At 37.7% G+C, this 72,089-nt stretch overlaps 1 pseudogene; it reads right to left on the bottom strand.

Annotated features, from left to right (window-relative positions):
- Positions 1-13,768: 13,768 nt before the first annotated feature.
- LOC122450917 lies at positions 13,769-15,475 on the bottom strand (annotated as a pseudogene).
- Positions 15,476-72,089: the final 56,614 nt, after the last annotated feature.

Raw genomic sequence — 72,089 nt, forward strand, 5'->3', positions numbered from 1 at the left:
AAAAGCCTGGGAAATATGCTATCTTAGTTGAGGCTGAATTTGTAGAGGAAAGTGTCTATAGTGGGCATAGATACTTTCTGTTATCAGAGATTGAATGTATCATTTATAGCTTCTTGCTTTTTCTTTTCAGCTTCACAGATGACGGCCACTTCTCTGATAAATAGAGTTTTTTCCCTAAGTGGTAAATACAAAGTAGTAAAAATATAAACTGTTTTATGAAGACAATGCATTTAGCAATTAAATATACTAAGTAATTTAACCTATGATATGTTTATTTAGCAATACCACAGATTCTCAATACAAACCATATATGGGCAGCAAATGTCCTCACCCATAAAATGTAGTGATTGAGTTGCCTGATAGATTTCACAGTAGCTGCAATTACATATTTAAATAATCATCCTCTACAGAAAAAAATACCAGGGTGTCACTCTTCATCATAAAACTCAAAAACTTCAGTTCTCCTGTTTTTAAACAATACCTCATAGCTTTATTTTCAGAAATTTTTTCAGGAAGGAATCACAATAATTATTCACAAATGGTTGCAACAGTCCTTAAGAATAACTGTTATTAATCTCAATTTTAAAACCTGGGTTTGAAAGAACTCTGATTCCAACATGGCTATTTTATTTATTTCAGCCTCTTCCTTTTCCCCCTATACCACCTATGGCATGGTCATGGCTAAGTTACTAAGCTACTCTAATAAACTGACATCTCAGATTTATCAGAATATAAAACCATACACCTACACACTGTATGCAATTTTTATGTTAGTTTCTTAGAGATAGTGGTTCTTGAGGTAGTTGTCAAAATGGATATGTCATGTTTAGATTGATTAAACATCCAACCACTAAAGACTTAGAACTGGATAAATTGTCATATATTACTAAAAATATGTTTACTTGTTCCAGTTTGAATTTTTAAATTTTTAATTTCAGTTTTAATTTTTAATCTGGTAAGTAACCTTACAGATACATTAACCCTCTAGAGCTACATTAACAAGAACAAGAAAATAAGTCTGAAAGTGCATGTCACCCTTTGAAATGGAACCAACAAAAAAGATGTCCTTGTCAAAATTTCTGAGTCTTCACAGGCCCTTTTTTTCTCATTCTTTTTTATTTTTTAAATTACAAAAGTATGATAACACATTTAAAAGATAACACTTGGAAAATATAGAACAAATTAACATAGTTTCACATTATATTGCAATTATTTTTTAGGTCAATAAATTAAGATTTTTAGTTGTAGTTTCAGTATCAAACTCTCAAAAATTAATAGAATGAACATACAGAAAAATAGAAGGATATAGTAGACTTGAAAGCATTGTGAACCAATTCAACATAATTAAGATTTATGCAATTTTCACAAAACAGTTCAATTCAGTCACTCAGTCATGTCTGACTCTTTGCGACCCCATGAATCACAGCACGCCAGGCCTCCCTGTCCATCACCAACTCCCGGAGTTCACCCAAAATCATGTGTGTCGAGTCGGTGATGCCATCCAGTCATCTCATCCTCTGTCGTCCCCTTCTCCTCCTGCCCTCAATCTCTTCCAGCATCAGGGTCTTTTCCAATGAGTCATCACTTCGCATAAGGTGGCCAAAGTACTGGAGTTTCAACCTCAGCATCAGTCCTTCCAATGAACACCCAGGACTGACCTCCTTTAGGATGGACTGGTTGGATCTCCTTGCAGTCCAAGGGACTCTCAAGAGTCTTCTCCAACACCACAGAGCAAAAGCATCATTTCTTCAGGGCTCAACTTTCTTCACAGTCCAACTCTCACATCCATACATGACCACTGGAAAAACCATAGCCTTGACTAGATGGACCTTTGTTGGCAAAGTAATGTCTCTGATTTTTAATATGCTATCTAGGTTGGTCATAACTTGCCTTCCAAGGAGTAAGCGTCTTTTAATTTCAGGGCTGCAATTGCCATCTGCAGTGATTTTGGAGCCCCCAAAAATAAAGTCTGACACTGTTTCCACTGTTTCCCCATCTATTTCCCATGAAGTGATGGGACCAGATGCCATGATCTTAGTTTTCTGAATGTTGAGCTTTAAGCCAACTTTTTCACTCTCCTCTTCCACTTTCATCAAGAGGCTTTTTTGTTTCTCTTCACTTTCTGCTATAAGGGTGGTGTCATCTGCATATCTGAGGTTATTGATATTTCTCCCGGCAATCTTGATTCCAGCTTGTGCTTCTTCCAGCCCAGCGTTTCTCATTATATACTCTGCATATAAGTTAAATAAGCAGGGTGACAATATATAGCCTTGACATACTCCTTTTCCTATTTGGAACCAGTCTGTTGTTCTATGTCTAGTTCTAACTGTTGCTTCCTGACCTGCATATAGGTTTCTCAAGAGGCAGGTCAGGTGGTCTGGGATGCCCATCTCTTTCAGAATTTTCCAGTTTATTGTGATCCACACAGTCAAAGGCTTTGGCATAGTCAATAAAGCAGAAATAGATGTTTTTCTGGAACTCTCTTGCTTTTTTGATGGTCCAGCAGATGTTGGCAATTTGATCTCTGGCTTCTCTGCCTTTTCTAAAACCAGCTTGAACATCTGGAAGTTCACGGTTCACATACTGTTGAAGCCTGGCTTGGAGAATTTTGAGCATTATTTTACTAGCGTGTGAGATGAGTGCAATTGTACGGTAGTCTGAACATTCTTTGACATTGCCTTTCTTTGGGATTGGAATGAAAACTGACCTTTTCCAGTCCCGTGGCCACTGCTGAGTTTTCCAAATTTGCTGGCATATTGAGTGCAACACTTTCACAGCATCATCTTTCAGGATTTGAAATAGCTCAGCTGAAATTCCATCACCTCCACTATCTTTGTTCATAGTGATGCTTTCTAAGGCCCACTTGACTTCACATTCCAGGATGTCTGGCTCTAGGTGAGTGATCACACCATCGTGATTATCTGGGTCGTGAAGATCTTTTTTGTACAGTTCTTCTGTATATTCTTGCCACCTCTTCTTAATATTTTGTGCATCTGTTAGGTCCATACCATTTCTGTCCTTTATTGAGCCCATCTTTGCATGAAATGTTCCCTTGGTATCTCTAATTTTCTTGACAAGATCTCTAGTCTTTACCATTCTGTTGTTTTCCTCTAATTTCTTTGCATTAATCGCTGAGGAAGGCTTTCTTATCTCTCCCTGCTATTCTTTGGAACTCTGCATTCAGATGGGAATATCTTTCCTTTTCTCCTTTGCTTATCGCTTCTCTTCTTTTCCCAGCTATTTGTAAGGCCTCCTCAGACAGCCATTTTGCCTTTTTGCATTTCTTTTCCATGCGGATGGTCTTGATCCCTGTCTCATGTACAATGTCACGAACCTCCGTCCATAGTTCATCAGGCACTCTATCAGGTCTAGTCCCTTAAATCTATTTCTCACTTCCACTGTATAATCATAACGGGTTTCATTTAGGTCATACCTGAATGGTCTAGTGGTTTTCCCTACTTTTTTTTATTTAAGTCTGAATTTTGCAATAAGGAGTTCATAATCTGAGCCACAGTCAGTTCCTGGTCTTGTTTTTGCTGACTGCATAGAGCTTCTCCTTCTTTGGCTGCAAAGAATATAATCAATCTGATTTCAGTGTTGACCATCTGGTGATGTCCATGTGTAGAGTCTCCTCTTGTGTTGTTGGAAGAGGGTGTTTGCTATGACCATTGCGTTCTTTTGGCAAAACTCTATTAGCCTTTGTCCTGCTACATTCTGTACTCTAAGGCCAAATTTGCCTGTTACTCCAGGTGTTTCTTGGCTTCCTACTTTTGCATTCCAGTCCCCTTTAATGAAAAGGACATCTTTTTTGGGTGTAGTTTCACACAACAGTAGGATATAAATTCTATTGAAGTGCCTATAAACTAGGAGACACTAGAATATATCTAGGGCCATAAGACAAGGTGCAAACATTTCATGGTCTGAAGGCATTGAAATTAAAGAGAGTCTGTTCTCTTATCACTGTGAAATTATGTTAGCAATCAATATCAAAAGCTATTTGATAATAACCCACATATTTTCAAGTGCAATGTGTCATTTACCAAGAGAGATCTTTGACTTAAACATTAAAAGTCTCATTAAAGTTAGAAGATTGAAAAAACACAGAGGGTAATTGCAGAGAAGAAAGCAGTTAAATGAGAAGTTAATATCAAAATGAAAAATTCATATAAAAGATACTCCGAAAACTCCATGTATTTGGAAATTAAATATCCACTTTTAAATGATTGGTATATCTAAGAAGCCATAAGAAAGAAAATTAGAAACTATTTCACAGGGTCTTTTTATTGTTATAGGACATGAGATGGATCTTGTGGTTTCAAAGATGTGTTAGACGTGAGTTCCTTGACTCTAGAAAGGAGGATGCTAGGCACTTGGCATTTTGTCATTTCATACTAAGACTGGCTCTTGAGGAACTTTCAAGATATGAGCAGGATGAAGAGGGGCTATTTTTGATGCATGACTGTCCTCCAAGAAAAATACCCATCCCCCCCACCCATGGTTAGGTGGAGTAGTAGTTTGTTTTATAGATTTACATCTTTTTATTTTAAAATTTTTTTAATGTTTATTAAATTTCTAAAAGGAGTCACCATCTTTTAAAATTTTTCATAGAAGTTTTATTAGGCAGCTTGTTGTGATTGAGCAGTGTGGGGGAGGGGCTGCAACTCTTTTCTCTTAACTCAGCCCAACTTCCCATTGCTTATTTTTTAGAAAGCCCTACGGAGTTGCTAGTCATCAGATATTATTGAAACCCCATGTAAAATAACCAGAACATTTGTATTTTGTTTCCCTATGGATTATGCAAGGGTTTCCAAAATAATGTAAAATATATTTGGCTTGCACTTTGTGAACCTAACATGAAAAAAACCCACAAAATAGTCCTCCCCACCCCCAACAATATATGAACCTAGGACACAGCTGGTTTTGTCAATTAGGCCACTAATAAGGAAATGATAGAGAACCAAAAGCCCAAAGAATGGATCCTCTTTATAAACAAACAAAATGCCCATCTATCAAGTAGAATGATTATAGTCAGAGAAGTGCTTATAAAACAATGTAGTCTAATCAGTGAGGCATGTGCTTGAAAGCAGATAGACTGGGGCTTCAGCGTCGCTTCACCTTTCCCTCACCATACTACTGGCAAATTATTTGTCCTTTCCAAGCACTGCTGTTTTTCTTTCAGGTATAAAAAGAGGAATAATGGCAATTTTCATTTATTTATATTCTCCATGTGTTGAGCGCCTATTACAAGCTATTAATACATACTCTCCTGGGGCCAAGGAAATAGCAGCGAAGAAAACAGATGAAAATCTGTCTTTGTGGAAAGCACCTTTCAATGAAGGTGAAAAAAGATAAGCAGAACAATTTAACAAATACAGAGTGTACTGAATGATGAAAATGAGATAAGTCTGTAAGATAGGAAGGACTAGGGAAAGTTATTTCAAGTAGTGTGGTTAAAACACCCTATCTATAATGGTAACAATTGAGTAAACTATTTTAAAGATGAGGCAGTGAATAGATCACAGTGGGTGAAGACATTTCAGGAAAACAGAATGTGGGTCTGTTTCTTTTGGCCACTAAGCTGCTGTTCTCCAAAATAAGAACACTTTGCTCTTGTTTGCAATGTCCCATTAGAATCAACTTGGATGTCAACTTCAGTGAACCTGGATTCAAGGTTATCCTTCCCATAAGGGATAGAATTGGAGGTTTCTCCAATTGGTATTGGAATTAGTAGAAAACTATACGGACTATGACCAAGATCCATTATATGTATTGTAGGATAGAAACAGTTCAGAAATGAAGAAATGGAATTTTAAATTCTTAGACTGGTAATTCTCCTAATCTATAATCAATCATGAAAGCAGGAAAGAAGAAGGAAAAAAAAAAAAAAGCATCAATGCTGTTCTGAATGCATGTTTAAAAAAATTAAACAGAATCACAAACACTAGGCTCTGGAGAGTCATTTTCCAGGTGTTTTCCTTCGCAAATAATGGTTTTGTTTTTCTTTTTTAATTCTCTAGAAAAATTCATGCTAAGAAAGACCATATACTGGAAAGTCTAACTTAAATCAATACTAGTAAGTTAATATTCAATCAATTTATTAAATATTATTAAACTTATACTACTATTGAGTTGAATATTTAGTTGATTATTAAATATCAAATTTAGAGCCTACAGGATAACCTTCATTTTTAATTTGTAGGAAAAGCTTAACAAATACCCCCTGCCTTACTTATAGGCATCTGATAAACTTCTCTGGTTATTTATCCACTGGTTATTGAATGGGAACCTGCTATGAATCACTTTGTAAAGCAAATCAAGTGCCCTGAATGCTTATATATTTATATATTGGATTTTTCCAGAATGGGGAATATCTGTTTCTCCAGCAAGAAGGACAACTCAGTGCTACAAAAAAATAAAACTAGTTACTCCATTTCTTTAGTTCACTCTGTCTTGCTCAGGTTAGTTCCTGTGGTCCAGAGAAGAGCGTAGTTGAAGCCACCGTCAGAATGCATTGCACCCATCACTGGGGAAGTGAGCAAGGATTGGCCTGTTCTTTGCTTTGTTTCAGTTTTCTTTCCAGTCATCCTGATGAACCCAGAGGGTGGATAAGTAGCCCATGTTAAATAGCTCATGTTCAAACCATGACCCTGGGAACCCAGAGGAAGCCTGTTCCACCTCTCTGTCACACAAGAATCCAGGTGTGTGTGGTTTTGCTCTTTGCTTCGCTGTGGATTTCTCTTCCACCTGTCCCCAGGATTGTTGTTTCTCCCTCCAAAGCATGAATACTTGATCCTGTCCTCCAATTTAGCCAAACTCACTTTCCCTGTGCAAGCTACAATTGAAGGAAGCTGCGTTGTGTGTGCAACATAGCCGAAGCAAAAGCATGCTGGAGAGGCTGTGGAGGAAAAGGACTCCTACACTGCTGGTGGGGATGTAAATTGATGCAGCCACTCTGGAGAACAGCAGGAAGGTGCCTTAAAAGAATTAAAAATAGAGTTATTATATGATCCTGCTATCCCCACTCCCAGACATATATCCAGAGAAAAACCATAATTTCAAAAGATACATGTACTTCTATGTTCATTACAGTACTATTTGCAATAGCCAAGACAAGGAAGCAACCTAAATGTCCATCAACATATGAATGGATAAAGAAGACGTGATATATATGTATATTTATACAGTGGAGCATTACTCAGCCATAAGAAAGAATGAAATAATGCCATTTGCAGCAACATGGATGGACCTAGAGATTATCATACTAAATGAACCAGATGGAGAAAAATAAATATCATATGGTATAGCTTATATTTGAAATCTGAAAGAAAAAAAAAGAAAGAAACAAATAAACATTTCCAAAGCTCAGACACAGAAAACAAACATTTGGTTACTAAAAGGGAAAGGAGCGGGAGGGATAAATTAAGAGTTTGGGATTAGCAGATATAATCTACTATATATTAGCTAAACAGGAAGAAGGTCCTGCTATATAGCACAAGGAATTATATTGAGTATCCTGTAATAAATCTTAATGAAAGGAATATGAAAAAGAATATATATGATATACATATAACTGAATCACTGTGCTGTATACCTGAAACTTATGTGATATTATTAATCAACTGTACTCTCAATTTAAAAATTGTTTAAAAAAGCAGAGGCTTTCAGTTTTGTGCTGGGCCATTTGTAACCCCATTTGTATAGCTCTCTGTGAATTCATACTTAGCACTTATACCTGGCCACTTTTAACAGAGGATGCACTGTAAATAGAATGTCAGCCTGGAAAACTCAGAATTATGAGTTATTATACAGAATGTTGGGCTGATGCCACTTCCTCCCATCCACCACCTCCATTTCTTGGTCTTAAAAAAGCCACCATGATAAAGCCATGTTCTATCTATTGGTATGGCCTTTAATTTTTTTATTATTATTATTAATGCCTTAATTTCACCTGCCACTAAGTTCACTTCCTAAAAATGGTGAATTTTCTGAAAATTTTTGGTAATGATGGTAAATGATGGTAAACGATGTAAATATGGTAAAGCATAAACTATTAACATTCACATACAAGGGTTAACTATATAAGGGGATTCTCTGGAGGCTCAGACAGTAAAGAATCTTCCTGCAATGCAGGAGACCCAGATTCAATCCCTGGGTCAGGTAGATCCCCTGAAGAAGGGAATGGCTATCCACTCCAGTATCCTTGCCTGGAGAATTTCATGGACAGAGGAGCCTGGCGGGCTACAGTCCATGGGATCACTAAGAGCTGGACATGACTGAATAGCTACAGAGTCATAGGCATTTGCAGTAACCAGATATCTATGTGTAGAAGTAAATTTGAGATGATATGAGTGAGGCACCTTTCTTACTATCTTAATGCTATTGTCCCACTCATGTCCACTGCCACACCAACTTCCATGCCAGTAATCTCTAGATTACTTAGGAATTTAGGAACGCCTCCATCAGGGCTTAATACGGTACCCTATGTAGAGATGCCGAGATGCTTCCTTCAACTCCCTGTACACAGTAGTTTCTCTCAGGTGGAGAAATGGAGAAAATAATATTTCTGCAAACTCTAGATCCCCACCCCCCAAATTGTTATGATTTGAAACCCTCCTACCAGATCCACCCAATAATCTGTTGGGAGTTGAAACAATAAGACATCTGGTAAATTCGAAACCAGTAGAATAAGTATATTCCTTATTGAAGAACCCAGAGACTGAGAACTTCCTTTCCATACAGTTTTTGACAGTCCCATTTGAAACAACCTCTGGTCAAAATACAGCAGCCTGGGTGTATGGCTTAATCATGGAGTAAGGTATTTCATATTAATTTTAGATTTAAAAAAATGGAGATGAGAATTTGCATAAACTTTCCAATTCTTTTTCTTTTCTTCCTTCTTGTAAAGTGGGATTGGAAGATCAGAGGTACCTGTCTCTCTATTCCTTGAATTGGCATTAAATGGCATTCTGCTAAAAAGCTCAAGGAAAATTCTGTGGTTGTCTTCTCAAATGCATCCCAAGTTGACAATGTATTATTAAAGCAGATGAAAATTTAGTGATCTGAGTTCAAGCCACAATATGACTTCCAATCACTTCACCTTTCTAAGAGTCAAGTTATTTATCAAAAATCAGATAAAGGTAACACTCTCACAAGATAGTTAAAAACACTAGATGATGTGTTTTATATGTGTTTAGAATACATATAAATGTATATTTATATTTATACACACACACATATATATATAAGTTTATTAGTTCCTCTTTTAATTCTAGAACTGTCTTTGTTTACCTAAAGTAAGTAATTTAATCTCATAGCTATTGCATCTATAAAAATAAATTGGATTATATCAGTGGTTCTCAACTGGGGCAAGTGGTCATTTGTCATTGTCTGAAGACAGCTTTATTTGCCACAATTGGAAGGTGTGTGTTACTGTCATGGAGTGGATAGAGAGCCAGAAATGTTGCTGAACATCTTACAATGTGTAGGAAAGCCTCCTACAATTATCTGGGTCAAAGTGTCAGTAGTGCCAAGATGAGAAATCCTGGATTAGACGACCACTGAAAATGTGTAATAACACTAAGACTTTCCCCTGACCCCCTCCCAAGATGTTATTGCTTCAATTACAAATAGTTGTTGAGTAACAATGGCTTCTCATTACAGTTGAAGAAAATCTAAAATCTTGGCCACGACCTACAAAGTTCTATGTGATCTGGCCCTGGCCTGCTTCTGTGGCCCCATCTCAAGCTACTTTCATCAGCAGTCACTCTGGTCTAGTCACTCGGGCCTTTATGATGTACCTTCAATATAGTCCACTGTTCAGGGATTTAAATGTTTATTACACTAGAAATCTTGTCCTCCGGTTTCTGCTTTTTCATCTTATTTAGTTCACAGCTCTGCTCAGATCTCACTCTATCTGACCTTCTGATATGAAATGCCACCATGTTTCAGGTTTATCCACCTATGTTTTGACCACTTTATTTTTGTTCACATAGTCATTCCTAGTGCTGAGTATGGAAAAGGTTCTCAAGAAACACGTGTCAAATGGAAAACTTCGGGTCTTATGTCAGACACTTTTTTTTTGGTCTATGCTCTTTGAATTCTTTTCTACTTTTAAATACTGATTTTAATTTTGTAATTGTAACATGGAAGATGTCAGACATTTTTAATACAAATAACAATTAAAGGAGGAAAGATCTTTTAAGGATTACAAATGTTATTGATTTTCTTCTCACAGAGGTAAAAGGAAATAGTGCTTTCCAAGTAATTATCATACTACAAAGATAATGATGGTTTAATTAGGGAGATAGAAGTTTATAGGAAAAGGTTCAAGTTTGTAGTATTTATTTTGGGGACTAATTATTGACAGAACAATACATTTTGTGTGCTTTTTTTGTTTTGTTTTTTTTTTTTATTTTGCTTTGGTTTGTCTCACAGTGCAAGTGTTTCTCTAACCTGCCCCCACCCCCAACATAGCATGTTAGGGTCCCACCAACTCCTATGAAAGCAAGGCCAGATATTAGATCTGCTTGTGTTTAAATTCTTGTCACTAGGGCAAAGATTTCACAGCATTTGTTAATTTAATAACCTTCTGAATCAGTGTGATTCATTTGGTGTTTTCTTTTATCTGCCTGTTTATTTATATGAGCACAGTAAGAGTTGCTGACTAATACATGAAGAACTTAGTGTGTGGTTAATAAAATGGTCCTAAATTATACTGAGACTCAGGGGCTTTCCTGGTGGCTCAGACGGTAAAGCATCTGCCTGCAAAGTGGGCGACCCAGGTTTGATCCCTGGCTCGGGAAGATCCCCTGGAAAAGGAAATAGCAACCCACTCCAATACTCTTGCCTGGAAAATTCCATGGACAGAGGAGCCTTGTAGGCTACAGTCCATGCGATCGCAAAAAGTCGGATACGACTGGGTGACTTCAATTCTTCAGAAAAAGACTCTATTTTCAGGAGATCTTATATATCCTCTGGGGTTACAACTTGTATGTCAGAAATATCTAATTGTCTCTATCAGTTTGCCAACAGATATCAAGAAACAATCATTACTCAGTTTACTTCTCCAGGTTTAGCCTGACCATTGCAGGAATATTCTTTTTATTCAGAGATCTCCAAGTTTGTCTGTACTCCTGGCCTACCAGAAGGGAACATTACTTAGCTTCCTGTAAAGCTGAGAGTTCTTTAGTGATAGACCAGATAACAAGACAATTACCACGGGGGACATTTTTGCTATCAATTTTGACATCTAAATTTTCTATGTTACCGCAAATTTCTAAAATGAATCCAGGTTTCTTCTGCACATAGAAAGCATACATAGGGACTTCTCTGGTGGTCCAGTGGTTAAGACTTCACCTTCCAACACAGGGGATGAAGGTTTGATCCCTGGTCAAAGAGCTAAGATCCCACATGACTTGCAGGGCCAAAATACCAAAACATAAAACAGAAGTAACAATGTAATAAATTCAATAAAAATGATCTATGTATATATACATACATACATACATACATACATACATATATATATATATATATATATAATTAGAAAAAAGATCAAGAGAATGAGAAGACACATCACATACTGGGAGAAAATGTTTACAAAAGACATATCCAATAAAGATTGTTACCTAAAATATGCAAAGAACTCTTACAATTCAGTGATTAGAAAATGAACAAACCTGACCAAAAAATGGGCAAAATCTATAAAATGATATCTCACTATACAGATGGCAAAAAAGCCCATTTAAAATAGCAATAGGATATCACTACATATTCCATAGGGTCACACAGAGTCAGACACTACTGAAGCAATTTAGCACATATACATATTTCTTAGATTGGCCAATACTTGGAGCATTAACAATACCAAGTGTTGGAGAGGAGATGGAACAATAGGAACACTCATTTATTGCTAGGGGAAAGTCAGATGGTACAGCCATATTAGAAGATTGGTTGTCAGTTTCTTACCTAATTAAACATAATCTTACATCATTCTATCCAGCGATCACCATATTTAGTATGTATTTATTCAAATGAGTTGAAAAGTTATGTCCATGCAAAAACCTGCACACAAATGTTTATAGCAACTTTATTCATAATTGCCAAAATGTGGAAGCAATCAAGATGTCCTTCAGCTGGTGATTGGATAAATAAACTGTGGTACATCCATACAGTGGGATATTAATCAGCACTAAAAAGAAATAAGCTATCAAGCCATGAAAAGACATGAAAGAAACTTATGCATATTACTAAGTGAAAAATCCACATCCTATATGATTCCAAATTTATGACATCCTGGAAAAAGCAAAAGTTTGAAGACATTAAAAAAAAAAAAATCAGTGATTGGGACTTCCCTTGTGGTCCAGGGGTTAAGACCCCATGCTCCTAATGCAGGGGACCTGGATTGATTCAAGGTCAGAGAACTAGACTCCATGGGCCACAACTAAGAGCTTATGTGTCATGACTAAGACTTGACGCAGTCAAAAAAAAAGAAAATCAGTGGTTGCCAAGTGTTAGGAGGTCTGGAGGAATGAATAGACAGAACACAGGATTTTTAGGGCAGCGAAGTTATTCTGTATGATGCTATGATGGTAAATACGTCACAACGTACTTGTCAAAATGCATAGAATGTAAACACCATGAGTGTATCCTAATATAAACTGTGGATTTCTGTTATAATGTTGTGTAGGCTCAAGGATTATAACAAATGTACCACTCCAGTGTGAAATGTTGATGGTGGGGAAGGCTGTTTACCGGGGCTGGAGTAGAGGAGTAGGGGAAATAATAGAAACTCTGTACTTTTTACTCAGATTTGCCGTGAACATAAAACTGCTCTAAAAATAAGTTCTGTTACAAAAAGATAAAGAAAAGGTGTAGGAATGTTGGTTCCCATTCTGGGCACAGCATTTGAGATAGAATAGCTACCATCCATTGAAAAGTAATGCAAAAGGAATTTGGCATAGACATAAGGAAAGATATAAGGAAAAACAGGTTCTGGTAAGATCTACAATTAAGTGCTAAATATGGCCCTTGAAGGAGTGTGTTTTCATTGAGGTGGTCTGCTAATTGATCAAAAGGTTTAACGTTGAATGCTTTCTTAAATATCAAGCCAATATCCCAAGGTATCTTTAGCTTCTCCTCCATTCTTGAGCCAGGTACGTAGTATCTTCCAAATGAAGGTGAAAGTTGAGCTGCTTGATTTTTTGCAGTAACAGCATTTCTGGGAGGATGGATTGATTTTTGGATCACTTTCCCCCACAGGCTTGGAGTAACCACTTGTACCCAGTAGAGATGCAATTAGTAGTTTTTTTTAAAGTGTAATATGAATTTATTCCATGACATTTTCCTCATTGCAGATATTTTAAAATGAATTTAAATAATCAGTGTTTCATAAAAAGTAAATACATTAGAAGAATTTAGATAATACCTGTAATATAGATGGCTTTACTCTGAATATCCACTTTTGTTTTCACTGCAAAGATCCTTTTTTTAAAAGTTACATAAAAATTATAGATTGCTGCATCCTACACTTCCTGTGTCTCATCTGCATTCAGTCATGTCCAACTCTTTGCAACCGCGTGCACCACAGCCTGCCAGGCCTCTCTCCATGGAATTTTCCAGGCAAGAATAATAGTGGGTTGCCATGCCCTCCTCCAGGGGATTACCCCAACCCAGGGATTGACTGTGTGTCTCTTGTATTGGCAGGAGTATTCTTTTACCATTGCACCACCTGGGAAGTGTCCTGTGTCTCAAACATTTTAAATTAACATCAAGCTTTTCCCTCAACTCTAAATGTTAATGATATTTGCTTCTGTTTTTAAATGGGAAGTGTATACATTTTTTAAAACAGTGATATTTAGGTCTTCTCTGCCTGATTCTTCAGAAAAAAATGTTTCACGCTGAGTTTGAATAGCAACTGAGGGTCTGGTCCAGAAAGCAGTAGGTAATTACAGAGAACCAGCGGTACACATCTGTCAGCTCAATTTCCATGAAAAGGGTATTCCATACCCTTTCTGGAAACTTGAGATGACCATGGAGGCTACCTGCAAATTCCATCTGCTGTCAAAACCCTGGCCTGGCCCTGATATCCACACAAGGCTTTGCAGCAAGCTGTGGTCCAATTTTGTCAGTTTCAGCCTCCGATGTCCTACTGTATGGTCAATCAAACACATGCTCCTGCAATATAGATTTTCCCCAAAGTGCCAAACCATCTCAAGGACAAATGGCCCAGCTCACTCTGTGAAAAATCAAACCTAAGAAATCCGCTAAATCAGCCAAGCTAGTCTTTTATTGCAGGCTACCCAAGTACTGCATGTTCTATTTCATAGCCTAGAAGGAAGAAAATTTGATGAATACCAGTTACACTATGTACAAATCTAGTGAAGATAAATATTTGTCCATTTGGAATCACAAAAGGAGTGCTGACTTTGGCAGCACATATACTCAAATTGGAATCACAAAAGCTTTTATCTGGGGAATCAACCACATGAATAATCCCGTTGATCTCACAGATCCCTAGAATATCTTTATCGCATTCAGTTACATGATAAACCATGTCTTGTCCTTAACGGTGAAGTATTGTCTGTCTTTCTTTTTTTTCTTTCCTATTTTATTGAAGTGTAGATGATTTACCATGTTGTATTAATGTCTGCTATACAGCATAGTAATTCAGTTAAACATATAGGTTATTTTTCATTTCTTGTCCATTATGATTTATGACAGGATACTGAATATAATTCCCTGTGCTATACAGTAGGACCTTGTTAGTTATTCATTCTATATATACTAGTTTGCATCTGCTAATCCCAAAGGCCAAGGGGGAGAAGGCAGGGGAGAGAAGGATTGACAGTTTGGTTCTCTTTCTCAGCGTATCATTTTAAAATTCTTCCATCCAAAGCTCATGTTCCAGTTCTGATAAAATTCTGAGATATTCTTTCCCCAATTATAGTAGCTTGCTCTTTCCCATGATTGGACGTATTTTCAGTTGAGTGAAATAAAGCCACTACAAGTAGTAACTCAAATAATAACTTCCATTTTTGTCTTCCTTACACATTCTTTAAATAGTTCCTTCTTGTTAGGAAGAAGTGTTTGCCACCATTTCCTTATACCCAAGAATACTTACAATGATTACAAGTAGTTTCTACACTGGTTTAAGAATTATCAAGAGAGGAATTGGACAAATTGAAACTGTGAAATTAGGAAACTCCTGATGTCACTTATGGGAGAACAATTTGGAAGACACAATTTTGGAAGAGCAGAGATGAACACAACTTCTTTTATCTGTGGCTGCTTTGAAAAAGAGTCATAATTTTTGGATAGTCCTCCAAATTTCCTTACTTTCGGTACTCTAGAGGCATACTGTTCTTTTGTTACAGAAGGTCCTATAGAAATAAAAATTTCCAAGCAGAAAAGGAAACTTATCACACTGATTTATTCCCAGGCCCGGGTACTTGCTGTATGGTTTGTTGTTGTTCATTGCTAAGTCATGTCCTATTCTTTGCAACACCAGACCTCCTTGTCCTTCACTATCTCCTGGAGTTTGCTGAAACTCATGTCCATTGAGTCAGTGATGCCATCCAACCATCTTATCCTCTGTTGTTCCCTTCTCCTCCTGCCATCAATCTTTCCCAGCATCAGAGTCTTTTCTAATTAGTCAGTTCTTCCCATCAGATGGCTGAAGTATTGGAGCTTCAGCTTCAGCACCAGTCCTTTCAATGAATATGCAGCATTTCCTTTAGTCAATTCCTTTAGGATTGACTGGTTTGATCTCCTTGCAGTCCAAGGGACTCTCAAGAATCTTCTCCAGCACCACAATTCAAAAGCGCTGATTATGGCTAGTGTGTTACATTTTCTCCAGTTGGTCAGTGAATTAAATCAGAAGAAAAAACAATTTATCAGACTGCAGTTCACAGGTGAAGCTTATCTTTCTTTTTTGATTAAAAAAAAATTATTTGTCTGCATCAGGTCTTAGTTGCAGCACGTGGGCTCTTGTTGGGGCATGTAGGCGTCTCTCTAGTTGTGGTACTCCAGAGAGTTCAGGCTCAGTTGCAGGCTTAGTTGCCCCATGGCATATGCAATCTGAGTTCCTGCAGGCATGTGTGGTCAATCGCTTCAGTCACGTCTGAGTCTTTGTGACTGTATGGCCCGCCAGGCTCCTCTGTCTTTGGGATTCTCCAGGCAAGAATATTGGAATGGGTGGCCATTTCCTCCTCCAAGGGGTCTTCCTAACCCAGGGATGAACCCATGTCTCCTGCATTGCAGGCAGATTCTTTACTTCTGAGCCACCAGGGAAGCCCTTAATTCCCTGACCAGGGGTCAAACCCATGTTCTCTGTATTAGAAGGCCATGTCTTAACCACCGGACCAGTTCAAAGCGTACCTTCTTTTGCTTGATTTATCCAAACAGTGACAAAAGTGATGAGTCCTTCCAATTAGTGATTGTGTTTGTTTATGTGCTTCTCTGAGTGAGATAGTAAGCTTTGTAATTGTCTCTATCTTTTCCTCCCTTATTAAAAACTTAATGAAATAAGGGGTTTTGGCTTGATTCCCATTATAACACCAACACCAGACACAATACCTGCAAATAATAGATGTTCACTAAATATATTGGAAGAAAGAATGTATGAATGAGGAAAGCTGTTTCTTGAATGCTCATTAAAGCACTAAGACATAGTTAATAACCCTTGAACCAGAAATCAAATGCTCAGATTCATCCGTTTTCATTATCTATCCTTTCATAAATCTTGAAAGCGCTGAGCCTCAATTTCCTATTTGAGAAATGAGTAGCTCTCCATTTCATGAGCTACATCTCCTAAGATTTGTGAGGCTCCATCAAGATAATGCAGATGAAAGCACTCTGAGCTTTTTTTTTTTTTCACTCTGAGCTTTAAGCTGGTCTATAAATACATGATCAGACATGGCATATCACCCTGACATCAATCAGGGAAATAATTTACAAAGTGAGTGGGGAGTGTAAGAAGGTAAAGAATGCTTAATTTGCCAGAATTCTCAGGGCAGTATGATACATAATTGGAAGAAACATTTGATAAGGTAGGAAGTAAGATCTTTTGCCATTCCCATTCCAAGAGCTATAGTCTACTTTCAAATCATATTCAATAAAATTTTCCTCTAAGAAGGTCTACACTTAATGACAGATGTTTTGAATATAAAGTGCAATAGAAATATAGAGCCAGAGGTATGTTGCCTGAGGCACAGAGTATGAACTTTTTCCAACAACTTTCCCTAGAAATTAATCAAAAAGACAATATTTTATTTCTTTAAAGTAAAACTTTAAGTTGATGCCTGTCTACCAAGCATACCAAATTAAAAGGCTCCCTGGGATGTACACATATTGTCATGGTCCAATCACATATATAATCATATCAGAATCATACTAGACTGTATAAGATTTAAAGAAACTATGATCTTTGTCCCATAAAGTCAGAATATATTAATGTAGGTGGAACCAAGCTCTATCTTGTTAGGTAAAAAAGTTAATCTCACATAGCAACATGGAGACTAAGCCAAAGTCAGAATCCAGTATTCTCCATCATGTTGTAGCAAATGTTTTATAAGTGATTATATTTTAATTACTGATTCAAAAGCATTGAACAGATCAGTCCTTTGTACCGTGTTTTTCCATTCCCTCTCTCCAAATGGACGGCCTACATTTAAACTAGACAGATGAAAACTGGTAACAGCTTGCTAATGGATGTCAGAATCTAAGCTCATTTTATTCAAGGGTCCCTTCATTTATTAATTCATCAAACATGTATTAGATGCCTAACTGGTCCAAGCATCTGGAGTTGCATAGGGAATTACAGTAAATACAAACAAACACTGTGTGTATGTGTGATCTGAAATGTTTACTAGTTGTGGTCTGAGAGAAGAAACATACCATTAAAATAAAACATTTGGCTCTTGGGCTAATTTCCAAGATAAGTTTGAAAAAAAAAAAGTTCATTTTCTGTGTTCCCTCTTCATGACTGTAGAATTGGGAATATAAAGCCACTAGATATTTGACTGCAATATTTCATTTCTCTTGTACAAGTTAAATAGAATACTGACATTCAAATTATGCCCACTCTCATCCTGATACTTTTCCAAGATTACCTGAAAACTTTAAAACAGTTTGAAACAGACTCTCCTTTACATTAACTCATGCATTCAGCAATCATATACAAATACCCATCATGTGCCTGGCACAGTGAGTAAGTGCTGGCACAGGGGCATTAAGACACAAATGAGACCGCTCCAGAAGACTCACTATTTGTACATAAGCAGCAGTTGGATAGACTACAATTCAGAGTGCTAGTACAAAGGTATCAATTCTATCAAAATACAGATGATACACAGAGGCACATGGAGAAGAATGAAGTTAATCGGACGTGGGTGTTCAGAGAAGGCTTCCTAAAGAATGTTAAGTTACATTTGGAAAGAAGAATACAGGTTGAAGGTAAGAGATGGTTATGTCAAAATGAAGGTTTAGCATTCAGCAAGGAAAAGAAGCCTACAACACACTGTATTCCCTGGGAACACAATTTATGACTGCTGGGGCAGAAAATGCAAAGTAGTTATGGTAAAGTTATTTCCGATATGACTAACTTGCATACAACAAACCCATCTTCGTTTGATCCACTAGTTGAAGTTTGCATGTAGTTGTCCACATTCTCTGTTTCTCCTTCAGACTGTATTGCCTTTGTGATTGTACAGTTATAATGTGGCTAAAAACAACAATGTACATGTACAAAATAAGGCTAACTTAATTTAGAATTTAGTATATGAGTATTAAGATAAAATTGGAGAGGATATTTTTATGGCTATGAAAAGTTTTGTTCAAGATCTTTGGCCCTCTTTACAATTTTCCCCCCTAGTATCTTATTTTCTAATATGTTTTCCATCTTTCCCCTTTCCTCTTCCTCTTCTCCTTCCTCTCCTCTTCCTCCCTCTTTTCTTATTTCTTCTTTCCTTTTTTTTTTTTTAAACTATGATCCTCTATGTCTGTGACTATATACCAAAACTAGACTTTCATCTGATTGAGTAGTTTTAAATCTGTGTTTCCAGAATTCTTTGGAACTTCTTGTGGAGAAGTCATCCTGGGAATGACTAATCCAGGGGCATTCGGGCTTACTTTCTTCACCTGGTCTCAGGCAGCCTCACAAAAAGCTGCTATTTAAATTGGGAATTTGAGAAAGACTTCATTTGAAAAGAGAGTTCTTACGCTTCTTTAAATTTTAAAATCACTCTTTCTTGTCTAATTCTCATCTTCTGAGGATAAGCTGAGGCAAACAGAAGAGAAGCAATAGTATCAATACTGTATAGTGACCTAGAGAGAACTACACTTAAACATGGGTCTTTTTTTCTCAGGGATCCTCATCCCTTTAGGTGACTCCAGGTGAGGATCCTCCTGTGCCACATTGCCCACTTTAACAGACAACATCTCTTTGAGGAGTGTAATGAAAAGGACGTCACCATGTGCTATGTGTTTTCCCTCAAGTATCAATTTAACTGCCTCCTAACCTCCTTTGAGCTTTATTTATTTATTTAAAAATATTTATTTATTTGGCTGCATCTGGTCTTAGTTGAGGCATGGGGGTTCTAGGGTGTCTGGGCTCAGTAGTTGTGAAGAACAGGCTTAGTTGTCCCCGAGCCTGGGGAATATTATTTCCCCGACCAGGGATCAAACCTATGTCACCTGCCTTGGAAGGCATTGGAAGGTGGATTCTTAACCACTGGGCCACCAGGGAAGTCCCTTCCTTGTAGCTTTAATAAGAAATACTCTAACTCAATTTGGAAGACATGAACTATGAGTTTATTAAATTAACTATGCTCAGTCATGGAAACTATTTCTTGAAATGAAGTTTCTTATCAACTTCTTTGGGGATTGGGGACACAAACAGGCAAGCATCTGAATTTTTCAGTGAAACCAGATATGGAGTAGTCTTGTTGCTATGAGTTGAATTATGTTCCTCAGAGGATAAGTTGAAGTTCTACTCCCCATTACCTCAGAAAGGGAATTCAAATCTGTTGGAAATAAGACGGTCTTAGATGTGACTTATAAATTAAAACCAGATTGTACTGGAATAGAGTGGGGCCCTAACCCAACACAATTGGTGTCCTTATAAGAAGATGGCCACATGAAGACACAAGAGACACAGGGAGAACACCATGTGAAGATGAAGACTGAGATTGGAATGATGCAACTATAGTCCAAAGAATACAAAAGATTGCCAGTCATCATTAGAAGCTAGAAGGACATTGTAGACTACACTCTCCCTCAAAGTCCTTAGATGTACCCAAACCTGATTTTGAACCTGGTATCAGACTTCTAGCCTCCAGAATTGTGAAACAGCAAACTGTTGTGTTAAGACACCCAGTTTGCAGCATTTTATTACGGCAGCCACAGGAAACTGATAGACATGCTAGAGTTCCCAGATGAAGAAGCCATCATCAACCTTGCTGGGCGTCTGGCACACTATTGGGAGTAGCTGCCATCTGAGTTGGGTACTCGGAGTGAGTCGGAGTCAGCCAAAAGGAAAAGTGCATTCATAGCAGGGAAGAAAGCAGGGGCAAAGGACAGGCTTTGGAAAGGTCTTCTCGTGTTTGAGTAATGCTGAGTAGCTCTGTAGAGCTCCAGTGTGGAACATGGGGTGCTCGGCGTTTGGGCAAAAACTGACGCAATGCCCTTTTGCAACAGGAGAGTTTACTTAAATCAAGAAAAACTCCAAGTTTTGGAATCACTGTGTGTTTTTGTCTGTGTGTGTGTTTAAATATATATTTATCCCCAGATGGTTTTTCTTTCTTTCTTTTAATTTCTTTTTAATTATGGCAGCTATTCTCCAAACATGTTTTTGTTTATCTCAAACTAAGTATACAGTTTCAACATATGGAGCGTATTTTGTTTTACTTCAGTTTATCTTAAGAAATCAGCTTTCCTAATTCTTATTGGCAGTGAACCCAAATGATTTCTTCTTTTTCTTTCCCTCTCTACTTTCTCCTCTTTGTCTTTTTCCTTTAGTTATGATTTCTCTCTATCTTCATCACTCTCACTTTCTCTCCATTCCTCTCTCCCTCCTTTCCTTTTCCCCTTCCTTCCTCCTGTCCTTCTTTTCCTTTTCTTTCTGGGAGGTCGCAAAAGATTTCCCATGTTGATGAACTAGGTCATTTATGGCAAGAACCAATAGTTCCTTGGTTTGTGGACATTTCATCAGCCTAGAAAATACACAAAATGGAAATAATGTTAATAAACAAGTCAGGGATATTATTTGCTTTTTCATTTATAGTATTATGAACCTGGAATTTAAGTCTGTTCATAATCTAGCCCAAACAATTTTATCAGCCTTGTTTTGTATAATGCATTTTCAAACCTCAGTGTATTCAGCTCTTCTATCATTCTTTTCCTTAAAAAGCTAGTGTTCATCCTCTCAGCCTACAGCACTCCACTTACCCTTCAAGATCCAGCTCAAATATTCCTTCCTTTTGACACATTTTATGATTGCCAGCAGAATTAATCTTTTTCTTCCCTGGATTCACTAGAACTTTGTATGTTCCTCCAGCCTTGCTTTGTTATGATTGGTTTTTATTTTCATACACATCTCCTCCATTAAACTGATGTCAAAAATGGTTTCTCATTGTCCCCAAATCTGCAGTGTATATTCACAAATTCAGTTCAGTCACTCAGTCATGTCCAACTCTTTGCGACCCCATGGAATGCAGCATGCCAGGCTTCCCTGTCCTTCACCAACTCCTGGAGCTTGCTCAAACTCATATCCATCGAGTCAGTGACGTCATCCAACCATCTCAGTCCTCTGTCATCCTCTTCTCGTCCTTTCAATCTTTCCCCACATCAGGATCTTTTCCAATGAGTCAGTTCTTCACATCAGGTGGCCAAAGTATTGGAGCTTCAGCTTCAGCATCAGTCCTTCCAATGAATATTCAAAGCACTCCATAAATTCCCGCTGAAGACACACTTGAGTGAAAGAGATTGTAATCCTCATACCAGAAGCAAAAAGCTTATCTTTAATATCCGTGCAACTCTTTCTTAAAATCATTTGCAGACTTCACAATGTGAAAGGCACTTAGAAATGTCAGAAACTGGGCATTTGTGGTAGGAAGCCACTTGGGATACCAAATATAAGACTGATAGGAGAAAAATAAAATAAAACATTGTTAGAGAACTTATCCTTTCTTGGTGTGTATATTCATGTAGCAGAAACTGGGCAATCCAATGGACTTCAAAAATAATGTAGGAACACAGTAATATATTCATGAGTATTTCTGCAGTGACACTGTAAGAAAAAGCTTTACCATTCAAACCAACCGTGTAATCAGTTACACCATGCTGAGATAGTTTTTGAGAGCACTGTTCTGTAAATGACTCATGAAGTCTGCTACAAGAATGAAAGGAGAAGTACTGGCATGTACGTCATGTGTGCTTAATATGGGCTTCCCAGGTGGCTCAGTGGGCAAAAACCTACCTGCAGTGCAGGAGATGCAGGAGACATGGGTTCGAACCCTGGGTCGGGAAGATCGCCTGGAGGAGGACGCAAAGGCACGCAAAGAGTTGGACGTGACTGAAGTGACTGAGCACATGCATATACTGAATATGTCTCCGAAAGTGAAAGTCACTCAGTCATGTCCAACTCTTCGCTACCCCATGGACTGTACAGTCCATGGAGTTCTCCAGGCAAGAATACTGGAGTGGGTAGCCTTTCCCTTTTCCAGGGGATCTTCCCAACCCAGGGATTGAACCCAGGTCTCCCACACTGCAGGTGGATTCTTTACCACCTGAGCCACAAGGGAAGTCCAAGAATACAGGAGTGGGTTTCTTATCCCTTCTCCAGCAGATATTCCTGACCCAGAAATTCAGCCAGGGTCTCCTGCATTGCAGGCAGATTCTTTACCAACTGAGATTTCAGGGAAGCCCGAATGTGTCTGGACTTCCCTAAAACAGAGCCTATATCTTTTTTCTTAAAACCCTCAGCACATCATTTAACACATTGAATATGGTCTAAGAAGAGCTTCTGAATGAATGAAGATTGTCTAATCTAACAGACAGCAGGAACAGTACAGTCACCAGCTTCGTGGTTACATGTGTACTACAGCAATTCCGTCGTGTCTGTCTGTGCGACACTATGGACTACAGCCTGCCAGGTTCCTCAGTCCATGGAAATCTCCAGGGAAGAATACTGGAGGGGGCTGACATGCCCTCCTCCAGGGGATCTTCCCAAGGCGGGGATTGAATCCGCGTCTCTTATGCCTTCTGCATCAGCAGGTGGATTACTTTACAACTAGCTGTCAACAAGGAAGTCCTGGATATATTATATATTTACGGCTAATTTGAGTTGTTGTAAGGCAGAAACCAACACCATTCTAAAGTGATTATCCTCCAGTTAAAAAAAACATTTTTTTTTTTTTTAAGGAAGGAGACAAGTCTCTATCCCCATCTCTGGCACTGCAGAGAGAGTGTGGGGCAGTCCTCACTAGACAGCAAACCTGGGAGGAAGGTCGGCAAGACTTTCAGGTGGAAATTTGTTCCCTAGTTATTGCTGTTCAGTTGCTAAGTTGTATCCCACTCTGCAACCCCATGGACTACAGAATGCTGTGCTTCTTTGTCCTTCACTATCTGCTGGAATTTGCTCAAATTCAAGCCTAATGAGTCAATGATGTCATCCAACCATCTCATCCTCTGTCACACCCTTCTCCTGCTCTTAGTCTTTCTCAGCATCAGGGTCTTTTCCAATGGCTCTTCGCATCAAGTGGCCAAGTATCAGAGCGTTAGCTTCAGCATCAGTTCTTTCAATGAATATTCAGGGTTGATTTCCTTTAGGATTGACTGATTTGATCCCTTTGCTGTCCAGGGACTCTCAAGAGCTTTTTCCAGCCCCACAGTTCAAAAGCATCAATTCTTCAGCATTTAGCCTTCCTTATTGTCCAGCACTCACCTCCGTACAATACTACTGGAAAAACCATAGCTTTGACTAGATGGACATTTGTTGTCTTTTGCTGCAGGAAAACTCACCTACCAACCCATCCGTCACCAGCTTAAACATTTCTCTCTTGTTCTTCCTTCACTTACCAGTGGGGAGAATTCTTCTCTGTCCTCTGGCTTATGAAACAACTGGGTTTCCCTAGCTCTCCCCACTTCAGCTAAAGAAGCCCACATTTAAAATCAACCTACAAATGCACAATCATCAGTCTGAGGGTAACTTCTTTAGAAACAGCCAGAGGCTGCATATTTGATACTTTGAAGCATATTTTCACCCAAAGTGTTAAGCTAACGTCTGTTAAGAATTGTCTCCAGCTCTGTCACTGTGGAAACAGAAGCTCCTCCATAAACCCCAATTTCACGCCATGAAAAGATTCCACTCAGTGCTAAGACTTCAAGAATAGTTTAGGGGAAATGTTATAGTCTTTTAAAATAAGAAATCAGCAAACTTCCACAAACCTTCACGTCAACATCGTGATTTCTCATTTACAAAGCACTTTCCGCTGGTTAGCTTTGCCTCTGTTTGACTTTAAGCCACAGAGCAACCACAGTGGTTAGAAAGAGTTTGTTGTGGGAACCTCTCTTATACCACATCCAGTTCCATTGACAAAGCTCGGGTCCTAGAAAAAACCATGCTCTTCTCACCACCAGCACCTTCTCCCATTGTTTTCTCTTTCAGGACTTTCCAAGGGCAACTTGCCCACCCTCTCCCCCTCTGTTTAGTTACTTTCCTCTTATGCTCCAGGTGTGAACTGAAAAGCAAATTTTTCAGGGGAGTCTTCCCTGACCACCGCTACTTCAAATATTTCTTGTGTACATGGGGATAAAACGTAGAATCACGTTTCTCTCTTTCAGAGTATCTGAAATCAGTTTCTGGCTGTTCATTTTTCAGTATGATTGTGAATACTTGCCACCTTATTAGGTTACGTGTCATTTCTGTGCTTATAACTCAGTAAATACCTGAGAAGGAAATGAGTGACCACCATCCACCTTCTTTTTCAGCTGAGAAATTTGAAGCTCAAAGCACATATCAAAGATCATGTTACTAATAAGAGTTTTTGATGTCAGAGAGACCTGAAATTTCCAATTTTAGCATTGGCATTTACTCATTTGGGTGATGGAGAAGGCAATTGCACCCCACTCCAGTACTCTTGCCTGGAAAATCCCATGGACAGAGGAGCCTGGTAGGCTGCAGTCCATGGGGTCACTAAGAGTTGGACATGACTGAGCGACTTCCCTTTCACTTTTCACTTTCATGCATTGGAGAAGGAAATAGCAACCCACTCCAGTGTTCTTGCTTGGAGAATCCCAGGGACGGGGGAGCATGGTGGGCTTCCGTCTATGGGGTTGCACAGAGTCCGACACGAATGAAGCGACTTAGCAGCAGCAGCAGCATTTGGGTGATTTTCTTTGAGTCTCTGGCTCTCTGTTATCTGTTAAATTCATATAATAGAAATTAAGAGAATTGCAAGTTCTATAAGAAATAAATTGCATATAGTGTCTGTGTACTCTGAATATAGTCTTAACAAATCCATTCATGTCTTTTAAATCTACTAGTTGGACTACTGATTCTAGTCTATGAAACTATTTTTATATTGTTCAAAATCATTAATGTCTCTTCTTACAAGGGGAAAATCTGAAGCAAAAAGCAAATAGTGCTAAAAGCAATTGTTTCTCTTTTTCCTTTCGCATTTATCTCATAATGTAGTGACAGAAAAGATTATGACATAAAATTTTCAAGGTGATAGAAATGGAAGCAAAACTACTATGTATTTAGTTTATTTATCATCTTCCTAAATGCCTGGTATAATGCTTGTTGCTTTGTCAGTTATTTACATTAACAAGGATTGTTTGAAAGACAGGCTCAAGAAGGAGATATTTTGGAGAAAATGAAAAATTTCTCATGGTAAAATCAGAGAGTGAAGTCAGTGTTTTTACTGGCCTATTTCCTAAGGGATGGAGCTGAGGAAAACGATACTAGTTAAAGAAGTTGTCTGGAGAGAAGGCTTATGTAGTTTTTTTAAAAAAAGGATAAAATGGAAAGAAAAGGAATATAGAGAAAAAAGAGAAGAAAGAAAGAGTAAGCATTGTAATAGCAAGAGTTGTTTCACTCAAATTTCTTCACACTTAATCTTGTGTTTGATCCACCAGGCCACCTGGGGTGCTCTATAATATTATGATATCTAATGTATAATTTATATATTCTGTATTATATTCCTAGGCCTTTAGAGGTAGAACACAGACCAAGGATATTTATAAAAATTGTAGCATAGAAAAAGCAAGGGGATATAAAAACATTCTACTTCAAAGATTCTATTTCAGGCTGAAAATGAAAGGATATTGCAAAATTCACACATATATGACTTAATATATATTTTCTAGTTCATTTAACTTTAAAACTGTTTTAATACAGCTATATTAGAAGCAACAATTATCCATATTTAAAATTTTGGCTAGAGAAAGCTCAGAACACTGACATGGGTAGCAAGATGTTTGTGTATGAGAACATGCAGGGGAATTGATATCAAAGGAACTGGGATCAAGTTATAGCTATGCCACTTATGATCTCTGCCACATTAAGGTTAGAAAATGAAATATAAGTTGGTAATGCATACATTATAGGATAGATATGATTAAATAAGATTAAAATAATATGAATAACTTTTATACACTAATACTTTTAGTCTTAGAAGAAAAGTTATGACCAATCTAGACAACATATTAAAAAGCAGAGACATTACCTTGCCAAAAAATGTCCATCTAGTGAAGGCTATGATTTTTCCAGTAGTCATGTATGAATGTGAGAGTCGGACTGTAAAGAAATCTGAGAACCGAAGAATTGATGCTTTTGGCTGTGGTGTTGGAGAAGTCCCTTGGACTGCAAAGAGATCCAACCAGTCCATCCTAAAAGAAATCAGTCCTGAATATTCATTGGAAGGACGGATGTTGAAGCTGAAAACCCAATACTTTGGTCCCCTGATGTGAAGAACTGACTCATTGGAAAAGATCCTGATGCTGGGAAAGATTGAAGGCAGGAAGAGAAGGGGACAACAGGATGAGATGGTTGGATGGCATCACCAACTCGATGCACAAGAGTTTGAGTAAACTCAGGGAGTTGGTGATGGACAGGGAGGCTTAGTGTGCTGCAGTCCATGGGGTTGCAAAGAGTCAGACATGATTGAGCAACTGAACTGAACTGAATTTTTAGTCTAAATTTAATAAATAATGTTTGTTTTTTTTTTTAAAACAGGAGACAAAAGATAAGGTATCTTTGAAATACTAAATGATGTCCAGCAGCTATGCTGCTGGAAACAAGAAAATAAATGCTCTTTTCCTATCAACAAGTTCCACAGTCATCCACCATGCACCATTTTCTATTCTTCTCCTCTACCTTTACCTCAGCTATTTAAGGAAAAACATTGGGGTGAGGCCAAGGCCAACCTTATTCTAAAGAAGACTGAATGTTATACATGCACATCTAAACAAGCTGGTGATCTTCAGGGAGGAGAAGAATTCAAGCATTTTTCTTTTAATTCTATATAGTCACTCAAGTCATTATCTTTTTCTTACTGTACTGGCTAAAACATCTATTACAATATTGAATAGAAATGATCAGGCCGAGTATCTTTGTCCATTCCTAACTTTCAAGGAAAATCATTTGAGTATTTTATCACTAAGTGTGGTATGAATTGTAAGATTTTCACAAATGCCCTTTATTAGACTAAGGAATATGACTTTTGTTTCTAGGTTTATGAGACTCTTTTTCCAGGAATCGATATTGGATTATGATACATTTTTCTCTACACCTACTGAGAGAGTCATATTTTTCAGTCAGTTAATATGGTTAATTAAATTGATGAGGTCAATTATCAAAATATTAAACAAATCTGGCATTAGTGTGATAGAATAATTTTGATCATGATGTATTATCCTTTTTATACGTGATTTGACTTAACGAAACTGCATTAAGAGTCTTTGGACATATATTTGTAAGAAATGCAAGCCTGTAATTTCTTTCTCTTATAATTTCTTTGTCTGGCTTTGGCATGCAAAGTACACTATCTTATAGAATGATTTAGATGTATTCTTTCTTCAAATTTCTGGATGAATTTTTAAAGAATTATGCTTTTTCTTTCTTAAATACTTGGTATAATTCACCATTAAATCAGCTTGGCCTAGAGTTCTCTTATGCAGAGGTTGTTTTTTATTTTACTATAAGTCAATTTTTAAAATAAGTATAGTACTATACTTGTTACTTATATCTTCTTTCATGATTGTTGGTTTATTTATTGTCTTTCAAAGGATGTTTTCATTGCATCTAAGTAATTGAATTTTTGAGCATTTTAAATTACCAAATATAAAAAGTACTCATGAAAAGCAACCTGAAAGATTTTGAAATTTATAAGGAAATAGATCATGATACTTTACTACTTAAATCATCCTAATATTTCCTATTGAATTTCCTATTGAATTCAAATTTCATTAGAATCATATAATGTGGCCCATTAAATATCTTAAAAATTGAAGCTCCTCCGTAACGTTATCTTTCTTCCCTTGGCACTTGGGCTTTATGTTTCCTATACCTACAAAGTTACTCCCAAGACAGAGCTTTCACACAAGTCATTTCTTCTGCTTGAATATTTTTTCTGTGATTATTATATGACTGCTTCCCAATATTCAAGTTCCAACTCAAATATGACTTCTTTAGGAAGTCTTTCTTGGCTCTGCTAATTAAAAGTTATGGGCTTACCTCTGTAGTAGTCAGAAATCTAAGATGACTGACAATTACTCATATCCATGTATAATCCACTCTCTTTGAGGGTGCATAAGATCTGTGAATATATTAGAATATCACTGTCAGGAATTATGCCATGTTATTTGACACAAGGGAGTATGCAGATGTAGGCTTCCCAGGTGGCACTAGTGGTAACCACCCCACCCCCCACCCCAACCAATTCAGAAGATATAAGAGATGTGGATTTGATCCCTGGGTTGGGAAGATCCACTGGAGGAGGGCATGGCAACCCACTCCACTATTCTTGCATGGAGAAACTCTTGGACAGAGAAGCCTGGTGGTCTACAGTCCATAGGATTGCAAAGAGTCAGACAGGACTGAAGCAACTTAGCACACACAGTATGCAGATATAATTAAAGTTCCTAAAAAGTTGACTATAAATTAATCTAAAGGACAATTATTCTGGGTGGCCTTAACATAATCAAGCAAGTCCTTTGAAAGCAGAAATATCCATCTGTTTACATGGAAGAAACAAAAAATCATTTTGTAAGAGAGTCTGCAGAGACTGTCAAATGACATAAGCCTCAGGGTGGCCTCAAGGATGCTGAGATTACCTCTGGCCAAGAGCCAGTAAGAAATTAGGACCTTAGTCCTACAATTGCAAGGAACTGAACTCTGCCATCAACACTAATGTGTTTGGAAGAAGACCTGAGCTCCACATGAGACTGTAACTCCAGTTTGCATCCTGATTTCAACTTGATGAGACCTTGAACAGATTGCCTGGTTAACTCATGCCCAGATTCCAGATCTAGGAAAATTATGAGTTGATAAATCATGTTATGTTAAATTGCAAGATTTCTGGGAATTTGTTATGCAGAAATAGAAAATGAATGCTCTCAATTCTCTATTATATTCTCTATTACACTGCATTATTTTATTTCCTTCATAGCTTAAAACTTTGAAGTTATCTTACTTATTTTCTTGATTATTTCATTGTTTATTTCAGTATTGACTCCCAGAATATACATTCTATTAGAAGAACAATTTTGGTTGTCATTCTGCCAGGTTGATCCTTGCCATTCTGGCTGTTTGAGAGGTAGATTGGAAAGAATTATAAACCTGTTTCTGTTTTTCTGTGAAAAAAGAAACTAATACATATTGTATAATACTGAGATTTTCCTCAGTGGGACAAAATCTTTCTTTGGTATTCTTCAATATTCTAAATAATTAAATATGAGGGAAAGTCTAAAAATTCTTCAAGATGAGAGAAACACCAAGCCAAAATTTCCCATAAATCAGAGGCATCCTGGTCTGTTATTTTTCAAATAAGCTAAGTAACATCTCAGTACAGAATTTTATTTTGCATAATGAATATATATATATATATATATAAAATTTTTTGTATTTTCCCCTTTTTGTTATTGTGACCACATGTGGTAATGGTGCCAGAACATTCCTCCCTTCTGTGTTTCATGCCCAAAGTGATCCTCATGCTCAGAGTTTCCAGCAAATCTGTCTGTTTTGTGAATTCTTGCTATTGTTATCCTGAAAAGGTAATCAGCAACTGGCTGAGCCAAAAGGCCTGCTACAGGAAGAATTTAACTCCTTTACTGAACTCGCAAGCAAAAAATACACTGATTAATTGTTTTTAAATCATCATACTTTCAGGTACTATATTCCCTTCAGGCATATAAAATTCTTCAAGTCCAGAACTTTGTGGCCCATTATATTTATATTCAAAATCTTACAACTAAACAAAGAAATGTCACATTGGCTATCACCTTGAATTCAGCCGTGTTGCCACATCCAATCTTTACTCTTCCTCAGTGTCTAATTTTGTGGCTGTTAGCAGCTGTAAACTTGTGACATATGATATGTCACCTTCAAATTCCAGGTCTGCAGAATGTCACAAGATTACATTAGATAAACATCTTTTGCTCAGTCAAGCTGCTGGGTGTAAGCCCCAAATCCCAACTCTCCATTTAAACCAGTTTCAGTAACACCATCAGAATCCATTCCAAGATTTTAAACATGGCAAACATCTTCAAGCATATGTCTAGAAGTACTAATATCTTTCTTGTATGAGTTAAGGGATTTTAGACATTACCATATTCAAAATAAATGTCTTTCCCATTGATCTTCATTGTACCTACAATTTTACCATTGAATTAAACAAAAAATTTGTGCCCAAGATTTACTGCTTACAAAATGATGGAAGTAATATACCAAATCCCTCATATGTTTGCAATTTTGTTTCCTGCGACATAAATCTAGCCTAATCTGGTAGGTAGAAAAGTATATTGGGAAGAGAACAGCCAGGTAATCCAGGTTTAAATCTTGTATCTATTTCTTATTGAAATGACAACTTTTGGACCAGAGTATACTCACACGTTAAAACTTAATAAAATAACACTTGCCTTACAAGACTGTCATTAATATATTACGTAATGTAAGAAAAAGACCAACACAAAGCATGATTATCAGTAATTATTATTGTTTTTATTTTAGTGTTAGTTGTCCAGCTGTGTCCTACTCTTTATGACCCCATGGACTGTAGACCACCAGGCTCCTCTATCTATGGGATTTCCCAGGCAAGAATGCTTATCTGGGTTGCCATTTCCTTCTTTAGGGCATCTTCTCGAACCCGGGTCTCCTGCATTGTAGTCAGATTCTTTACCATCTGAGCCACCAAGGAAGGTGACCTGTTAAAGTATTTACTGTGTTCTCTATAGTCAGTTCACTATAGATACATGGAGATGGGATGGTTTTGTTTTATGTGACTTTCAGGACAAAATAAGAATCAAAGAAAACCATAGGAAGAAACAAAGTTTACTTACTTCTAAAGAAAAGAAAAAAATAATTATTAATCATTTTAGTATTGTTGTTGCTATTATTTATTGACTGACTACTTTCTCTGGGGAAGTTACTGTACTAATTGCTTACATGTATTATCCTATTGGGCTTCCCAGGTGGTGCTAGTGGTAAAGAACCAACTTGCCAATGCAGAAGGTTCAATCTTCTCTGGGTCAGGAAGATCCTCTGGAGAAGGGAATAGCAACCCACTCCAGTATTCTTACCTGGAGAATCCTTATGGACAGAGGAGCCTGGTGGGCTACAGTCCATAGGGTCACAAAGAGTCAGACATGACTGAAGCAACTTAGCAGCTGCAGCACTATCCTATTAAATCTTCACAACCCAGCTACCATTTATTTAATGGAGAATCATACAAAGTTCACAAAGAGCTTTGGAACTATGATCTGATCTCAGATATGTCAAATTATGGGAAGGTGTTGACCAGAAAACCCAGATATTTCTCCAGCAAAGGTAGGTTTATTCACAGAATTGCAATTTGGGGTCTACAACCATGGTGTGCTTAATCTCTCAGTCATGTCAGACTCTTTGTGACCCAATGGACTGTAGCCTACCAGGCTCCTCTGTCCATGGGATTCTCCAGGCAAGAATATTGGACAGTGTTGACATGCCCTCCCCCAGGGGATCTTCCCAACCCAGGTATCTAACCCAGGTCTCCCGCATTGCAGGCAGATTCTTTACCATCTGAGCCACCAAGGAAGCCCTTGTTAACCATGGTGAGACATGTGCAAGTCCAAAAGGAGGAAAGGAGAATGTTTTTATAGAGAGGAAAAGGAAGTTAGGAGAGCTATGTTAAACAGATAGCCTATGGCTTTTCATTGGCTGAGCTAAGTTTTTCTTCTTGTGGGCTTTGCTATGTTCACAGGATGTGAGAGCACCCCCTTCTGGTCTTCCAACTCTGTTTAATTGGATTTCTTTTTATTTATTTATTTTTTTCTATTTTTTTTTTCTAAAAGAAAACAATGAGATCTTTAGGACAGCTAACTTGGATGTATAAGGTAAAGTGAAAGTGAAAGTGAAGTCACTCAGTCATGTTCAACTCTTTGTGACCCCATGGACTGCAGCCCACCAGGCTCCTCCGTCCATCAGATTTTCCAGGCAAGAATACTGGAGTGGGTTACCATTTCCTTCTCCAGAGGATCTTCCTGACTCAGGGATTGAACCCAGGTCTCCCACATTATAGGCAGGCGCTTTGCTATCTGAGCCACCAGGGAAGTAACTGTCAATTAAACTTTGTATAACCTCACTTTAGCAACTTCACAAGTTGCTAAAGATTTATTAAGGTATGGAGTCTAGATTCAGTGTTATGGAGGTCTTACCTGATACCATGACATTTATTTCAGATGGACATTTGAGAATTTTGAGGACGTCATAGTAATCACACAGTGCTAAAATTTGAGAGAATTTTGTGCTATTGTGGTTTATTTGGTCTTTGTTTGCTTTTCTGGCATAGGGCTCCTAAAAATATCTTGGAATTTCCTAAATGATAAGAGCAATAAAGGTGGTTTCTGTTATGTTAATGAGGTGGCTTTTGGAAAGCACTTAAAGAGGACAGCTGGTCATCCGTGAATCCAATCATATGATTATAGGATTGGAGCTTTCAGTCTTATCCCTGACCTTTGGGGAGACAGGGAGGCTAGAGATTGAATCAAACCACAGTGGCCAATGATATAATCCATCATGCCTAGGTAATGGAACCTCTATGAAAACCCAAAAGGATGGAGTTTAAAGAGCTTCCTGGATGCTGAATATGTGGAGTTGGGGGAGAGCGGTACATTCAGAGAGATCATGGAAGTTCCATATCCTTTTGCTATAGCATGCCCTATGCATCTCCTTCATCTGGCTATTCCTCAGTTACATCCTTTCATAATATACCTATAGTCTTGGAAACTGCTCTAGCAAACAATTAAATCCAAGAAAGGAATTGTGGTAATCTCTACTTAACAGCCAGTTGACCAGAAGTACAGGTAACAACCTGGACATGGGAACTGGTATCTAAAGTGTTTGGCTGTGGGAGGAAGGGGTATTCTTGTAGGACTAAGCACTTAACCTGTGGAATCTGATGCTGCCTGGTTTATAGTATCAGAGTTGGGTTGAATTCTTGGGCATCCTGCTGGTGTCCCAGAATTGCTTATTGGAGGTGTGAAGGAAACCCACCACTACCACCATATGGGAAGTGGGCCTTAAAACACCTAAAGAATTTTCAAAAATAATTGAAGACAATAAGAAAAGATATAGCTATGGATCAGAAGATGACCACAGACTGCAAAACTTGCTATAAATACATATTTAATAACATTTAAATATCCCATGACATTTGTTTTAAAATGATTTAGAAAATGTGAATAACATTATAAAAATTATAATGTCCCTAATATATAATGATAAATAAAAAGTATAATGTCTCTAATAGAGTAGTAGTAAAGAATGTTCAAACTACTGCACAATTGCACTCATCTCACACACTAGCGAAGTAATGCTCAAAATTCTCCAAGCCAGGCTTCAACAGTATGTGAACCGTGAACTTCCAGATGTTCAAGCTGGATTTAGAAAAGGCAGCAGAACCAGAGATCAAATGGCCAACATCCATTGGATCATCAAAAAAGCAAGCTCAGTTCAGTTCAGTTGCTCAGTCATGTCCGACTCTTTGCAACCCCATGGACTGGAGCATGCCAGGCCTCCCTGTCCATCACCAACTCCCCGAATTTACTCAAACTCATGTCCATTGAGTCAGTGATGCCATCCAACCCTCTTATCCTCTGTCGTCCCCTTCTCCTCCTGCCTTCAATCTTTCCCAACATCAGGATCTTTTCCAATGAGTCAGTTTTTCACATGGTGGCCAAAGTATTGGAGTTTCAGCTTCAACATCAGTCCTTCCAATGAACACTCAGGACTGATCTCCTTTAGGATAGACTGGCTGGATCTCCTTGCAGTCCAAGAGACTCTCAAGAGTCTTCTCCAACACCACAATTCAAATAGAATCAATTTTTCGGCACTCAACTTTCTTTATAGCCCAAGACTCACATCCATACATGACTACTGGAAAAACCATAGCCTTGACTAGACAGACTTTTGTTGGCAAAGTAATGTCTCTGATTTTAATATGCTGTCTAGGTTGGTCATAACTTTCCTTCCAAGGAGTAAGCCTTTTTTAATTTCATGACTGCAATCACCATTTGCAAGAGAGTTCCAGAAGAACATTTACTTCTGCTTTATTGACTACTCCAAAGTCTTTGACTGTGTGGATCACAACAAACTGTGGAAAATTCTTAAAGAGATGGGAATACCAGACCACCTTACCTGCCTCCTGAGAAATCTGTATGCAGGTCCCAGAAGCAACAGTTAGAACTGGACATGGAACAACAGACTTGTTTCAAATAAGGAAAAGAGTATGTTAAGGTTGTATATTGTCACCCTGCTTATTTAACTTATATGAAGGATACTTCATATGAAATGCTGGGCTGAATGAAACACAAGCTGGAATCCAGATTGCTGGGAGAAATATCAATAACCTCAGATATGCAGATGACACCACCCTTTTGGCAGAAAGCAAAGAAAACTGAGGAACCTCTTGATGAAAGTGAAAGAGGAGAGTGAAAAAGTTGGCTTAAAACTCAACATTCAGAAAACTAAGATCATGGCATCTGGTCCCATCACTTCATGGCAAATAGATGGGGAAACAATGGCAACAATGAGAGATTTTATTTTCTTGGGCTCCAAAATCACTGCAGATGGTGACTGCAGCCATGAATTTAAAAGACTCTTGCTCCTCGGAAGAAAGGCTATGACCAACCTAGACAGCATATTAAAAACCTGAGACATTACTTTGCCGACAAATGTCCATCTAGTCAAAGCTATGGTTTTTCCAGTAGTCAGGTATGGATTTGAGAGTTGGACTATAAAGAAAGCTGAGCATTGAAGAACTGATGCTTTTGAACCGCAGTGTTGGAAAAGACTCTTGAGAGTCCCTTGGACTGCAAGGAGATCAAACCAGTCAATTCTAAAGGAAATCAGTCCTGAATATTCATTGGAAGGACTGATGTTGAAGCTGAGACTCCAATACTTTGGCCACCTCATGTGAAGAACTGACTCATTTGAAAAGACACAGATGCTGGGAAAGATTGAAGGCGGGAAGAGAAGGGGACGACAGAGGATAAGATGGTTGGATGGTATCACCAACTCGATGGATGTGAGTTTGAGTAAGCTTCAGGAGTTGGTGATGGACAGGGAAGCCTTGTGTGCTACAGTCCATGGGGTCACAAAGAGTCGGACACAACTGATCAACTGAACTGAACTGAACTGAATAGAGTAGTTACATTAAGGGGATAAATAGTATATGGAAGATGGTTTTTAAAATAGGTCATGTGGCATAAGATCTAGAGTTATAAGACTTCAATTAGAAATTTTATTTAGATATCTATGTTATGCTAGCTTGTGCTCAGTCGTGTCCCACTCTTTGCAGCTCCAGGGACTGTAGCCTACCAGGCTCCTCTGCTCATGGAATATTTCAGGCAAGAATACTGGAGCAGGGTGCCATTTCTACGCCAGGGGATCTTTCTGACCCAGGGATCAAATCCACATGTTGCATCTCCTGCATTGGCAGATGGGTTCTTTACCACTAGCTCCAACTGGGAAGCCCCATTATGCTAGTGATGCTAGATTATATCTATTTTACTCATCTTTGTGAACTTAGACAATCCACTCACCTACTTTGAATGCGTTTTCCCTGTAAAATGGAAACATTATCTTGACAAATTTATGTAATTATTGACGGGAAGAAAAACAAGATGATTCATATGAAGATACTTTATAAATACCCCAGTGATCTGCAAATTTATGAAGAGTTGACAATGTTGATGACCATAGTGGAGGTGATGTTGCTGCTGCTGCTGATAGTGATAAATAACAATCCAAATTAGCATGACCCAATAAAGTAAGTTTATTGATCTGAAAATATATTTATCTATTTGTGATCTATCATCATCATCATCATCTGGTGGGCAAGAAAGGCTAATATGAATGTCAAAGATTCATACAATCTTTGATTGGGACTGATTCTGTCCAGTAAATATTTAAACTTTAGTCAAACTTTATCCATAGAGGGCAAGCAGTCACCCCTGAAAGGATAATTATGAAGGTTAAATTTTAATGATATGAATTAGGTACTCTTTCTTGATAGAGCTTGTGAGTTTTTACATCTTTTGCAGATTTGGCATATGCCTAATAGGTATGGCTTTAAATACCCCAAGATGAACCCATGTCATGCAGACAAACTTCTGGTCTTCTGACATGGTGGTTTAGAGGCTTTATTAATGGAACCTCAATAAAGACAGATCTGCTTGATTATTCTTCTGGTTACATAGAGATTTAATTGTTCCTCTCCAAAACACAATTTTTAATGAGAGCAGAAAATGAAAATATTTCATAGAGAAGAGAGAAGAAGAAGGGAGTTAGCACTTTCAGAATGTAGGTATTATTCCTACAAAGTGGAAAGTAGATACTTGAATCTGACAGCAATTAGATTCAATTCAAAGATTCAATAGGGTTTAAATTCCTAAATTTTAGGATTTCTTTAGATGAGATATCAGAATAAACACTTCCATACTTTTAAAATGTGTGTGTGTGCTCAGTTGCTCAGTTGCGTCCAACTCTTTGTGACCCCATGGAGTGTAGCTTGCCAGGATCCTCTGTCCATAGAAAATTTCCAGGCAAGAATACTAAAACCTGTTGCCATTTCCTACTCCAGGGGATCTTCCCGGCTCAGGGATTGAACCTGCATTCAATACACACTTCATAGAATTTGTGGAGATCAAATGAAATAGTATATGAAAATTGCCTTCTGCTAAATGTTGTTTATACTACTTTATCCAAGTTAACTTATTTTCTCTCAATTCTGCCAAAGTGTCAGACGTTATCTTTGTGGGTCTAACATTGTTTTAGTATACGATTAGGTCAGTAATTTTTATATTTATACTTACTATAAATATATTTTATCATATTTTTCTATGTTAATATATTTTATTTTTATTGCTATCATTTAATTACTAAGCATTTATTGGTTCCATTACTAGGAATTGTTGCAGTTGCACATGAGTTTAGAACGGGAGAATAGGACATGAAGCAGGAGGTGTTTCAGGAAAATGTGTTTTAGTTTGATGGTCAGATAATGACTGAAGAGTCCTCTTATGGCTTACATTTGATATTTAATCAAAGAATAATTATTGCTTTTCCAATATGACATTTTTTGGTATGATCTGTGAAAATATACAAAGTCATGAAATTTTAGATTTAAACCTAAAAAACACTTAAGGAAACAGATTATGTAATCCCTCAATTTATAGGTGAAGAAACCTGGGCCTTATATTTGTAGATAGTTTCTATTATTCCAGCTATAAGATAGACTATACAGTATGCTATATTTTATGTATAAATAACCATAGATAATCATCTGGAAGATAATAATGCAATGTGTTAGTTGACCTCAAAACTATAATCAGGAGCATTTTTCCTCACTCCTCCTTTCCATTCTTTAAACAAAAAACAATAAACGAAAACCTCTTCTTAGTTAAAATTTCTACTCAATTGCCTTTCTTTAGAGAGGTCCCTGAATCTTCAGTCTACATTTAATACCCACCCCTTTATGTGGTCTATGGAATGGAATGCAAAGAGGACTTCTCTAATGTCAGGTTTTACATAATCATTTGAAAAATAATTGTGGGTAGAACACTTAATTTGACACCTACCTTCTTAGAAAATATCTAGGTGTACTATGTATTATTGTTTACTAGAGGCATAACGTTGAACAGCTTATCTCTAGAGCTTATTTATTTTTGCTTGATTGAAACTTTATGCACATGGATTATAATTTCATCTTCTCATGTATTATTCTCTCATTAATGTCTCTGTCCCTACTATACCATATGCTCCAACAGAGCAAGGACACTGCCAGATGTTTCTCACCATTGAATTTCCAGTCTTGGACCTAAATATTGGCTCACTGTAGGTGCTCAACCAATATTGATTGCATTAACAATACAAAATAATCAAAATGCAATCACATGTCATTTTGAAAATATCCTAAGAATTCTAGAGTTTCCAGAACAATTTTTCCGACTACCATTGTCATTCTGGTGGTCTATAGGATCCTGTCAGTCCACAGTTTATTCCTAATCATAAATATTTCTGAAAGAAATATGAGATACTTTTTCTTTCTTACTGAGCAACTGCATGTGTGTATGTGCTAAGAGAGAGAGAAAAGGAAGAAGGGAGAGTGAAGGAGGGAGAAGAAAAAATAAAGCATTAGGAAGCAGAGATTAAATTTTTGCATTAAAAAAAGGGAAACAAATTCAGTAAGAGAAGAAAATAAAAATCCTTATGGTAAAATGGGATCTTTCCTGGTGGCTCAGTGTTAGAGAATCCGCCTACAATGTAGGAAATGCAATTTGGATCCCTGGGTCGGGAAGATTCCTTGGAGAAGGAAATGGCAACCCACTCCATTATTCTGGCCTGGAGAATCCTATAGACAGAGGAGTCTGGCAGGCTGCAGTTGGTGGGGTTGCAAAAGGGAGAGACGACTTAACAACTGAACCACTACTAAGACCACCCCCACAATAAACATTAATATTAAAGACATTTCAACTTAATATATAGGAAGTAGGTGGAGAGTAGTCATTAACTTTAGCCCCATACATGAACATGGAGGTCATGGCAACCCACTCCAGTAATCTTGCCTGGAGAATCCCATGGATGGAGGAGTCTGGAGACTGCAGTCCAAAGGGCTACAAAGAATTGGACAGAACTGGATAGCACAGTGCACACATATGTATACATGCTTAAACTTATTTAATCTTCATGAAAATCTTACAATATAGCTATTTCTTTTCATTATCCTGAAGTAGGATTGAATCTTAGGTAAATTTAGTTTAGTGTCAACAAAACGACATAATTGCTTAAATACTCTTTCTGTTTCCTTCCCACCTCCTGTGGATAATGTAGAATGGTGAGTGGAACAGCCTCTGTAGAGCAGAAATGATTTAAGCCTGGATCCTTGGATAACCTTGTGGAATGGAAACATTTACTCACATCGGAGCACCCACCTAATCGGTGGCTGTTACCTTTAAGGGAAAGAATTTTTAAACCTTATTTAATGCATTGTATTTACAGAACATTTTCTTGTGTTCAATAACAACAATAATAACAATAACAACAACCAAAAAACCATGGTTTCTACCAAGTATACTTGGGGAAGGCTAAAAAGTTCCTAAACCTGACAGAACTGAAGTTTTAGTTAAAGGAAAATCCTCGTGAGCAACGTCATGGTCTTGTTACAATGGCAAAAATCATGGCTTATCATTTCTATAAGGAAAAGGTATATACTCTATTGAGTGTATCTTATCTCAGAATCTCAATATTGCAGTCTCATATATCTACTTTTGTCATCATTACATAATGAACAGATACATCTGTTGAGATAGATTAAAATGGACTAAGATCATGAGACTGATGCATAAAAACAATGTCAATTTTTGAGTTTACAATGAGAAGTCATTGTCACACAATCAGAGACACTCAAGTTCATGTAACCCCTTTATTTTCTTCATACATTCAAGATAAACAGGATGCCAAGTTATAATCAGAAGCTACTGCAGCTTTATGAGAACTGGATATATTCAGTCTATATAATCAGCCCCCTGAGTCCCTGTAGGCAGATACATGTGGGAAGCCAATTTTAATCAGAAGTTGCTTCATGACCATGAAATCAGATGTAAGGAGTTTGATGATTCAGACCTCACATGGTACATCTCGCAATGTGATTCCCTAGGTAATAGGAGCAGCTATGCTATTGTTCATCTTTAGCTAAAATCATAGTCACAATGGTAAGCTATCTTCATTTCCAGATTTGGAGTAGCTTAATCTTGAGGATATGAAAAACTCAAAATGAAAACCAAGGCTAACAGTTTCCCTTCACTTCTGTCCACTGTTTGCTACCATTTCATGGATTTGCCTCCTTTTCATTTGATTCCTCTTCTGGTCTACTTATTCTATTTTTAGCTCTTACTGCCTTACTCTGGACTAATGTTCCACACTTTTGCTATAGTCAAATGAGCTGATTTACTGCTTAGCTATCAAAGGGTAATCTTCTTTCAATCATTTCTGCATTTTGAGGGCCCATTAATAGAGCACCCAGGTATTCACAATAAAATAAATTTTTTCAGAAGTTAATTTTTAAAAGAAAAATGTTAAGGTCAGGTATTGTGAATTACCAGAATTTTATCACTCCTTCTTGACCCTATTCCGTGATTTGACTTTATTTTCTTTTAGCTTTCTTATGGCATTTGACCATGTATTGCTTTATAACTTGGAAATGTTATGTCTTTATAGTTCTCCTTAAGTGGCTTAAGGGATATAGCCATTGGTGATTTAACATTGCAGTCACTCCTACACAAGACAATGTCTTTAAAAGATAGGTTTAATTAACATTTGAATAATTAATTCAGTTAAAAAAAGGTAATGAAAACAATTGAGATGAAAAACGCGCTAAGTTCTTTTTGTTCATATCCCATAACTAAAGGAGCTTTGCTAACAGGGTGACAATATTCTTATCCAGTAAACATCACTTTATATAAACACATCAAATTACTCAGAAGATAATAAAAATTCATATGATTATGTATTATCCATCACATGTTAATATTACTGTCATGATAATGGAATAAAATAAGTACCTGAAATATGCGTTAGCTCAGTGATTTTACCCAAATGTTTTAAATATAGTATTATTATCCCCCTTTTCAAATATAGAAACCAAAGCATAGAAAGAAGTCATACAAAGTCCCCTAACCTACTGTTTTTTTCTCTTTTTTTAATTGATGTACAATTGACCCCCAACACTATGCTGATTCCAAGGGCACAGCATAGTGATTCAGTTTCTATACATTACAAAAGGAACACCATAATAAGTCTAGTTACCACTTGTCACCATACAAAGTTTTTACAGTATTATTGATTGTCTTCCCTATTTTGTACATTTCATCCCCATGACTCATTTTTCTTTTGTGTAACTAGAAGTTTGTTTCTCTTAATCTCCCTCACCTGTTTCACTCATCCGTACTATCCAACTTCCTTCTGACAACCATCTGTTTGTACTGTGTATCTATGAGTCTGTTTCTGTTTTGTTGTTTATTTGTTTTGTTTTTAGATTCTACATATAAGTGAAATTATACACCATTTGTCTTTGACTTATTTCACGTAGCTTTGTACACACTGGGACTATCCAAACTGTTGCAAAAGACAAGGTATATTTTTTTATGTTTGAATAATATTCATATATATGTATATGTATTATGTATATATACATATTATCCAGCCATAATATATGAATATAATCATGCATTCATATTTTTATATGTGTTTATATGAATATTATTCAGCCATATATATATATACTAGATGTGACATACCACATCTCCTTTACCCATTCATCTATAGATGGGCACTTAGGTTGCTTTTATATCTTGGCTATTGTAAAAAAAAAAAAAATGGTGCAATGAATACAGATGTGCATATATCTTTTCTTATCAGTGTTTTCATTTTCTTTGGAAAAGTACCAGAGGTGGATCAAATGGCAATTTTATTTTTAGTTTTTTTGAGGAAACTCCATACTGTTTTCCATAGGGGCTGCACCAATTTATATGCCAACCAAGAGTGCATTAGGGTTTCCTTTTTTTCCACAACCACAAGCAGTACAGCTTCTATTGCATGTAGCTGTCCCATTTTCCTGACAGCCTTTATTTGAGAGACTGTCTTTTCCCCATTGTATATTCTTGCCTTCTTGTCATAGATTAATTGACCTTATAAATGTAGGTTCATTTCTTGACTCTCTATTCTGTCCCATTGATCTATGTGTCTGTTTATGTGCCAGTACCATACTCTTGATTACTGTCACTTTGCAGTATAGTCAGAAATCAGAGAGTGTAATATCCCCAGCTTTGTTCTACTTTCTCGAGATTGTTTTGGCTATTTGGAGTCTTCAGTGTTTCAACACAAAATTTCAAATTATTTGTTCTAGTTCTATGAAAATGTGTCATTGGTATTTTGATGTGAATTGCATTGAATCTGTAGATTGCCTGGGATAGTAAGTTCATAGATCGGGATGGGGAATAAGTGTAAATCTATGGCTGATTCATATCAATGTATGACAAAACCCACTGAAATGTTGTGAAGTAATTAGCCTCCAACTAATAAAAAAATTTAAAAAAAAAAATGTATTTCTAAAACAAACAAAAAAATGTGTTCCTGTATGTCAATGCAGTCTCTCCACAAGAGAGGCACTTCCTTTCCCTTACTCTTTAGCTTTAATAAAAGCCATTCTTTCCGCCATATTAAACTGATTTATCATTTATATATTTTTTGTTGGATTTTAAGTTTCATGAGGACAGGATGAAAATATATGGCTTGTCTGTTATTGTTTCCCAGAAAAAAAAAATCCCACAGTGCCTGAGGCATATTAGTAACCTAAAAATTGTTAAATGAATCAATAAGCTTAGAGTTTCAGAAAAGTTTTAACAAGAAATATTTTATCCATTTAAAAATTGATTTGGAAAGAGTAAAACAAAAGATGTAGTAGATTTTTATATTATTAGTTAATATTTGTGTTAGAATGCTCCCATAGTTAGGGTTATAAATTTACATTATGAATAATTTTGATTTCTCATAAAATTGTTATGCTAGATCATTAAATTTAATTATAGGCAAAGAATCTGAGAGGAAATAAACTGCCTTTAATCTTCTAGTCTCTGTAACACTGACTCTTACTGTGGCTGGAATAAAAAAAAAGAATTGCAGATAGTGGTGGATATTATCAGATATATTTTCCCTACAGGAAACAGGCAAACAGGTTTGGAAACTTCAGCAGGAAGCTTCTAGAAAAGATTTGCTGCCATATGAGATCTGGGAAAAGACATTGGGCTAATCATTGTCTGATATTTATGTGGGTGTCTTTATAAGGGAGGAAGGAAACGGACTTTATCCACAGCTGAATTCCAGATGTATCTAAAGGAACACATTTTATTCCTACTGATGTCAACTGTCTCCTAACTAACTTCTTTCACTAATTATTACAGATTGGGAATTGTAAACTCATGTCATTTCAGGAAACAACTCTCAATGTTTGGGGTATGGTTCCTCTCTGATCTCTGCTTCTTAGCTTAATAATAACAATAATAAGAAAAATAACCGTCAAGTAATAAGCACCTACTGTTTGGCATGTCTTTGCTCATATTACCTATTATAACAATCATAGCAAACATGGCGGTTGTTGTTGCTATCTATATTTTACAGATGATGAAATCAAGGACTAGAAGTTGCTTGTGTTCACAGAGTTAGTAAACAGTTCAATACAGTCTTAAGCTGAGAGTTTTCTTGTGGATGTGTTTTCTACAAAACCTAATAAAGAAATTCTTAGAGAAAGAAGGTCAAGATTAAGTGTGAACATGCTAATTTCAGTTTTTCTTTCCAATTCCTTTGTCTACATAATGTTGGAACAACAGCTCCATGCAGACAAGCCTTTGGACAATGGAACAACTAACAAAAATAAATGAGTTATCAAAACATACAGTTTATATACAACATATCCATGGTTTCATAGTCTTAGCATTGTAGGTGATACACAATTATTAAATAAGTTAGAACTACCATGACTTTTGTGCCTTCAATATTTTATTTGGTCTTCTTCATATTACTTCCAAGATTTGATGGTTAAAAATATATTTATCTTGTCCAGCCAAAAATGTGCTTTCTAACCTACTATCTAAGAAAGGTTTCAGACGTAAGAAGCAGAGAGATGGCCAATTCAAACCTTCTTCCAGATGTTTGGGTTTTGAGACAGCCACTGCTATTTGCCAGCTGGAATGTAATTGGATTTGGGAAAGGATAATTTTCATCATGAAACTTGAATAAGTCATTACTTTAGCCTTCAAGGTAAGATCTCTGATAGAGATCTAATTCTAAAACTTTGGAGAAAAAGAAACTCTTTCTCCTAAAAGGAGAATGTATTCACTGGAGGTTTGATTTCTCAAAGAATGTGATTCTAAAGGATTGATCAATGAGACACAGATAATGCCTGATGCCATGAGGATTCTCTAACTATTGATCAAAAATTGTAATTGTCATATTGAAATATCCACAATATAAGTCTCTGACTAGTTGCTAGTCCTTACTTACCACTGGTTTCTCAACTTCAGTTTCACTTGCAGGCTTGACCTAGTACTAATTCTGAGGGATTTTCCTAACTCAAGATAGAAGAAATATAACTAGTACCCTGGGACTCAGCATTCAGCTCTGATTGTGTACTCAGTTCTGTTCTATTTCTGAGATATCATCCATACTTTTACTTCATATTTGGTAACCAGATCCCTGTTTTGTTTCTTGTCTTTTTTTAATTCTGGGTCCCATACCTCTAAGGGCTTCCCTGCTGGCTCAGATGGTAAAGAATCTGCCTGCAAAACTGGAGACTTGGGTTCGATCCTTGGGTCAGAAAGATCCCCTGGAGAAGGGAATGACAACCCACTCCAGTATTCTTGTCTAGCGGGTCCTGTGGACAAAGGAGCCTGACAGGCTATAGTTAACTGGGTCACAGAGTTGGACATGACTGAGCTAATAACACTTTCACTTCTTTCATACCTCTAAAACTTGGATCTGAATTTATTCTTTTCAAGCCAGTTTGCAGGAACTAAAGTTCTGGCTCTGATTTTTTGCGTATATGCTTGAGGCGTTTTTACCCAACTGCAGATTTTCCCTGATACTTACCAAGCTACCTAGATTCCTCACTATTATTTGCTCTAAATTCCCATAATCTCACTAGGCCTCTCTATGTACCTCTTCTGATCCCTACCTCATACTAAATGCTTCCTGAATACCACTTTTTAAATTACTTTTTGCATCTGTGTTTATGTTGATGGACTGGTACCTGTGGTTACTCTCTTTCCTGTTTCCATTTCTCTCAGAGCACCTGCATTTGCCCAGTTCAGTTGCATCACTCAACTTTGGATAGACATATGACACACAGGGTCCCATAAATCCTAACTACTGAATATGCAGACAAATATTTCATTCTGGTCAGTATGTGGGATTGCACAATCCCACATGCCATATAGCACTGCTGGCTCCGTTCTTACAGGAACAATTCCTTTTCCTGGAAATAATCACAACCAGAAGCATTAAATTTTGCAACACCCTGGGAAACCACTTGAATTATTCTGTGAGAGTGAGCAAGATATCAAGTATCAGTCCTGGAATCAACTTTTCTTAGAACAAGAAAACTGTGTTTGTGCTATTTTGATCACAGCAATTTTCCCCTGAATATTTTGAGAAAACACATAGGCTTATATTATTTTATCTATTTAGGTATACAGTGGCTAAACTTCCCAGTTCAAACTGTGAAGATATTTAAACAATGGGGGTGTTTGTTTCTCCAGAAATCTTTAAAAATAGTATATGTGTGTGCTATGTGTGCTCAGTCACTTCTGACTCTTTGCAACCTGATGAACTATGACCCTCCAGTCTCCTCGGTCCATGGTAACCTCCAAGCAACAGTGGAGTGTGTTGCCATTTCCTACAGGGGCTCTTCTTGACCAGGGATTGAACCCATGTCTCTTGCATCTCCTGCATTGGCAGGTGGATTCTTTACCACTGCACCAACTTTGGAAGCCCAAAATTAGTATAGGTTCTCACTTATTTGGGATTTAGCACAAAAGCAAAAATTCTACCCAAATTTCTGTGTCCATATCAAGCCCTATATCTGTAGATTCCATTTTGTGGTGTTCATTTTGGCTCCTAAAGATCTATTTTACATATAGAATTTACCATTAAAATCATAAGAATAATAAATAAGTAAATATTTGTATATATAGACAAGTTTATAAATTTATATACATATATGTGTCTGCAGTCACATAACATTTACAAAGTGAATTTTAATATATCATTAAAAGTCTCAAAATACACTGTAAATTAAATATCTCCATTTTATAGATACAGAAGCAGAAATCTTAAGTAAGTTGATTAAAATTTCTAGCAAAACCTGGAGCTGAATTTAGGTACCATAGTTTCAAATTTCCAACTGTTTCATTTTCCATTTACCAAACTCACTGCCTTAGTCATCACCTCTCATGATGAGGGTCTCCAGTACAGAGTATACAACATTTTGAAATATATGCTATAAAAGAAGACTGAGACCAAAATTTCAACAAAGCATCCAGTCCAGTAAATTGTAATATTTTTTATTTCAAATATCTTTAAGAAAAATTAACTTCCTAGATAATCTAAGATGGAAAATTCTACTTTTTTTCCTTTACCAAGAATGAGAAAGTAGCAGAATCACCAAACATCCATTCTTGAAAATGAAATATTGATATTTCATTCCTCTTTTAGGTTTTCAAGCAGCACAATTTGATTGGGCATCTATGAAGTTTTAGGCACGATGATAGAAATTCAGAATATAAAGATAAGAAAAAGACAGTATCTCTTCTGCAGTTGTTCATAGTTTGGTAGTGAAGGTTGTAATGTTTTTAATAGAGGGATCCACAAAATATTCTGAAAACTTCAAGGGGGAGAACCCCACTCTACTTTTGGAAGCATAAAAAGCTGAGTTGAATAAAATGTCACTTAAAGAAGGCAAAGAAGAAAAAAAATATACATCTGCTGAGTAAAGAAGATTGAAGTCCATATATTAAGACTTGTGTGCGTGCTGAATTGCTTCAGTCATGTCTGACTCTGTGTGACCCTATGGACTGTAGCCCACAAGGCTCCTTTGTCCATGGGATTCTCCAGGCAAGAATACTGCAGTGGGTTTCCATGCCCTCCCACAGGGGATCTTCCCCACCCAGAGACTGAACCTGTGTCTCATGTCTCCTGCTTTGGAGGCAGGTTCTTTACAATTAGCAACACCTGAGAAGCCCATATTAAGGCTTAGTATAATGCAATTACAAAGAATATTCTCAAATTGGTGTGCTGTGAGGGAAAAAAAAGGGTTATACATGAGTCTATAAGTTAGCCTAGGACAAGAGGAATCATAAACGTCCTTCTGAGATTTTTCTACTCATTCCATAGGTTTGTACATGGGGCTGTTGAAGGAGATCCTGAGATCTCCTAGCCAAGGCCACGCATTTGATTTCCCCCAAAAGCAGAGCCTGAGACAAGGATTTTGTAACAAGAAGTTTACTGGGGATACGATATCAGGAATCAAGGTGAGGGAATAGAGTGGTAGAAAGCCAAAGAAGGAAAGCCATTAGTGGATGTCTAAATGAGTTGGTTGTCACTGACCTTTAGGGTTCAATTTGGCTTAGAATTCATAGGAGACAGACTGTACTGTTGCCCTACCGAGTGTGTGGAAACTGGAGCATTCATTCACACACTACACTCCTTTCACTGTGGGTATTTCCCAGGGCCATTACCTCCCCAGAACTTCTGGCTTGACCTAAACTAAGAGGACTCTCATGAGATAAAGCCTATAGCTTTTTTATCAGAGAGATGGAGAAAATGTTGGCTCATTGAGGAGCCATGTGTAGGTGACCTCTTAGGTGGGCCTGGTCGTACAGGATGACAAAGAGGACTGTATTTACTTATTTTGCAAAGTGTGAAACTCCCTATTCTATCTGGAGGCATCAGCAGAGACCCCTTTGAGGAGGCTGTGAATTTTAAATCACTAGGATTTTCTTCCTTGTCACCTCCTTCAATTAGTCCGCCCCCATGGTAAATCGGAACCATGCCCAAACTGTATCATCCATGACAGAGACCCACTGCCTGCTGAGAGGGTTGGTTTTTAAAATCTGGGGTATCCTAATTGCAGTCAGCAGGCTTCCTTTGAATGCCTGTGGGGCTTGGGAAAGCAAACTGTGTGGTTGTTACTTGTCCTCCCTGGGATATACAGTAGAAACAAGGCCCACCTTCCAAGGCTTCCATCTCTTTTGTAGCCCCAGATTGCAAATGACATCCTTGTGTGGGATGCATTAAAACCCTTTGTGTCCTGATATCAGCCGGAGGCCTGCTCATTGTACACCCTGGCAGCTCTCGTTATGAGGAATAATAGGCAACATGTTTCCTTAAGTTTTGTTATCTTTTCTCACTCAGCCCCAGCCAATGTGTCTGCTGGGCATTTTCAGGCCCTGCTTTGGTGCAATAATGTGGAAGGCAAGATAGCAAAGCAGCATTTGTTATTGGATTCCAGCTGCAAGCCTAACATCTGCTGAGTATTCTGTAACTTTCTTTGAACATAATTAGATACAATCACCAGCCTTCCTCTTGGCCTCCCACCATAGACCCCATTAGAAAAGAAGAAGAAACTGACATCAAACCTATGTGGAAATTGCTGAACAATGAAACTAATTCAACTTCAAATTACCCATCCATTTCTGCTGAAGAAGCATTTGAAACATTATTGTCCTGAAAGATTTTATGCTCTTTTTCCTTTAGTCCTTTCTTTTTTCCTCCTTCCCTTTCTCTCTCTTTCCCTTTGTTTTTCTCATTTTTATAAGGGGAAGGGAGTTTATATGGTTCAGAAATTCTTAGGTTTCTCTCTCTGGCTTTCTCTCTCTCTCTTTCATCCTTTTCTTAAATATTTATTAAGTACATTCCAGTACCCATGCAAGATAGACATCTGCCCTTATAAATTTAAAATTATTTAAAACAAATTCATCATAGAATCGTGATTAGTAGGAAAAGCATCGGCTTTGAAATCAGACGCACCTTGGTATAATTGCTTCTCAATTGTTTCCTAATTATTTCACTTCCCTGGGTCTTCTTCCCTCACATATAAAATGGCAAGCATTATTTTTTTTTTTAACTCATAAGGTTGTTGTGAAGTATAAACTAATTAGCAAACCATAGTACATAATGCAAAATATTATAGATTTTCTTCTTTCTACTTTTCTCAGAACAAGTCCCTTTATTCTTTGAAAAGAGTTAGACAATTCCTGTTTTCTAAAGAAATGAGGGGAGGAATGTTAAAATAAAAAAAGAACATATGATTGTCTGTGGCCAAAAGAATACATTCCCATATTCATAGAAACACAACATTTCAGAGTCAGAAGGGACTTTTACTCTATATAGACAAGAAAAATAAACAACCTTAACCAACATGCTTCGAGTCATACAACTAATTGAGGGTTGAGCATTGGCTGAAACTCAAATCTTATGACTTTTCTCCCAGTAATCCTTCAACTCATTGCTTCAGAAAGTCAGTTTGAGAATAAAGATAACTGGCCCAAAGTAGCACAGGAGATTGTTCGAATCTCTCTCACAGCATATATCTGCTACTAGGTTCATTTTCATTTTAAAATACATTTGTAATAAAATGGTAACATTTTGGGGGTAGAGAACATCAGCTGCTCATAGAGAAGTCATCCTCAATCCTCTTCTTTTCTGAAATAGCATTCATTCCACATAGAAACCAAAAAGGATAGTTACTTCCTTTCCCAGCCGCTCCAAAAACTAGGACATGGGTATAAAATTAACACCAGCTGATAGTACATGAGGGCTTGTGTTCTGTTACTTACACTTACAAACTCATTAAAAATGATATACAAAAATACTAGAACCAATCTATAATATTTCTATTTTATTACATACACTCATCTATATGACTCAACATGTAATACATATATATGTGTATTTTGAAACCTTTTTTGTATGGTATTACCAATTTCCCATACAATTTTAAATTCTTCTACACCATTATTTTGGCTGCCCAATACTCTAACTTATGACTAAGTGGATGTTTATTTAAGCAACTCCCTACTGTTGATCATTAAGCTTATTTCCAACATTCTGTATTATAAACAGCATCGTTATGACCATCCATGAAACTAAAGTTGTCTTTCTTTCCCATAGCATATGGGTTTTCTCAAAACTGAGAAGCCTAGAAAGAACAAGTTACTTTCGTATAGGTTTATACTTTCCAAAGTGTTTTTATATTCAATGTCTCTTTTGACCTTCAAAATGACCTTTTGAAGATGATCAGGTAGCTGCTATTAACTCTAATTTTTAGGTGAAAAAACTAAAGATTACAATTTGATTGGCTTTCCTAACAACTCAGCTAATATGTGGTATATTATTTGAGGCTTTTGTTTTACTCTGAATTGTAGTATCTTATGTCTTTCTTTTCATCTTCCTAGCTGTCTGCTTATCTGTTCAGGGTTTTTTGTTTCGTTTTGTTTTTGACTAAAGAAGACATTATCTTTGTCCTTGAGTTACTTATAATTCACTGGGGGAGAAAGGTAGGTAAATTGACATTTACATTATAAGAAATCCAACTGTGGAAGAACAAAGGAGTAGCTCTTAAATCAAATGGGAATACTATGAAAAGCTTCCTGGAAGTGATAAAATTTAAGGAGAGATATCCCATAGCAGGCTCATAATTCTCACTGAGGTGTTTAAAGTTCCTGCTAATCAATTAGAACCTCACTTCATCTCTAATACTTTGAAATCACAATATTACTGTCAAATAAGGCAGAGCCCCTCCACATCTTTGGCTATCAACACTGCCCTCATGCTAAACACCTTGACCATACCAATGCTCCCTCATTTGTGTACAATCAGTTGATTTATGAGTATTTATCCCACTTAATATAATCTTTCTATAAATCTCTCTCTCTCTCTCTCTGAATCCTACACATCACATGAAACCCAGTTCAAGGTTTATGTCTTTCATGAAATCAGAACCAGCTCCTACAGCTATGCCTGAGAAATACATATACTTGTATGTATGGATTCTCATATAGTTTGAAGAAGACTATATCCCTGATTTTATAAAATTTTCCATTCTCTGACCACAGTTAAAGAAACACTAGATTGCCTACTAGCATCAGCTATTGTGCCTTCGAGCAGGACTACAGAGATATTTAGCATATAGTCACTTCTAAGAGAAGGTGATTGTAACAGACCAGGGGCAGTGGGATGGTAACATTCTGAGAAATGAGTTCTTTGTGCTTAGTCACACAGTCTTGTCTGACTCTTTGTGACCCTAGGAATTGTAGCCTGCCAGGCTCCTCTGCCCATGGGGATTCTCCAGGTAAGAATACTGAAGTGCGTTGCCATGCCCTCCTCCAGGGGATCTTCCCAACCCAGGGATTGAACCCAGGGCTCCCGCATTGCAGGCTGATTCTTTACCATCTGAGCCACTGGGGAAGCCCATGAGTTATTTATGTGTCCCTTTTTCTTCCCTTCTACAGATTTCTGCCTTTGTTGCTTTTTGATGCAGGTGAATATTGAATGCTAATGGTCTTACTTCTGAGTTTTCATAATCTTCTCTGAAGCTTAGAAGAGCTTCACAACTAACACAAAATATCAGAAGTCTAAACAAATACCACTTTGGAGACTGAATAAAGCTGATACCAAAAGAGGCTTCCTGAGAAGGTGTTGATTGACAATGAAGTCCATTCATTTGACTTTGGTTTTGGAAGCCACTTCTCCTGGATTCTCAGAGATTTCTGATAATGCTTGGCAACACTGCTTTTGGAAATGGCATTTACCTTTATGTTAATAGATTTCTCTGTAATTAACATCGATCAAAGCATTCAGGGGAATTTACCTTCCTGGCGTGAGATCAATGCAATAGAGAAAAGGCATTTTGGTTGACAACTAAGCCATAGTCCTAGAGATAGCGCTCAAGAACCCAGGATTTTTGGCACTGAAAATATCAGTGCATGAATATATTGCTGAGGGCAATTTCCATAAGTTGGTTTGAGTTGCCGAACCATGATGGAGAGCCATAAAGTAGGCAAGTTATGCAGACTGTTGAAAATTAAGTAGGCAAATATAGATTTAAAATTGCTTATGGAAATGATTTTTTTAATCTGAGGGCCTAATTTATCCACACAGAGAAACACATTTAATTTTATCATACACACTTGTATTAGTTATCCATTTTTGCTAGACAATTACCACAAACTTAGAGGATTAAAACAATATACATCTATTATCCCAGCATTGCTATGGATCAGGAGTCTGGACACAATTTATCTGGATTTTCTGCAAGTCTGTAATCAAGGTATTAGCTACACTGCTTTCTCATCTGGAGGAATGACTGGGGGAAAATCCACTTCTTCCCTTCTCTGAAGAAGCTCCACAGGTTTTTGGCAGAACATATTTCCTTTTGGCAGGGTTGATGGCCCTCGTTTCTTGCTGGCTGTCATTTGGAGGCTGTCCTCAGTTCCTAGAGACTGCTCATAGTTTCTTGTTATATGAGTGTTTTCCCAACATGGCCTCTTAATTTGTCAAGGGAGCAAGGAGAAACTCCAGAACCAGCTGATTAATCTGAACGATTTAGTACTAACCCCTTATATTGTGTTGATCATTTTGTTTTTCTGTCTGCTCCAACTTGGCTTTGGACAAATTCAGGGAAGAATTATGTTTTGCTCATTTTAAAGTTCCTCAGTACAGTTGCTCAGTCATGTTCGACTCTGCAAACCCATGGACTGTGGCATGCCAGGCTTCCCTGTTCATTACCAACTCCTGGAGCTTGCTCAATCTTAGGTCCATCAAGTGGGTGATGCCATCCAACCATCTCATCCTATGTCATCCCCTTCTCCTCCTGCCTTCAATCTTTCCTAGCATCAGGGTCTTTTCAAATGAGCTTGCTCTTCACATTGGGTGGACAAAGTATCAGAGCACCAGGTTCAGCATCAGTCCTTCCAATGAATATTCAGGAAAATATTCAAGAAAATAAAGTCCATCACTACTTCCATTGTTTCTCCATCAGTTTGCCATGAAGTGATGGGACTGAGTGCCATGATCTTAGTTTTTTGAATGTTGAATTTTAAGCCAGGTTTTTCCCTTTCCTCTTTCACTTTCATCAAGAGGCTCTTTAGTTCTCCTTTGCTTTCTGCTATAAGGGTGGTGTCATTTACATATCTGAGATTATTGATATTTCTCCTGGCAATCTGGATTCCAGCGTGTGCTTCATCCAGCCCGGCATTTTGTGTGATGTACTCTGAATTAAGTTAAATAAGCAGGGTGACAATATGCAGCCTTGATATACTCCATTTCCAGTATTGAACCAGTCCATTTTTTCCCTGTCTGGTTCTATCTGTTGCTTCTTGACCTGCATACAGCTTCCTGGTATTAGCAATCCTCAGTGTCATTTGAATGGATGGATAAATTAACAAAATAGTCCTTGTTAGTAAATATATGATGTCAATTTTGGCTTCAAGATTTCTTTTTTTCTTGAACACACATCCTTTTTTTTTTTAAATTTATTTTATTTATTTATTTTTTTTATTAGTTGGGGCCTAATTACTTCACAACATTTCAGTGGGTTTTGTCATACATTGATACGAATCAGCCATGGAGTTACACGTATTCCCCATCCCGATCCCCCCTCCCACCTCCCTCTCCACCCGATTCCTCTGGGTCTTCCCAGTGCACCAGGCCCGAGCACTTGTCTCATGCATCCCACCTGGGCTGGTGATCTGTTTCGCCATAGATAGTATAGATGCTGTTCTTTTGAAACATCCCACCCTCACCTTCTCCACAGAGTTCAAAAGTCTGTTCTGTATTTCTGTGTCTCTTTTTCTGTTTTGCATATAGGGTTATCGTTACCATCTTTCTAAATTCCATATATATGTGTTAGTATGCTGTAATGTTCTTTATCTTTCTGGCTTACTTCACTCTGTATAAGGGGCTCCAGTTTCATCCATCTCATTAGGACTGATTCAAATGAATTCTTTTTAATGGCTGAGTAATATTCCATGGTGTATATGTACCACAGCTTCCTTATCCATTCATCTGCTGATGGGCATCTAGGTTGCTTCCATGTCCTGGCTATTATAAACAGTGCTGCGATGAACATTGGGGTGCACGTGTCTCTTTCAGATCTGGTTTCCTCAGTGTGTATGCCCAGAAGTGGGATTGCTGGGTCATATGGCTGTTCTATTTCCAGTTTTTTAAGAAATCTCCACACTGTTCTCCATAGCGGCTGTACTAGTTTGCATTCCCACCAACAGTGTAAGAGGGTTCCCTTTTCTCCACACCCTCTCCAGCATTTATTGCTTGTAGACTTTTGGATAGCAGCCATCCTGACTGGCGTGTAATGGTACCTCATTGTGGTTTTGATTTGCCTTTCTCTAATATTGAGTGATGTTGAGCATCTTTTCATGGAACACACATCCTTTAGATATGAGTATTTGTAATTTTAGTAGTTATATTTTTCCACTTATTGGGTGTTTGAACTTCACCTATTGTTTTAGAAAAATTTTTTTAAAGTTTACAAACTTTAGATTTTTGAGATATAAGTTGCAAATATTTCCCCTTAATTTATCTATTTGATTTTGCCTATTATGTCTGGGAATAGTTTATAAGTTAACATTTTATAAAGTTATATATATTTTCTTTTGATTATTTCCATGGGGTTATTTTCTCTGCTGATACAGAAAATTAAATTGTTATGTGCCAAAGTGGAAGAGGGAAATTAATTCATTCTTTGGTTAACCCTGATACCAAAATCAGAATAGGCACATAAAATGTAGTGGTTTAAATAAAGATGTCTCACAATGCCTTTCACACATGAGGTGCTAAATAAATATTAATCATGTCCCACTATTATTTTTACTCACATACAATGCCCATACCTACAAACACATACAAACATACAAACAAACTCATCCTTTCATATATTCTTAATTCAGAAACTGATTGTGTTTAGGGGTTTTTTCAAACTATCACATTTTGTTTTACAACATATATGGCTTAAAACAAAAGAAATTAATCATGTCTCACCATTCAGTGGGACGGATCTTCTGCCCGGTTCCTCTTCTGGGGTCACCTGGGGTGACCTGTGTGCCTTCATTCAGTTGGTTGATTACCAGGAGCTGGATGTTTCAAGAATGCCTCACTCATGTGTCTGGTGATTGGGGCTGACTGATGTCTGACCCTTCTTTCCACACAGTCTCAGTGTTCCGAGAAGACAAGCGCAGAAGCCATAAGGCTTCTTGATGCCCACCTCAGAATCTGTACAAAATCACTCCCACTGGTCAAAGTGTATCACAAGGCCAAACCAAAGTCAAGGGCTGGGAAAAGAGCCTGCTTCTTGCAAGAGGCTGCAAAGAACTTGAGGTCAATTTTAATCCACCAAATTGTGATAGTTGGATTTGAGACCAAGTCCTAAAGGGGTTCTATTCAGTCATTTGAACAAGTATCAGAATATAAGAGGAGCTTAAGGGAATGCTTTAAAAAGAGAATATTCTCCTGCTCATTAATCATTACAAAATATTTAGTTGTGTTAAGTACACCCTACACATATGGGGAACACTTGGAAATCTTAGATTTTACACCCCACCAACCTGAGTTCCTTTTAAACTTCTAACTTTATCTATAGATATGCATGTGCTCATATGCATAGAAATATATAAACATATGTATTATTTACATATAAGCATGCTGTTATTCACAAACTGTATATAAATGTATTTCCATAGTTAAAAATATTTTAAAGTTTCAATCCAACTCCTTTATTGTGATTACATAAGAGGGGAAAGTAATTTATATACATACAGCCTGAAAGCCTTTCAAAAATCCCCTATAGCATTTTTTTTTAACTTCTCCCATCATTTGTTGATATGATGTATATGATAAAGACCACACAGAACTTTTATCTATATATTTTTTAAAATCACAGAAAATAACAAAAGGAAAAAAATAACAAAATGGACACTTTTTTTCAAAGTGTCCCATTACATAGTTCAGTAGAGGGTAGATTAGTAAAAACTTAACAGTATCTTTGGATAAAAGCAGCACAGATCTGTATGGAAAGGTTTTAAGATTTATGATTCATTTTTTTGAAACTTCAGCATGTGCATTGCTAACTCTTTGTAGTTTTAATTGACCCTGATCCCATATCTATCTTATTTCAACTCCTTTTTCCCTAAGTGTGGTCTCAAAATATTTTGATCTGCATATACTCTCCTTAAGAGACAAGTAAGCAACCCTGTCAGACCAGAGATAATCATAAGTTACAATGAGATACAGAATGATGTTAACACAAGATTAACAAAGAACAGAAACTACTCTTTAGGATGCAAACCATAATTTAAAAAAAAAAAACACTCATAAAGAAAGAGTCTTAAAGAATAATGGGATGAACAAATCAACATGTCTTGAGTTGTAGATATCACAGACTATATATATCACTATATCACAGATGGCTATGTAAATTTCTCCAGTTTTTAGAAGAGCCATTGGCAAATTATGGCCTGCCCCCCAAGTCCAGCTTACCCTCTGCTTTTGTAAAGTTTTATTGGAACACATTCATTTGCTCATACTTTCTTCTGTCCAAAGTTGCTGCTATTTTATCTCTAACTTTAGGTGTTCCCTGGCGGCTCAGACAGTAGAGAATCTGCCTGCAATGCAGGAGACCTGGGTTCCATACCGGGGTTCCAGACCTGGGTCGGAACGATCCCATAGAGAAGAGAATGGCTACCCACTCCAATATTCTTGCCTGGAGAATTCCATGGACAAAGGAGCCTGGTGGGCAACAGTCCAGGGGATCACAAAAAGTCAGACACAGCTGAGGGACTAACACTTTAAAATGAACTTTGCTGCTTTTGATGTACAATAGCAAAATTGAATAGTCCTGACAGAGATCATGTAGCCAGCACCATCTCAACAATTTACCATCTTCTCTGTATGGAAACGTTCAATGATCTCCGCTGTAGTGCATTGGGTTTCTTCTGGCTAGGTAAATGAGAACCAAAATCTGCAAACAAAATCAGGAGACATTTTTGGTTTACAGGGAAGAGTGTTTTTATCAGATCATTGTCCGAAGTTTGGGGTTTGAATTTTGGCTGGCTGTTAGCTGAGCAACTCTAGACAAGCTATTTAACCTTGGAATCTTCTGTTCCCAAAGTCTCTACTACCTTATCTCTAACCTTAAAATGAACACTGATAAACATCCTGGAGCAACTTTCTGAACTATAAAAACGTAGTACATATGTGAATTACTATTACTTATAGTGACCATTTAATCCTGTTGACCAATATATTTTTCTTTCTTCAGACTTTCACAAGCTTTGTAAAATTGCAGTTCCCTGTCTTCCCAGGGCAAGGTATGGTTGCAGAGCTTGTTTTTGCCAATGAAATAGGAGTCAAATCGTCAGTGTCACTTCGAAGGAAACATCATTTGGTAGGATCTTGGAACCTATTAATTAAAAGCAAAGAAAGTTCAAATTAGGTGTTAACTTTAGTTACTAATAATGTATAAATATTAGTTCATTAGTTGTGGCAAGTGGACAGCACTCACATGTGATCAGGGAAAACAAGGTGTAGGCTTTACGTAAACTCTGTCCTAGTTTTTCAACTTTCCTGCAAATATAAAACTATTCTCAAATAAAAAGTGTTTTGAAAAGATTACCTTGACAAGAATTCCTAGGGACTCACACATTTTCTCGTTAATCAGGGTTTTCAGGGTCATGTCAAGGTTGAGAATAAAATATTTCCTTTGTTGTTCACATATGCGTGAACTTTATTAATTCATGCATGAGTGAGTGCTAAGTCGCTTCAGTCGTGTCCAACTGTTTGCAGCCCTACAGACTGTAGCCCACCAGGCTCTTCTGTCCATAGGAAGTCTCCAGGCAAGAATGCTGGAGTGGGTTGCCATTTCCTCCTCCAGGGGATCTTCCTGATCCAGGGATTGAATCAGTGTTTCCTGTGGCTCCTGCATTGCTGGCGATTCTTTACCGCCGAGCCACCAGGGAAGCCCTTATTAATTCATGCAAATGTATTAATTTGTTCAAATTAATGAATATTATTAAATAGCTGTCTTACAACAGACCACATACCAAGTATTGTGCCAGGCACAGGAGATACGTTGATGACCTGACTATAGGGTCTTACCAAATTATATCTTTTCTCTTTACTTGGAAAAAAAAAATAATAATCTTCGGTCATTTTGAATTGTATTTGTTTTTCTTCCACTATCATTACTATAAAATATTTAGAGAGGAAAATCCTCAGTTTTTAAAGGACATACCAATTGAGTTCAGGACTCTCTGTAACAGGACTAGCTCTTAGATTTTCTTTCTGCCAGAAGGAATGGATATAAACTTCAACTGGCCATCCTGGCTCAAAAGTAGAACAGAGAGGTCATTGTTAAGAGATGAAGATGTAATGCAGAAACCAAGAGAGCAGAACAGTGCAGCAGACACAAGTCAAAGCAATTCCCTGGTGATAAGTAATTGGCAACAGACACGCCGCTGAATGTATTGAAGACAGAATAAAACTTCTTAGATTTACTGAATTTTAAACAAAGGCCCCAGAGTAGTTAAAGACAGAGAATGAGGACTGAACTTCAAGTGGTTGCAAACTAAGGGATTAGGTAGTCTCTGCAATCCCCTGATGTGTGCTCTAACACAGAAAAACAGCTCTGGCAATGCAAAAATAACTGAGGCAGGAAGAAATGGTGCAGAATGTGCAAAGTAGAAGATAAAGGGGTTACAGTTTTTAGTGCTGAGCAATTTGAAACAGTTACTACTACATATCATTTATATTTTGTGAACACACAAACACAGATTAATCCTATGGCAGACTTTATAAAAATCTCCATCCATAGTGCAAAATCCAGTTAATCTAAAGTTGAAAAAAAAAGCAAAACTCCACATAAAACATACTGTATATATACAGGCTAGTTGAAACAGATCTGACAGTTTCTTTTAAAGCTGTCATTTAAGTTTTACCCAGATAACATGGGCTTGCCTAGTGGCTCAGATGGTAAAGAATCTGTGTGTAATGTGGAAGACCTGGGTTCAATCCCTGGGTTGGGAAGATTCCCTGGAGCAGGGCATGGCAACCCACTCCAGTATTCTTGTCTGGAGAATCCCATGGACAGAGGAGCCTCGTGGGCTACAGTCCACAGGGTCACAAAGGGTCTGACAAGACTCAGTGACTAAGCCCAGCAGCACACAGTGCGGATAACATGCTCTGCGGTTTTGTATGCATTCTCATCATAGCACTAAGAGTTTGGAATTAGGAATCCTCATTTACAAATGAGGATTCTAGTTCACATAAGTAAATTAAACCACCAAATGTTGCTGCTGTTTAGTTACTAAATCGCAAATGACTCTTTTGAGACTGCATGGACAGTGTAGCCTGCCAGGCTTCTCTGTCCATGAGATTTCCCAGGCAAGAATATTGGAGTGGGTCACCATTTCCTTCTCCAAAACTACTAAATGTTAGGTAGCAAATTACACTGGATCCAGATTCAAACCCATCTTCCTAACAAGTACTTTCAAAATTCTGATGATCAGAGTAGGCAAAATTAATTTTGATGCCCTTATCTCTTATCTGCTTTAGCTAGAATTGTATCTGGGTGGTAGACTGAACCAATACATATAATTCACCAGTGGAACAGATCTTGGTGAGCTGGTTAGAAACTGAAAAGGGGGAAGTCTGATTATTTGCTATAATTTTTCATGAAATACTAAGGTCTTTATCCTGGAATGCATAGAGTGGGGCTGAGCGGGATGTTGGAATGGTTGGGCCAAAAAAAGAATTTTCATGAGAGATAGCAACTTCTTTGAGAGATATCTCTTCCTTGAGAGACAGTAGGATTGAGTTAGCAGAGAGATGTTTGCATCATCCAACAGGATATATATATGTCTTATCATCCCAATCTATAACTTGTGTTGTTCTTTCTCTTCTGCAGCTTACTGATTTGGGGAGAATTTTTATATTGAAACATATCAAAAGTTAAAAAGCATATGGGACTCATTTAAACTGTTAAATAATAACAATAAAACAAGCACCAGTGTAGCCAATACCAAACCAACAGTTTTGTCACCCTTAAGCTATCTTTACTCATTTCTTTTCCTCCCTACAAGGGGTAATACCAATCATGAATTTTATCTCTACCATTCCCTGGCTTTTCTCTGTAGTTTTACCACCTACTTATGTGTCTGTATTTAATAAATTGCTTAGTTTTGGTTGGCTTTGAACTTTTATATAAATAGGGTGGTCATATACTCTTATTTTAGGCTTCCCAGGTGGCTCAGATGGTAAAAAATTCCACCTGCAATGTAGGAGACCTGGGTTCGATCCTTGGGTAGAGAAGAGAAGGAAAATGATCCTGGAGGAGGAAATGACAACCCACTCCAATAATCTTGCCTGGAGAATTCCATGGAAAGAGGAACCTGGTGGGCTAAAGTCCATGGGTTCTCAAAGAGTTGGACGTGACTAAGCGACCAACACACACACTTACACACATACTCTTATTTTAGCCATTGTAAGTTTGGGAGTCTTTCCTGTTAATATGGATGAATTTTTGTTTCCTGGCAATTACTATTTTATTTCATGAATGCTTCAGTTTATTTACTCATTTAGCTGAGCTGAGCATTTAGGGTTTTTCCCTGTATTTTACTAATACTGGCGTTGTTACTGTGAATATTCTGGTGTCTGGCTCATGTGATCCAGGGCACAGATGCAAGTTTACCCAGGATATGTCCCAAAGAGAGGAGATGCTGAGTAGCATGGCGTGAAGCTGTCCAAATTTACTAGGTAATTCCACTTTTCCCCCAAAATAGTTCTATCAATTTATGCCCCACTATCAATGGGTAATAGTCCTCCATCGTTCCAAATCCTCATCAATATTTTCTATAATCCAATTGCACACATAGTTTTACCAAACTGTGAAAAAAAAGTGAAAGTGTTAGTTGCTCAGTCATGTCCAACTCTATGCAACCCCGTGGACTGTAGCCTGCCAGACTCCTCTATTCATGGGTTTTCCCAGACAAAAATACTGGAATGGGTGCCATTTCCTTCTCCAAAGGACCTTTCTGACTCAGGGAGTGAACCTGGATCTCCTGCAGGCAGATTCTTTACCATCTGAGCCACCAAAATTGGTTTATGTGAAATACTGGCTTAGTGGCTTAAATTTTTATGTCTCTGAGAGTACAGTTAAACAGTACTCTATATGTTTATGGTCATTTGTGTTTCTACTTCTAAGGGCTGTCCATTTGTGTCTTTTCTCATTTTATTTTCATTTCTTTCTTTCTCATAAATAGGAATTCTTTGTGTATTATGGACAGGAGCTTTTTGTCAACTCTTTGTATTAACATATCCTCTTCTTGGATGTGGCTTTATCACTCTCTTTGTGGTATCTTTTAATGATTAAGAGTTTGCATTTTTAATTTTAATGTGGTTAAATTTATCAAGTTTTCCCCTTATGTTTTATATTTTTATGTCCATTATAATTTCTCTAAATCACTCTTTTGGAAGGCTGTGTCTGGGTTGTAAAGCTATGTTCCTTTGTTGTATAGGTAATATTTATAATCACTGAAGCCTACTTAAACTCAGTCTTCAAATTTTCCTTTCAGTTTAATCCTTCTCAAAACTTTTTCTGACCTTCTCTTTCCCACTGTCTTGTCTGAACCTTCTCTGTGAGATATTACCATAACTAATTGAAAATTATTCCAAATACCCCTAGAGTCTGAATTAGAATTACTTCATGTGGGTTTAAATATCAGCTTCTTTCCACCAAGTTTCCCTCACATCCAGTCTACTCCCTGAAAGGTCAGGAACTTCATGGTTCTTCTTTCTTCTGAAATCTTAGCAATCACAGGCTCTGTGAGTTCCTTCATCTCGTCTGTGGAGAAATATTTTATTTTTTAAAAAAAGAGAATGATAGAAGGGGTAATCCCTTCTATATGGGTAATCCCATATAGAGAAACATTTCCTTTTGTAGCCAGATGTACATCAAGATGCAATCACTTGCTCTGATTTTTAATCACACTTGAATGAATTGTTAACCTTAAAAATGGTACAATTAAAGATATTTTCAGGTTTCTGTTCAGCCGTGTAATGTGGCTCTCAGTCCAGGCTTGATCCTAACCACAAAATTTTCCACCAAACAATAGATGCACAGAAATCTCTGCAATCCTAATAAAAGATACAGATAATCTTCCCCCATAGTTTTTCCTTGTTATGAAGTGAAGAAGCAGTATTCTGGAAAAAACTTTGGGTTGCAATTTAAAAGATATAGTCAGTTGACCTTCAGTATCCATGGAGGATTAGTTCCAGGACTCCTCTGTATACCAAAATTCACAGATGTTCAAGTTTCTTGTATGAAAACTGGTTACTATGTGGAGTGGTTAAATCTGGACATGAGACCCATGGATACTGAAGGTCAACTGACTTCTACCTTTAGTTTTCATGTTAGAATCACTCTCTGTGCCTCAGATTCCTCCTCTAGAGTACTGAACCAACAGTTTTAAAGTCTTTTGCTGTTATTGTTTCAATATGTATTTATTGTTTTAACTCTGTTTCTGGAAGACCCCACATTTTCAAATGGTCAGTCAGTATATGTCCTTCTTATTAGGCAAGCAGTTTTATTAATAGAGGAGGTTCTGTAAAACCCTTCAAACTCCTAGTATTTTGGGATACGGTTGGAGGCATTTCACGAGGTTGACTAAATATAACCAGGCATAGTATCTTACTCCAGACCCTGACCTCATTTGCTGCTGTGGAAGAAAACAAACTTAATTCTGTCCAGCTGTCTTTTCCAGCCATATTTTCATTGTTAGTGAGCTCAGACAAAACTTACAATATTACTTTCAATATAAGCTGGCCTTGACAATATATTGGTGTACCTAATTTCTGATTCACTTCCAAGGAAGAAAGCATTATGATTAAAACATGCTTGAATTTACTTTTTACTAAATCTTTTACTTTTCGTTTTTCATCTCCTCCACACAAATATATAAAACAAATTTTCAAGTATAAAACAAAAATAATTCTAAAATTCGTTTTTATATGTAGGAAGTATAAGGTGAATTAACATACAAATGCTTACAGTGGGATAAGAACTTAGCTTCTCTAGTCATTCATCTAAAAATTTTTATTGAAAATTAATTTATGAAAATTGTATCAGTCTAACTCTTGCCCCAGGATCTTTCCAGGTGGCTCTAGTGGTAAAGAATCTGCCTGCCAGTTCAGGAGATGAAAGACTCTGGTTCCAACCCTGGGTCAGGAAGATCCCCTGGAGTGGGAAATGGCAACCCACTGCAGTATTCTTGCCTGGAAACTTCCATGGACAGAGGAGCTACAGTCCATGGGGCCACAGAGACTCAGACATGACTGAGCACACACACACTTTTGTTCCAGCTATCCTAAAACTTCTAATGAGAGAAAAGACCACGTGATAGTTTAGTAAGCATTATTGCTAAGTCTAGAACTATCTAAGAAATAAAACCATTGTTAGAACTTAATATTTGTTTCTAAGTCCCATTCTGCTGGAAGAAAATGGCATCAGTTCTTCCCAGGTATTTTTCTAGCATTATGCCACTGATCTTGGGTTATTGTGGAGACACCACTATCATCCTCGGCCTTGGTCTAGGTAGCCTCAGGCTTACTAATGCCTGAAATATTGTAGTTTTTTCTTGTTGCTTCTGGAGCAGAGGAACATTTTGGTAGATTTCCCATTTGCCTGGTTACTCTGTACGAACATTTCACTCACTGAGTCTTTCTTGTTCCCCTGGCTGAGTTGCCAGGAAATGGTGCTCTGATATCTCTTCATCTTGCTACTCACTTGCCCCAAAAAAGGGCCAGGGTGGTAGGTCTAGTTGCTGGCATTTCTTTCTAGTCTTGGATAAATTTTTCTCAGTTCCTCTTTCCAGCCAAGACATCTCTTCTCTAAAGAGATCACATTTAAAACTAAAGGAAGAAAAGGATCAAGTCATTCAGAGATTAACTGAGCAGATGCAGCATGGCCTGGTTTTGTTTGGAGAATTAATATATATAAAATGTATATTTTAAATATATTCCTTCAATTATTTCTTTCAACAGTCCCATGAGATAAGCCCTTATGATTTTACCAATAAGAATTAAAATTCATTTTGTTATGGAATGCCAAAATTCCCAGCAATTGTATACAAGTACAATGATTTTAATTATGTAAACTCATAAAATTTAAAAAAAAAACTATGTGAAATAGGATACAGTGAGGTACCTGACCCTGAAGGAGAGGAAGAAAATCCCTGAGAAATAGTTGAGTTTTGAAGCATTGAAGCAGCAGCCAAATGGAAAGTTGAAAGAGAAGCTTCAGGTTAAGAGGATATTGTATGTGAAAACCCTTAGATGACACATAAGTGAAATGTTCAATGAACCAAATGAAGACTAGAGTAATACTATCAAGCACAAAGGTGAGCAGGCCACAAAGTGAGCCAGAAGAATAAGGCAGCAGAGATGCTGCCTAGTCTTGAGAACAGGGATGGTTTTGGTACCTTGGTATCTGATTCTAAGTTCACCATAAAGTTAACAAACAAAAAACTAGAAACAGAAAACGAAGGAAAGCTGTATTAGTTTCTTACTGCTATTGTGATGAATTCTCATAAATTTAGTGGCTTAAACAACACAAATTTATCTTCCAGTTTTTGAAGTCAGAAGTCCAAAATTATGTCTGTATGGAACTAAAGTCAACAGGACTGCATTCCTTTTGGAGGCTCTAGTAAAGGATCCATTCTTTGCCTTTGCTTGCCTCTAGAGTCTGCCTGCTTGCCTTGGTCCATGGCCTCCTGCCAACAATGACATCATTCTGACCTAAGATTTCACTGCCATGTCAACTCCTTCTCTGACTGGAGCCTCCTTTTATGAGGGCCCATGTGATTGCATTTGTTTCACTCAGCTAATCCAGAATAATCCCTTCATCCCAAGATCCTTAACATAATCACATCTGCAAAATCTCTTCTACCATGTAAGTTAACATTCACAGGTCCAAGATTATCACACAGACATCTTTGGGGGACTATTAAAATGCCGACCACAAGGCCTAAATAATTATAAAGATTTTAGAAAGAAGACTATTTATAAAATCAAATGTATTAATTGCATTGGTATTTAATATTATACCAATGCAATTAATGTATTTGACCCTTTCAAATTGTGGTGCTGGAGAATACTCTTGAGAGTCCTGCAAGGAGATCCAATCAGTCAACCCTAAAGGAAACCAGTTCCGAATATTCGTTGGAAGGACTGATGCTGAAGCTGAAACCAATACTTTGGTCACCTGATGTGAAGAACTGACTCATTTGTAAAGACCCTGATGCTGGGAAAGATCAAATGCAGGAGGAGAAGGGGATGACAGAGGATGAGATGGTTGGATGGCATTACCAACTCAATGGACATGAGTTTGAGCAAACTCCAGGACATATAGGAAGGACATGGAAGCCTGGTGTGCTGCAGTCCATGGAGTTGCAAAGAGTCAGACATGACTTAGCAACTGAACAACAGTGTTAAATGCTAAGCAAATGGGCTGCCAGGACACTTATTCAGTGGTTAAAAAAAAAAAAAAAGAAACAGAATAGAGAACAATGAATGGGATCTTATTTTACCTAATGATTCATTAAAATATAAAGGATATAGCCAAAGTGAAAATGGGTTAAGTTATTAAGGGTTGATTAAGGACTTTTAGTTTTTTCTCCTATAAACAAAACTATTTGGAGGGATAGGCTAGTATCAGATGGGAAATATTTACTTCCTTATTAAAGAATCAAGGCAGAGGGTGATAATTGATTTAACAGATGTGTTGGATCTCTTCTCTTTGCCCTTGCAAATCTACTTTCTACCTCTTCCCACTCTGATCTCTGTTCCAGGAATCTGACTTTCATAGATTACATCAAAGAATGCCCTTGTCCCTTGACTTCTGGTTGGGCTCATCCAACAGGGAGACTCAGAAAGAAAGATAATGGTTTACTTGAGTAGTTTTCAAAACCAGCTTCCATTACAATTGTGCAGTGACCCACCCCTTTTCACACTGCTATTATTTTTTATAAGATTGTATATTAGAATTCAACACAGGTATAAAAAAGCATGTAAGAAATAAATGTTGAATTTTCACACTGTGTACATTCCTAGAATAAGAAACATACCATGACCAATAGCCCATGCTCCCTCCTTCTCACTGTCTCCCTAATATCTATCACACACATATAACTGCTATACTGAATTCTAATACTATATTTTATTTTTCCAGTTGAACTTTTTATAAATGAGATCATAACATATCATAAGTTATATTTGATGTGTTCACTCAACATCTGTCTATATATTCTTTGATTTTCAAATATTTGGGGATTTTCTAGTTATCTTTTGGTTATGGATTTTTAGCTTAATTCCACAAAAATCAGTTAATATCTCCAATAAAGAAAACACTCTACTTATTCAAATTCTTCCTTTCCCATCTGACAAAACCTGCAATTGGGAAATCAGTCACTCCTTCTTTGGCTTGTAGTGTTTGATTGGGTTCTGAAGCTGAATCCAGCCTCTGTTCCTTGACATTGAATGAAATCTTGGAGACAGAGTTTTGGATGAAGTAGAAAGGAATAACTTTATCCAATTTGCCAGGCAAAAGGGGCCACAGTAGGCTAAAGCCGTCAAAATTATGTGTTACAACCTGGAGGAATTAGGAGTTTTATAGCAATGGTTCAAGGAGGGCATGGTCAGCTTGTGGACATTCTTCTGATTGGTTGGTGGTGAGGTTCAGTAGGAGTCAGCGTCATCAAACCTTCTGGTTCCAACATGACTAGGGTCTACATGCTTGTAGGAAACATTCAGTTAACATCTCCTATCTGATCGAGGCTTCAGTATCTGCAAAACAGCTCAGAGAGACTGTTATGTATACTTTGGCCACCTGATGCAAAGAAGCAACTTGTTGGAAAAGATTCCAATGCTGGGAAGAACTGAAGACAGGAGACAAGGGGATGACAGAGGATGAGATGGTTGGATGGCATCACTGACTCTGTGGACATGAATTTGAGCAAACTCCAGGAGATGGTGAAGGACAGGGAAGCCTAGCGTGCAGCAATCCATGGGGTAGCAAAGAGTCGGACATGACTTAGATACTTAGTGAACATCAACAACATATCCCCTGAGGAGGAACCAGGACTCTGTACCAAAGCTGCACTATTGTTTCTTGACTATCCTTCCTTTGTCTCTGCAGCCCCTCCCTTCCCTAATTAGCAACTGTTTGAACCTGTCCGTTAGAACTCAGGGAAGATCTAGGAGGCCAAACTGAAGCCTTTGTCCTGTAATGAAGAAATAGGGGACACAGAAAGGCTTTTGTGCTCAGGAGCCACACAGAGTCCTGATGTTTCTGTACTAGGACTTGTTTAGGCATTAGGAGAGAAAATCGTCATCTTTCTATATTCATTGGCCACTACCGTTCCAAGCCTGGCCCATGTAATCCACAATCCTCTGCATTGTACCTGGAGACAAGCTGCATGGGGCTGGAAGGTGCAATGGCAGCCTCGTGTGAACCTGCGCCTCAGTGGAGCACAAATTGCCCTCTTCATCAAGAAACACAGATGGCGCCTTCAGCTTTGGGAGTCTCTGAATGTTGTGAAAGCACAAAGTCCTTGAGGTGCGTGTATCTGTCTTCCAAAGGCAGAAAAATGAAGTCTAACTATAAAGCCAGATTAACTTTGTCCATTTAAAAATATATCCCTCCATGTATAGTAAGATATTTACTCTAATAATATATCCATCACTCTAGGTAAGTTGTAGGTCTTTTCATGGAATTATCTTAGCCTTTAAGCAATGTTTCTTTTAAGTCTTGTAACAGGAAAATCATCCTTTAAAAGTGAGTGTCAGTTTTGGAAATAGATTTAAAGTGTCTCAGTATAAAGATTAGGGAAGGACCTGGGTAGTATCATTTTGGGTCAAAAATAAGGTGACATTGCAAAGTAAGAAGACTGATTTGTGTGGATGACAACCATCTTAATTTAGGCTGCTATAACAAAAATGGTAGAGACTGGAGTTTTCAACCTACAGAAATTTCTCACAGTGCTGAAGGCTGGGAGGTCCAAGATCAAGGCACCAGCCCATTCTATTCCTGGTGAGGGCCCTCTTCTTGGTTTGCCAAAGGACTCCTTCTTTCTGTGTCCTCATGTGGCAAAGAAGCATCTTTCCTATGGTTCTTCTTGTAGCAGAGCTTACCTCATTCTTGAGAACTCCATCCTCATTACCTCCCAAATGCTCACCTCCAAATATCACCCCAGTGGGGATTAAGGCTTAAACATACAAATCTGTGGGTGGCATCAAAATTTAGTCCATAAAAATAATTGACTGAAGGTAGTTTAGGAAAGAGCAGTTCAGCTGTGTTTAAAGAAATGACATAATACTCTTGCCCAAATATGGTCTTTTCCTAGTCTTCACTGTTTTAATAAATAGCACAAAATTATATATTGACAAGTCATAAATAATTATTTATGCCTTTGGTTGCTGTTATATTTTCAACCTCAGTTCAGTTCAGCCACTCAGTCATGTCCATCTCTTTGTGACCCCATGAATCACAGCAAGCCAGGCCTGCCTGTCCATCACCAACTCCTGGAGTTTACTCAAACTCCTGTCCATCCAGTCGGTGATGCCATCCAGCCATCTCATCCTCTGTCATCCCCTTCTCCTCCTGCCCCCAATCCCTCCCAGCATCAGGGTCTTTTCCAATGAGTCAACTCTTCACATGAGGTGGCCAAAGCATTGGAGTTTCAGCTTCAGCATCATTCCTTCCAGTGAACACCCAGGACTGATCTCCTTTAGGAGGGACTGGTTGGATCTCCTTGCAGTCCAAGGGACTCTCAAGAGTCTTCTCCAAAACCACAGTTCAAAAGCATCAATTCTTTGGCGCTCAGCTTTCTTCACAGTCCAACTCTCACATCCATACATGACTACTGGAAAAACCATAGCCTTGACTAGACAGACCCTTGTTGGCAAAGTAATGTCTCTGCTTTTTAATATGCTATCTAGGTTGGTCATAACTTGCCTTCCAAGGAGTAAGCGGTTTTTAATTTCAAGGCTGCAATCACCATCTGCAGTGATTTGGAGCCCAAAAAAATAAAGTCTGCCACTGTTTCTGCTGTTTCCCCATCTATTTCCCATGAAGTGATGGGACCAGATGCCATGATCTTAGTTTTCTGAATGTTGAGATTTAAGCCAACTTTCTCACTCTCCTCTTCCGTTTTCATCAAGAGGCTTTTTAGTTCCTCTTCACTTTCTGCCATAAGGGTGGTGTTATCTACATATCTGAGGTTATTGATATTTTTCCCGGCAATTTTGATTCCAGCTTGTGCTTCTTCCAGCCCAGCATTTCTCATGATGTACTCTGCATAGAAGTTAAATAAGCGGGGTGACAATATATAGCCTTGACATACTCCTTTTCCTATTTGGAACCAGTCTGTTGTTCTATGTCCAGTTCTAACTGTTGCTTCCTGACCTGCATACAGGTTTCTCAAGAGGCAGCTCAGGTGGTCTGGTATGCCCATCTCTTTCAGAATTTTCCACAGTTTATTGCGATCCACACAGTCAAAGGTTTTGGCATAGTCAATAAAGCAGAAATAGATGTTTTTCTGGAACTCTCTTGCTTTTTCGATGATCCAGCGGATGTTGGCAATTTGATCTCTGCTTCCTCTGCCTTTGCTAAAACCAGCTTGAACATCTGGAAGTTCACGGTTCATGTATTGCTGAACACTGGCTTGGAGATCTTTGAGCATTACTTTACTAGCGTGTGAGATGAGTGCAATTGTATGGTAGTTTGAGCATTCTTTGGGATTGCCTTTCTTTGGATTGGAATGAAAACTGACCTTTTCCAGTCCTGTGGCCACTGCTGAGTTTCCCAAATTTGCTGGCATATTGAGTGCAGCACTTTCACAGCATCATCTTTTAGGATTTGAAATAGCTCAACTGGAATTCCATCACCTCCACCAGCTTTGTTCGTAGTGATGCTTTCTGAGGCCCACTTGACTTCACATTCCAGGATGTCTGGCTCTAGGTGAGTGATCACACCATAGTGATTATCTGGGTCATGAAGGTCTTTTTTGTACAGTTCTTCTGTGTATTCTTGCCACCTCTTCTTAATATCTTCTGCTTCTGTTAGGTCCATACCATTTCTGTCCTTTATCAAACCCATCTTTGCATGAAATTTACCCTTGGTATCTCTAATTTTCTTGACGAGATCTCTAGTCTTTCCTATTCTGTTGCTTTCCTCTATTTCTTTGCATTGATCGCTGAGGAAGGCTTTCTTATCTCTCCTTGCTATTCTTTGAGACTCTGCATTCAGATGGGAATATCTTTCCTTTTCTCCTTTGCTTTTCGCTTCTCTTCTTTTCACAGCTATTTGTAAGGCCTCTTCTGAGAACCATTTTGCCTTTTTGTATTTCTTTTCCAATGGGGATGGTCTTGATCACTGTCTCCTGTACAATGTCACGAACCTTTCCATAGTTTGTCAGGCACTCTGTCTATCAGATCTAGTCCCTTAAATCCATTTCTCACTTCCACTGTATAGTCATGAGGGATTTGATTAAGGTCATACCTGAATGGTTTAGTGGTTTTCCCTACTTTCTTTAGTTTAAGTCTAAATTTGGCATTAAATAGTTCATGATATGAGCCACAGTCAGCTCCTGGTTTTGTTTTTGCTGACTGTTTAGAGATTCTCCATTTAGGATCTTAATATATGTCCTCTATGTGGAATGATCCCTTATTTCTCGTGTTCCCTGATACTACACAATAGGTATAAATAAGTTTTCATTGAATAGAAAAGTAAATAGGGTATTTTGGTTTCATGAAAGTGAAAGTGTTAGTCACGCAATCATGTCAGATTCTTTGTGACCCCATGGACTGTAGCTCACCAGCAAGTTCCATTTTCCATGCAATTCTCCAGGCAAGAATACTGGAGTGGATAGCCATTCCTTTCTCCAAGGGATCTTCCCAACCCAGAGATTGAACCTGGATCTTCTGCATTGCAGGTGGACTCTTTACCATCTGAGCCATGAGTGCCCAGTATTTCTCTCTTTTCTGTCTTCTCTGTGGCACCAAGGGTGTCAGAGCAGTCTTGATGGATGCAGCACCCCTGTGCAGCTAATGGACCCTTTTTTAAAGAAACTTCTCTCAATCCATTACTATGGCTATGTCCCTAATTCTAATTGTCTCTATTTAGAGGGAGAGGATGGCACCTTTATTAAAGTTTCGGGGAGTTTTCAACTGATATCAGTGTTGAAATGTGAAGAATTGATTGAAATGAGTTTTCAGTTCTTAGACATAGAGTAGGTATTATAGTTATCTTTGGCTATGTAACAAGGCACCAGAGGACTCAGTGCATTTAAGGAACAATGACTTCCTGATTCTGCAGGTTAGGAGGCTCAGTTGCACATTTCTCATTTGGTATTTTTCATGCAGTTAAAAGGAAGTTGCAAATGGAGTTGGGGTCGTACAGAAACTTCTTCACACACATCTGCTGCCTGAGCAAGGATGCTAGCACAGCTGGGGCATGCAGCATCTCTCTATACATATGGCTTCTCCACATTTCTAGCATGGTGGTCTCAGAGCTCCAAGAAAGAATGTTGCAAGGCAGTGGAAGTTGCCAACATTTAAGGAGTTGGCCTAGAAACTGGCCTAATGCCATGTTTACAGTATTCTACTGGTCATAACAGTCACAGATCTCCCCCAGATTCAGAGTGGGAAGACTGTCGTTACAGTT

Source organism: Cervus canadensis, chromosome 12, assembly GCF_019320065.1.
Source record: "Cervus canadensis isolate Bull #8, Minnesota chromosome 12, ASM1932006v1, whole genome shotgun sequence".
Lineage (NCBI taxonomy): Eukaryota > Metazoa > Chordata > Mammalia > Artiodactyla > Cervidae > Cervus > Cervus canadensis.